Below are 72,089 nucleotides of genomic sequence, written 5' to 3' on the forward strand. Positions count from 1 at the left end.
GACTGTATATTGTCACTCTGCTTGTTTAACTTATATACAGAGTTATTGTTGTCTATTTACTAAGTTGTGTCCAACTCTTTTATGACCCCATTGACTGTAGCCCCCCGCCCCCAGCCTCCTCTGTCCATGGGATTTTCCAGGCAAGAATCCTGGAATGGGTTGCCATTCCTTCTCCAGGTCACCTTCCCAACCCAGAGGTCAAACCCATGCTCTTCCACATCTCCTGCATTGCATGCAGATTCTGTACAACTGAGCCACTGGGGAGGCCCATATACACAGTACGTCATGTGAAATGCTGAGCTGGATGAATCACAAGTGGAATCAAGATTGCTGGGATAAATATCAACAACCTCAGATATGCAGATGGTACCACTGTAATGCCAGAAAGTGAAGAGAAACTAAAAAGCCTCTTGATAAATGTGAAAGAAGAGAGTGAAAAAGCTAGCTTGAAACCCAACATTTAAAAAATATCAAGATCATGGTATCTGGTATCTGGTCCCATCACTTCATGGACAATAGGAGGGGAAAAAGTAGAAACAGTGACAGGTTTTCTTTTCCTGGGCTTTAAAATCACTGCCAATGGTGACTGCAGCCATGAAATTAAAAGCCTGCTCATTGGAAGGAAAACTATAACAAACCTAGATGGTGTATTAAATTTAAAGCGGAGACATCACTTTGCCAACAAAAGTCCATCTAGTCAAAGGTTTTTCCATTAGTCTTGTAGGGATGTGAGAGTTGGACCATAAAGAAGGCTGAGTGCTGAAGAACTGATGCTTTCAAATCGTGGTGCTGGAGAAGACTCTTGAGAGTTCTTTGGACTGCAGGGAGATCAAACCAGTCACTTCTAAAGGAAATCAACCCTGGATATTCATTGGAAGGACTGAAGCTAAAGCTAAAGCTCTAGTACTTTGGCCACCTGATGCAAAGAGTTGACTATTGGAAAAGACCCTGATGCTGGGAAAGATCGAGGGCAAGAAGAGAAGGGGATGAGATGAGATGGTTGGATGGCATCATTGACTCAATGAAAAACAGTGGAGGACGGGAATCCTGGAGTGCTGCAGTCCATGGGTTTGCATAGTTGGATACGATTTAACTGAACAACAACAAAGAGTAATGGGGAGTAATGGGCTTCATCCCATTAAAAATAATAATAAATGAATTCCAAGGATACATGATCAGGATCATCAAACTGACTCACCCTGGACCCAAATTTGCCTCAAAATCCAGTCAAGTTCTGTGACTTAAAATGAGTTAAACTGAAGAGGCTTTGTGTCTTTAGACTTAAAAGTTCCAAAAGCCTGAATTTCCACACATTTTCTTTCTTGGTGCCATTGTTTAATGGCTGTAAATAGAGAGCTAGGATCTCATTTTACTAAAGCTAGGCAGAAATAGACTCTATTGGTGGGCTTTTGTCCTAACTGAGATGAAGAAAAATATTTTGTAAGAGAGCTCATATCCTTGAAGTCAGTGTCCTTGAAGACACAGAACCACTCTCTCTTCTATGATACTGTTAATATCCCAAGTGCTATCCATTTTGTCCACATTATACAATGGGCAACATTATACTTATGTTACTCTGTGTTTGTTGGATTGTAGTCATTCACAATCCATGTTCCTGTGCAATGCTTGTCTTCTACAATGAAATGAAATTCCACAGCATGAGTCTTATAGTACTCAGCAAAATAATATTGTAATTAAAGATTTTTCTAACTTTGGCTTTTTCTCCCTCAATATTTTTTGAAACATTTGATGTCTGCTAGAAGACCCAACCAGTCCATTCTAAAGGAGATCAATCCTGGGTGTTCATTGGAAGGACTGATGCTAAAGCTGAAACTCCAATACTTTGGCCACATCATGCGACGAGTTGACTCACTGGAAAAGACTCTGATGCTGGGAAGGGTTGGGGGCGGGAGGAGAAGGGGACGACCGAGAATGAGATGGCTGGATGGCATCACCGACTCTGTGGACATGAGTTTGAGTGAACTCTGGGAGTTGGTGATGGACAGGGAGCCCTGGCGTGCTGTGTTTCATGGGGTCGCAAAGAGTCGGACACGACTGAGCGACTGAACTGAACTGAACTGAACTGAACTATTCATCCGGTATTGGTTTGCAACTCATTTAGACTAAAACATGGTATTTGCTTCTTTAAGCAAATACTCTGTGGAATATTACTAAAATAGCCATCACTTCCTGGTGTCCTGCCACCTGCTTGAGGAAAACCACAGATGTGTTGATTTAAGGTGTAATTATAAGGATGTACCTGAATTACAGGTGACTCAGATGGTAAAGAACCTGTCTCCCAATGCAGGAGACCTGGGATTGGATCCCTGAGTCAAAAAGATTTCCTGGAGAAGGAAATGTGAACCCACTCCATTATTTTGCCTGGGAAATCTGATAGATAGAGGAGCTTGGTGGGTTACAGTCCATGGGGATCACAAAGAGTCGGACCCAACTTAGGGACTAAACACCACCAACAACAACTTGAATCACAGTGTAGTGCTTCTGCATGAACATGTTGAGGGCTCACCTTCAAAATGAGGTCATTGACAGGCCAATAATGTGATAAGAATAGTTTATTCAGATGGAAAAACAGAAGTGAGATGGAAAGTTCTGGTAGGAGTTCTAGGGGAATCTCCAAGTCTTGGAGGTGCCAACATGTTTGGAAGGGATCTTCCTGGGCGTTGTGTGTGTGATTTGATTCCCTTAGTGAAGATATTGGAGCTCTGACCAGCTGCTGTGATTCTAAAGCTCCAGGGCTGCACTGAGCTTGTCTCTATACTTGAAACTATAGATGTGCTTACATCAGACCAAATGTCAACTTTGTAATTAGATTAGCTACTTAAAGTTAACAGATCCAAAGTAAACTTATACCTACATTAGAAAAAACAGCACTTTGAATTATCTCATTTTAGTTTAGCAGAATAATGTTTTCTAAAAATAGTTTAATAGTTCATCAAAATAACCTTATCATTTAATGTAATTTCTGATCATTCATTCTTATACTAATTGATTATAAGTCTAAATGGTCATAGTGCATTTTTTGAAACACAGTCTATTAAGTAAAAATTTAAATAACAATAAATGAAATGGCACAGGGAAAATATGATTAAATATTTTTAAAAAGTGGTGGTTAGATGTACAAGTTTGGAAATATGACTAAAATATTGGGGCAGTTAAACTATAAATATTCTTAAATTTTTTATCTCTGTTTCATGGTCCTTGATGCATACAGGAATCCTGTTTAAAGCATTTGAATTACCTTTTGAGTGCAAGCAGATGGAATTGGGAAGGTGAACAATGGTCTTTGTCCTGTTGCCTGTTATTAGAGCTGTTGAATGTGCATGTGCTTTTGTGTATAGCTTTATATCCTGTTGCTGCTGTCTTCCTATGCCAAATGCTGCTTTAAAATTATTAGTGGATCTCAGTAACCACCTTCAGGAAATCCCCCAAAAGTATTTCTGAAACTTCCTGCATCCTGAGTGCAATTTTACTTAGGATATCTTGAAAAAAGAAGCACGCTTAGTTCCTCTTACTGTCCTAACTCAGATAGGTTTGCTACTTGTTCAGTCTAGTAAAATGACCTCATAAAAGCACAGCAATGTGAAACTATGATCTAATGTATAGCTAGTAATAGTTGTTCAGCATTCCATTTTCATAATAACTTTGAGCTTCTCACGTATGTACACTTAGATCTACTTGTAAACTGACAGACATGTCCTTTTTCTTTTTAAGGACACACAAATATGTTCAAAATAGATTAGTCAAAGCACTGTTATTTTTCTGTCAAAACTACTCCAGTGATAAATATGCAAAATCTAACCCAAGGGTCTTGGAAAATGAACCCTATTATGCTAGCATGAGATTACCAAATTTCCATTTGGTTTTAGGCATTATAAGGGAAAGGTCATGTAAAAGCTCTGTGTCCATGATAACGGGTGAATTAGTCTCTCACTAGCCTGTTTATAACTTTCTGAACATAAGATGCATAATAGATTGTTTATCACAGAGGGTCACGCCTACAGTCATATTTAGGGGAAATTGTATATTTATGGGATCCCTGCTGAAGGACCAGTCATAGGCAGTCATTTGGTGCCGTGAAACATGAGCTGTAGCTGAGAGGGCTGTAGTTGTAACCCCAAAGAAACAAATCTAAAGTGACGTATGATTTGCTAGGTCACTTATTTTCACTCTTTTAGGATTTTGAACTGGAAAGGAGTGAAATAACTTGGCAGGTGGAGATAGGAATTAACACATAAAGGATGCAATGAATGATTCTATCAATTGTAGGGGGAATGAATTGCAAGCTAAAACTATGAGGTAACACAGACTAAGAGCTGGTAGAAACTATGAGGTAGAGAACTATAGGTAGCAGAGGAGAAAAACTCCACTGAGAAAAAGAACAGGACAGATTAAAAAGCTGGGGATTCTCTACAGGAGAAATACAGGGAAATGGACGATGTCTGAAGTTACCCAGATCATTGATAGCTTATCTGCTTTAGTTCCACTCCTGTTTAGTTTCCTGTGGCTGCTGTAAGAAATCACCATGAATTTGGTAGCTTAAAACAAGAGAGTTTATTTTCTTAAAATCACAGAGACGAGAAGTCAAAAATGGAAAGTGTCAACAGGGCCACGTTCACTCTGCGGAATCTGGGGGAGAATCCAGTCCATGCCTCTTTTACCCCCTGGTGACTCATATGTCCCTTGGCTTGTGGCCACATCACTCTAACTCCTGCTCCATTTTTGTATTGCCTCCTCTTCTTTGTGTATCTGATCTCCTTCTGCCTGTCTCTTATAGGGACACTTGCTGTGGCATTTAGAGCCTGCCAAAATAATCCAGAAGAGTCTCCTTACTTTAATATCATTGAGTTCATACGTTTGCAAAAAAACCATTTTTCCAAATAAGATAATGTTCACATGTTCCTGAGCTATAAGTATATGGACCCTGGGAGTATATTATTTTCAGTTTACCATGACTAGTTCATTTTTCTGACAGAGGCCTGACTCTATCAGACTGGTTCTTCATTAATAAAAATAAAGAAAATTATGTGTCACTTAGTGTAAGTGCACACCACAGAAGGCATCACCCTCTAACTCTCAGGTTTGAAGATCAAGGTTAAATTGGGGCTATAATATGGGTGAGGAAAGAAAGAGGACCATGCCTTCTCTTGCCAAAAACCCATGAAATAGTTCAGAACTTATCTGTGACAATGGTAATATTTTAGAATGTTTATGTTTACAGATATGGCCTCCAGAAAAGAAGAGGTCAGGATTGTCTTGCACTAAATAATAAAATGACAGCTACTTTGCTATCAATAATTTTTGTATCATTTATTCAATGAATATTGAGTCATTATCCATGGATTTCCAGCTTCCCTGCAAGGCCCCAGGTTGCAAATTTAGAAAACTAAGTCCTTTCCTAAAGTAGTTCACAGGCTGGTGGGTAAGAAATACATACAAATGATAGCCATGCAGTCTGATTTCTGTCTTGTACACCAGTGAAAGCACAGGGAGAGGAAAGCGTGAAGGCTTGTGGTGTTATGGAAGGCCTTGCAGTTTGAGGAGGAGGGAAGCTGCAGCATTTAAGTAATACTGAGAAAGATTCCTGCCTAGGAAAATACCTTTGGCAGTCATCACCTTATACTTAAATTTCAGTTGTAGGTTTTTAAAAAGTTTTTCTTTTTTGGCTTACAGCCTAGATTATCTGGTGAATACCTCAAGGAACACTACAGCGGTTACCAGTTATTTACACTTTTATAAGAATCACTTTGTCAGGTCTTTATACAAAAGCAGGGTTTTAAAAAGAGCTGGGTAGAGAGTAAATAAGGTTGATAGAGTCAAACTGTGTGTGTTTGTGTGTGTTTGTGTGTGTTTGTATGTTTTGAAGGATCATTGGAAAAGGAGAAAAAAACTATTATTATACATTGAGTTCATTCCTTGCATTTTGCTTAATATTTTATGCTATCTCAATTAATTAGCTCAATATTCTTATGAGATATATACTTTTATTTTATTGCTTCAATTTTATGGGTGAAGAAGGTAAAATCAAAAGTGGGAATTAGCTTGCTGAAGGTAACACAGCCAGTTATTGGCAGATCTATTATCTTAAACTTGCTATGTCAGGATAAGGTCTATGTTAGTTTTCAAGAAAAAATTGTGTATGGTATAGAGGCATGAAGAACATGGTGTTATTTAGAGATTCTAAATAATGCAATAAGTCTGAGTAAAAGTATAAATGAGAAATTACAGCATATGAGGAAGTAAAGGTACACAAAAGTTAGCTCTAAGTAACTTTTCACCAACTGAGAATTATGGAATTAGATCCAGGTTTCCTCAAATTCCATGAATATTCAGTAGGAGATTGATTCCCACACATCCACCATTGGCAATCCAATGGCAAATGTCACTGTTCCTTCTGCTTTCCATGTGTTGCCTATTGTAGCCTACTGCTGCTGCTGCTAAGTCACTTCAGTCGTGTCCGACTCTGTTCGACCCAATAGACGGCAGCCCACCAGGCTCCCCCATTCCTGGGATTCTCCAGGCAAGAACACTGGAGTGGGTTACCATTTCCTTCTCCAATGCATGAAAGTGAAAAGTGAAAATGAAGTTACTCAGTCGTGTCCGACTGTTCGCGACCCCATGGACTGCAGCCTACCAGGCTTCTCCATCCATGGGATTTTCCAGGCAAGAGTACTGGAGTGGGGTGCCATTGCCTTCTCCAGTAGCCTACTGACACCCTCCTAATTTATTATGTTAAGACTTTGTGTCTGGACAATTACAATTACAGCAGCTTTCTACCTGTGTTTTTCCACCAGCTTCAGTGACTTTCAGTTCTTCCTTAACAACACTGCAGGTTTAATCTTCTAAAGCATGTACTACTATCTTGTGCAAAAAAAAAAAAGCCACCTGTATACACACACACACACACACACACACACACACACACACACTATTCTTAGATCAGTTTTATGTTCATGGCAAAACTGAGCATAAAGTAGAGACTTTCCATGTAATCCCTGTTACCACACATGCACAACCTTCCCCATTATCAACCTGCTAGAGTGGTACATTTGTTACAATTGATGAACCTATACTGACACATCATTATCATCCAAAGTTCCTAGTTTACATTGCAGATCACTTTTGGTGTTGTACCGTCTGTGGGTTTGACAAAGTACAGACCTATATCTACCATTGTAGTATCATTCAGAGTATTTTCACTGCTCTAAAAATCCTCTGTCATCCCTCACTTTCCCCAACACCCTGGCAACCATATCGCCTTTTTGTCAAAGAGAATTATTGTATCCTTTTCAGATTGCCTTTTTTCACTTAGTACTATGTACCTAAGTTATCTTCATACCCTTCCTCGCTTGAACATATTGTGTTGTCTGGATGGACTGAAATTCCATTGGCTGAATATACTGCTGCTGCTGCTGCTAAGTTGCTTCAGTCGTGTCCGACTCTGTGCAACCACATGGGCTGCAGCCCACCAGGCTCCTCTGTCCATGGGATTTTCCAGGCAAGAGTACTGGAGTGGGTTGCCATTGCCTTCTCCACAGTTTATTAATTCATTTTCTCAAGCACATCTTGGTTGCTTCCAAATTTTGGCAATTATGAATAAACCTGATACAAGCATCCATGTGCAGGCTAATTTGGGTAGAAACCAAGGAGTGTGATTGCTGGACTGTATGTTTAATTTTGTAAGAAACTGCCATACTATCAAACTGGTTATACCATTTTGCATTGCCATCAGCAGTAAATGTGAGTTCCTATTTCTTCAAATCCTCATTAGCATTTGGCATTAGCAGTGTTTTGGATTTGGTAATTCTAATACGTATGAAGTGGTGACTTCTTTTTTTTTAATTCTCTAACAGGGAAAACCAATAAACCATTCAGATATGACCTAAATCAAATCCCTTATGATTATACAGTGGAAATAAGAAATAGATTTAAGGGACTAGATCTGATAGATTGAGTGCCTGATGAACTATGGACAGAGGTTCATGACATTGTACAGGAGACAGGAACAAAGACCATCCCCATGAAAAAGAAATGCAAAAAAGCAAAATGGCTGTCTGAGGAGGCCTTACAAATAGCTGGGAAAAGAAGAGAGGCAAAATGCAAAGGAGAAAAGGAAAGATATAAGCATTTGAATGCAGAGTTCCAAAAAAGAGCAAGGAGAGATAAGAAAGCCTTCCTCAGCAATCAATGCAAAGATAGAGGAAAACAACAGAATAGGAAAGACAAGAGATCTCTTTAAGAAAATTAGAGATACCAAGGGAACATTTCATGCAAAGATGGGCTCGATAAAGGACAGAAATGGTATGGACCTAACTGAAGCAGAAGATAATAAGAAGAGGTGGCAAGAATACACAGAAAAACTGTACAAAAAAGATCTTCACGACCAAGATAATCACAGTGGCGTGATCACTCACCTGGAGCGAGACATCTTGGAATGTGAAGTCAAGTGGGCCTTAGAAAGCATCACTACGAACAAAGCTAGTGGAGGTGATGGAATTCCAGTTGAGCTATTTCAAATCCTGAAAGATGATGCTGTGAAAGTGCTGCACTCAATATGCCAGCAAATTTGGAAAACTCAGCAGTGGCCACAGGACTGGAAAAGGTCAGTCTTCATTCCAATCCCAAAGAAAGGCAATGCCAAAGAATGCTCAAACTACCGCACAATTGCACTCATCTCACACGCTAGTAAAGTCATGCTCAAAATTTTCCAAGCCAGGCTTCAGCAATATGTGAACCATGAACTTTCAGATGTTCAAGCAGGTTTTAGAAAAGGCAGAGGCACCAGAGATCAAATTGCCAACATCTGCTGGATCATGGAGAAAGCAAGAGAGTTCCAGAAAAACATCTATTTCTGCTTCATTGACTATGCCAAAGCCTTTGACTGTGTGGATCACAGTAAACTGTGGAACATTCTGAAAGAGATGGGAATACCAGACCACCTGACCTGCCTGTTGAGAAACCTGTATGCAGGTCAGGAAGCAACAGTTAGAACTGTACATGGAACAACAGACTGGTTCCAAATCGGAAAAGGAGTACGTTAAGGTTGTATATTGTCACCCTGCTTATTTAACTTATATGCAGAGTATATCATGAGGAACACTGGGCTGGAAGAAGCACAAGCTGGAATCAAGATTGCCGGGAGAAATATCAATAACCTCAGATATGCAGATGACACCACCCTTATGGCAGAAAGTGAAGAGGAACTCAAAAGCCTCTTGATGAAAGTGAAAGAGGAGAGTGAAAAGGTTGGCTTGAAGCTCAACATTCAGAAAACAAAGATCATGGCATCTGGTCCCATCACTTCATGGGAAATAGATGGGGAAACAGTGGAAACAGTGTCAGACTTTATTTTGGGGGGCTCCAAAATCACTGCAGATGCTGATTGCAGCCAGGAAATTAAAAGACCCTTACTCCTTGGAAGGAAAGTTATGACCAACCTAGATAGCATATTAAAAAGCAGAGACATTACATGGCCAACCAACGTCCATCTAGTCAAGGCTATGTTTTTTTCCCATGGTCATGTATGGATGTGAGAGTTGGACTGTGAAGAAATTGATCGCCGAAGAATTGATGCTTTTGTACTGCTGTGCTGGAGAAGACTCTTGAGAGTCCCTTGGACTGCAAGGAGATCCAACCAGCCCATTCTAATGGAGATCAATCCTGGATGTTCATTGGAAGGACTGATGCTGAAGCTGAAACTCCAATACTTTGGCCACCTCATGTGAAGAGTTGACTCACTGGAAAAGACTCTGATGCTGGGAGGGATTGGGAGCGGGAGGAGACGGGGATGACAGAAAATGAGATGGCTGGATGGCATCACCGACTCGATGGACATGAGTTTGAGTGAACTCCAGGAGTTGGTGATGGACAGGGAGGCCTGGCGTGCTACGATTCATGGGGTCACAAAGAGTCGGACACGACTGAGTGACTGATCTGAACTGAACAACATGGCATTGAACATCTTTTAATATACTTACTTACTATCTGTATATCTTCTTTTGTGAGGTGTCTGTTAAGGTCTCTTGCCCATTTTTTAGTAGTGTTGCTTGTTTTCTTACTGTTGTTTAAGAGATCTTTATATATACTGCATGTGTACTGTGCATGGTCAGTTGTTTAGTCGTGTCCAACTTTTTGCAGCCTCACAGACTGTAGCCCATCATGCTCCTCTGTATGTGATTTTCTCAGCAATACTGCCATTCCCTTCTCCAGTGGATCTTCATGACCCAGGATTTGAACCTGGGTCTCCTGCATTGCAGGCAGATTCTTTACCGTCTGAGCCACCAGGGAAGCCCCATGTTATATAACGGTCATTTATTGCTACATCTTTTGCAAATATTTTCTTCCAGTGTGGCTTGTCTTCTCATGCTCCCACATCTATATTTAATTAATATTGTGAAATATTTAAACCTTTCAAAACCCTTTTAGAAAAAAATAGCATGTCACTTTTTAAAAAAGAGTTAAAAATATTTGCTTAGTAAAGGTCACATTCCTCATTCTGGCATTTAAGATATCCCTAGTTCCGTCCCACCTATGTTTCTAGTCTTATCAGTCATCAGTCACATATAGTTTTGTGCCAGCCTAACAGACACTTCAGTTCCTGAAACTCAGACATTGCTGGAAGAAGTATGAATTGATATAGCAATTCTGATTGGAAATTCAGCATTACATAAAAACAAACCCAAAATGAACATTAAAAACAATTTCCTTTGCTCCAGAAATTCCTCTTCCTGGAAAAACTCCTAAGGAAATAATTGTGTATTAGTTTGGTGCAAACGTAATTGCAGTTTCAGATGGTGAATTTTAAATCCTTATAACTAGGCTCAAACACATCTTTATTAACAGTATAAGAACTGTTACAATCAACACATTTTTGCCAATGAGAAATAAAACTGTTCATTCCTGTGGTGTAAAAATCCATGCTTTGGGATTTGATGAACTCTTAGAAAGCATTTTCTGCCTCCTGCTGATTGTGGAAGGATTTTTCTTGCAAAATGTCAAGATGCTTGATGAAGTGGTGGTTGGTCAGGTGAATATGGCAGATGAGGCAAAGCTTCGTAGCCCAATTCACTCAACTTTTGAAGTGCTGGTTGTGCGACGTGTGGTGAGATGTTGTTGTGGGGAGAATTGGACCCTTTCTTTTGACTAAGCCGGCTGTAGACGTTGCAGTTTTTGGTGTGTCTCATCGATTTCCTCAGCATACTTCTCAGATGTAATGGTTTCTCCAGGATTAAGAAAGCAGTAGTGTATCAGATGGGCAGCAGACCGCCTAACAGTGACCATGACCTTTTTCTTGTGCATGTTTGGCTTTGGGAAATGCTTTGGCGCTTCTTCTCTGTCCAGCCACTGAGCTGGTCATCATCAGTTGTCATATACAATCCACTTTTTTTCACATGTCATGATTCAATTGAAAAATAGTTCCTTGTTGCATAGGATAAGAGAAGATGACACTTCAGAATGACAATTTTTTTAAATTTTCATCAGTTCTTGAGGCACCCAGTTACTGAGCTTTCTTCACCTTTCCAGTTTGCTTCAAATGCTGAACAACCATAAGATAGTCGATGTTGAGCTCTTGGGCAACTTCTCGTGTAGTTTTAAGAGGATCAGCTTTGATGATAGCTCTCAGTTAGTTATTGTCAGTTTTTGATGGGTGGCCACTGTGCTTTAAGGCACTCTTCTCCTTTGCAAACCTGTTTGAATCACCACTGCACTGTAAGTTCATTAGCAGTTCCTTGGCCAAATGCATTGCTGATGATGCGAGTTTTCTCTGCTGATTTAAGACCCATTTTGAATTCAAATAAGAAAATTGCTCGAATTTGCTTTTTGTCTAATATCATTTCCATGGTCTAAAATAAATATAAAATAAGCAGTAAGTAATAAGTCATAAGCAGAAAATATAAAGCAAGAAATACACATTAAAATGATGTATAACATAGCTGCATTTGTTTAATAATGTGTTCAAATACCAAATGCAAATTTCACCAATGAAAAACCGCAGTTACTTTTGCACTAACCTAATACAGTCACACGGACCTCAACCTTTCCTTTCCTAAGGGAATTTGCTGCATTATTTATTGTAGTGAACATCACTGGTTGCTTATCTATTCTATTTTCCTCTTCCCAAGTATTTTTAACTTGCATTCAATTATCCATCTCACCCCTATTGTTTCAGGGCTGACATCTTTCTATCCCAGTCCTGCAGAGCCTCATAGGTCTATGGTAAATCCACTTTCTGTTTCCAATGATTATTGAAAAACACTGGCCTTTGCCAACCTATCGATGGCTTTCTGCCCATCTCAGGAAATGGTAACAAGTGGGTATATGGGACATAAGAGACCTTTTGTTGGGAGCCCTGGAAGAGGTGATTTCTGTTCTGGATGTTGTTGTGTTTGTATATGAAGCCCAGAACTGTTGCTCTCATTTCTTCACCATCCAAAGGACTAAGCAGACACTTTGACAAAAGCAGTCCCGAAAGGATCTCAGAGACAAGAACTCTTTGCTCTGATTGAACCACAGCTGACCTGTGCCCTACATCTGGAATTTTAACCAGTTATGTGAGCCTTAATAAGCTATTTAATGTTGTTTTAGCAGCTTGAATCAGATCATTTGATTTGGTTGAATTAATAAAATGTGATATTTAATAGAAGGAAAATCTGCAGACATTGTAAATATCTATCAATAGAGAACTGATGATAAAAGATCACAAATACATGGAATAGTAAGTAGGAATTAGAAGGTAACACTGTGGAAGAATTAGAAGATGTCACTGTGGAAGAAATTATTTTTTCTGTGACTAGGTTCATAGCATGGTATTAATAATATTTTTATATATAGATGAATTAAAAACCATATGCATATGATCAATTTTAGCTTAAAAATCTGTATTTACATAAAATGAGGTGAGGACTTGAGTGCTTAGTACAGTGCTTATAGTATATTATATGTGCTTAGCTAATATAGTGGGAAAACCAGAATGAACTTTTTGGCCAACCTGACAGAATATTAGCTATTATAATTTAACAAAATGTTAACAGTCGCTATATTTAGGCAATGGGAAAAGGATCATGTTACTTTCTTATCTTGGCTTACCTGTATTATCTTAAATTGAGTACATTTCATTTTGTAACAATAAGAAAAAACAGCTCTTTCAAAATGGTTTAAATCTTAAAGTTCTACTGTTTTCCCATCTTTTTTTTTCACTCTTTAATTTTTTTTTTTTTTTTTACTTATTGGAGGTTAATTGCTTTAAATATTGTGTTGATTTCTGCCATACATCAACATGAATCAGCCACAAGTGTACATATGTCCCTTCCCTCCTGAACCCCCTCCCATCTCCCTCCCAATCCCTCCCCTCTAGATTGTCACAGAGCATGGTATTGAGCTCCCTGTGTCACACAGCAAATTCCCACTTGCTATCTGTTTTACTTAACATAACGAATATCTTTCCATGCTATTCTCTCGTCATCACGCCCTCTCCTCCCCACTCTGTGTCAAGTCTGCTCTCTATGTCTGCATCTCCACTGCTGCCCTGCAAGTAAGTTCATCAGTACCATCTTTCTAGATTCCATATGTATATTGTTAATATACAATATTTGTCTTTCTCTTTCTGACTTACTTCACTCTGTATAATAGGCTCTAGGTTTATCCACCTCATTGCTGCTGGTGCTGCTAAGTCACTTCAGTCGTGTCCGACTCTGTGTGACCCCATCAACGGAAGCCCACCAGGCTCCCCCATCCCTGGGATTCTCCAGGCAAGATCCACCTCATTAGGAATGACTCAATACCTTTTTATAGCTGGTGTTGGAGGAGACTCTTGAGAGTCCCTTGGACTGCAAGGAGATCCAACCAGTTCATTCTAAAGGAGATCAATCCTGGGTGTTCATTGGAAGGGCTGATGCGAAAGCTGAAACTCCAATACTTTGGCCACCTCATGCGAAGAGTTGACTCACTGGAAAAGACTCTGATGCTGGGAGAGATTGGGGGCGGGAGGAGAAGGGGACGACAGAGAGTGAGATGGCTGGATGGCATCGCCAACTCGATGGACATGAGTTTGAGTGAACTCTGGGAGTTGGTGATGGACAGGGAGGCCTGGTGTGCTGTGATTCATGGGGTCACGGAGAGTCGGACATGACTGAGTGACTGAACTGAACTGAATATCCTATTGTGTATATGTACCACAATTTCTGTAACAATTCATCTGTCCGTGGACATCTAGGTTGCTTCCATGTCCTAGATACTGTAAAAAGTGCTTCAATGAACATTGGGGTACATGTGTCTCTTCCAGTTATAGTTTTCTCAGAGTAAATGACCAGTAGTGGGATTGTTGGGAGAAGGCAATGGCAAGCCACTCCAATACTCTTGCCTGGAAAATCCCATGGATGGAGGAGCCTGGTGGGCTGCAGTCCATGGGGTCGCTACAAGTCAGACATGACTAAGCAACTTCACTTTCACTTTTCACTTTCGCACATTGGAGAAGGAAATGGCAACCCATTCTAGTGTTCTTGCCTGGAGAATTCCTGGGACGGGGGAGCCTGGTGGGCTGCCGTCTATGGGGTCGCACAGAGTCAGACACAACTGAAGTGACTTAGCAGCAGCAGCAGTGGGATTGTTGAGTCATATGGTAGTTCCATACCTAGTTTTTAAAGGAATCTTCATATCATTCTCACTTGGCTGTATTGATTTACATTCCCACCAACTGTTCAAGAGGGTTCCCTTGTCTTTACATCCTCTAGATCAGTAGTTTACTCTGATCACATTACAAAGAAATCCGAAGATATTAAAAAAGAAACCCACTTATTTGCTTCCTAAATATATTTTCTAGCCACCTTCCCCTTCTTTAAAACTTTCTCTCCGTTTGGAATGCTTATTTTTCACATCATCTTTTGACAATGTTATTTCTGCTTTAAGACACAGCTAAAACACTGTCTTTTGTACACAGCCTTTCTAGATCATGCTGATCAGATGTGGTTCCTTATTCTTTTGGAAACTACAGAATTTGCCAGCTGATTTTTATTTTGTCCTATGTGTGTGTGTTTAGTTTGTAGAGTATCTTAAAATATCTGTAGATAACACTAATTGAATACTGGTATATTTCCACATGAAAAATCTGAATCTTCTTTCTTTTATTTGCATAATAACATTTAACTTAGATTTAATGGGCATCTGCCCTTTTAAAGTGTGTATATTTTTTGAAACATTTCTCTTGTTTAAATCAACTTGTGCCTCCTGTAGACATTTGACTCCTACAGTAGTTTAGTGGAGCTCTTAGAAAGGCAAGGTTGGTTGGGCACTTTCTTATTATAAACTGTTTTGCATGTTGTTTTCCTATGTAAATTTCCTATGAGTTTCTTGCAGCCAAGGCCCATACCTTACACGTTTGTCAACTCATACTGCCTTGTGCACAGTAGGCTTGTAATGAATTGCTTGCTGAATAAATTAAAACAGTTAACAACCAAATAAAACCTTTGACACATTCTATAAATTCTTTACTTGAAACAGATTTTTTTAATAGTTGCCTGCATTAGTCAACTGATGAAAGCACTTTAGAAAACCACATTTGTAGACAAATAAGAAAACTGCACCATAGATCATGATTACTGAACAGGCCTTGTATCATTGTTGAATGTTAACAAAATGATTGATCTCTTAAGGTGATATATGAGATGTGGCCTAGCATTGCACTAACAAATGTTATTTGCTTACAAAAGATTTTGATACATTCATTCTTATCCTTTCACTAGTAGAAATGTGTTTTACTACCTGTCAACATAGTGACAGAAATTCTGAAAACTTCATGATAGAGCCATCACTTAGGCAAAATGCTATTAGATATGTCAAGCTGCGATGGCAAAATTTCTTCAGAAATTTTAACAGAGGTTAATTTCAACTTCTATATTTAGTTTTGTCAAGGAAAGCAGGAATTTATTCATTTATTTATTCATTTTAGGATTCCATATGACATCTCGTGTATGTTGCAGCTGCTTTGAGTTGGGGAAGGAAAAGTAGATAGCAAATGAAATAAACGTTGGTTATGCAGAAAAGTTCAACAAGTAACTAACTCCTAGTTATAATATTTTCTGGGAACCCTGATAGCTGCATGAAGATAACCTACAATTTAAAACACATTCTTCAAGTTTCTTACATATATTAAAATAAGCTTGATAACATGTGTGGAAGGATAAGGGAGGAAAATCTGAATGTATGGCTAAGAGTTGTAAAGTTACAGTTGTCTTTTTATCATGGGTGCTTTATTCAGAGATCCTTTTCCTTTAAGTGTCCAGTATAAAGAGGGTGAGACAGAACACCCAACACAGAACGTTGGCATTGATGAAGTCAGTCTTCTCTTGGTCTCATAGTCTGAACTTTGAATATATAAAATTTAGAGATAAAGATTTCATCTGAATACAGATTTACCTCATTTTATTGCACTTGGCTTTATTGCACTTTGCAGATGATGTGTTTTTTACAAGTTGAAGGTGTGTGGCAACCCTGCATCAGACAAGTCTTTTGGTGCCATTTTTCCATATCCATATTTTCTATATTTGTGTCACATTTTGGTAACTCACAATATTTCAAACTTTTTCATTATTGTTATATTTGTTATTATGATCTGTCATCGGTGGCCCTTGATGCTACTATTGCGATTGTTTTGGGCACCGTGAACCATGCTCGTGTAAGACAGCAAACTTAATCTAAATGTGTTGTGTGTGTTCTGACGGCTCTGTTCCACTAGACCAGCTGCTCCTCAATCTCTCTCCATCTCCTTGGGCCTCCCTATTCCTTGAGATGAAACAGTTAGGCCAATTAATAATCCTGCAATGACCTCAAAATGTTCCAGTGAAAGGAAGAGTTACAAGTCACTCAGTTTAAATAAAAACTTAGAAATGACTAAGCTTAGTGAGAAAGCCATGTTGAAAGTTGAGACAGATTAAAAGCTATGTCTCTTGTGCCAGTAAAAGAAATGCAAAGGGATCATCTTGAAGAAAATTAAAAGTGCTTCTCCGTGAATACATAAATGATAAGATAGTGAGATACCCTTGTTGCTCTTACGGAGAAAGTTTGAGTGATCTGGATAGGAGATCAAACCAGCCATAATGTTCCCTTAAGCCAAAACCTAATTCAGAGTCAGGATCTAACTCTTTTCAATTCTACAAATGCCAGAAGAGGTGAGGAAGCTGTACAAGAACCGTTTAAAGCTAGCAGCAGTTGGTTCACAAGGTTTAAAGAAAAAAGTCAAAGAGCTTCCATAATATAAAGGTACAAGGTGAATAAAGCAGTAAATGCTGATATAAAAGCTGCAGCAGGTTATCCAGAAGATGTAGCTAAGATCATTAAAGAAGGTGGCTACTTTAGAAAATAGATTTTCCATGTTGAAGAAATAGCCATATATGAGAAGATGCTATCTAGGACTTTTATAGCGAGAGAGGACAAGTCTGTTCCTGGCTTCAATGCTTCCAAGGACAGGCTGATTCTCTTGCTATGGTCTAATATAATTGGTGACTTGAAGTTGAAGCCAATGTTGATTTACCATTCTGAAAATCCTAGGGCCCTTAAGAATTTGCCTATATCTACTCTGCCTGTTCCCTATAAATGAACAACAAAGCCTGAATGACAGTGCATCTGTTGACAATATGGCTTAATGAATATTTTATGCCCACTATTAAAATTTACTGCTCAGGGAAAAAGAGATTCCTTTAAAGATATTCTTGCTTACTGACAATGTACCTGGTCACTCAAGAGCTCTAATGAAGATATATTAGGAGATTAATATTATTTTTATGCCTAATAACATAACACTCATTCTCAGCCCATGGATTCAGGAGTAATTTCAATTTTGAAGTCTTATTATTTAAGAAATATATTTTGTAAGGCTATAGCTGTCATAAACCATAATTGTTCTGATGAATCTGGACAAAGTAAACTGAAAATCTTCTGAAAAATATTCACCATTCTAGATGCCATTAAGAACATTAATAATTTATGGGAAGAGGTCAATATATCAATGTAACAAGAGTTTATTATAAGTTGATTCCAACCCTCATGGGTGGCTTTGAGACATTCAAGATTCAGTGGAGGAAGTAACTGCAGATGTGGTAGAAATAGCCAAAGAACTATAATTATAAATGAAGCCTGAAGATGTGTCTGAATTGCTGCAATCTCATGATAAAAACTTAAGTGGATACACAGTTGTTTTTTATGGATGAACCAAAAAAAATGGTTTCTTGAGAATGAATCTCTCTGCAAAGATTGAAGATTATTCAAATTACAACAAAGGATTTAGAATATTACATAAGCTTAGTTAATAAAATAGCATCAGGATTTGAGCGGATTGATTCCAGTTTTGAGAGAAGTTTGGGAACTTCCTTGGTAGTTCAGTGGTTAAGATTCTGTGCTTCCGTTGCAGGGGGATGGGTTCCATCCTGAATGCTGATTGGTTCAGCCAAAACAAAAAAAGAAGTTTTATTATGGGAAAATCCTGACAAACAGCATTGCATGCTACAGAGAAATTATTTGTGAAAGGAAGAGTCAATCAATGCAGCAAATGCAAAACTTCATTGTTGTCTTATTTTAAGAAATTTCCACAGCCACCCCAGTCTTCTGCCACCACCACCTTGGTCAGTCAAAAGCAATGAGGCATCAACCTCTATCATCAAAAAGATGATGACTCGCTGAAAGCTCAGGTGATGATTAGCCTTTTTTAGCAATGAAATATTTTAAAATTACTGTAGGTGCATTGTTGTTTTTTTAAAAGGCACAATGCTATTATTGCACACCTAATAGATTACAGTACAGTATAAACTTAACTTTTATATGCACTAGGAAACCAAAAAATTCATGTGGCTTGCTTTATTGCTATGGTGTGGAACAGAGCCTGCAATATCTCCAAGGTTTCTGCCTGTGTAAGCTCTGTCATTTTATTTTATATGGCCTATCTGAGCTTCATTTTACCTATAAAATGTAATTAACCCTCTTAAAAACATGAACTTTGGGGCATGGTTGAGAGTATTTAAAATCAAGTAACTAATGTACTCAAAACAGCCTCCCCTTTGCTTTCCAGCTTTTGGAGATTTTATGCTTCCTCCATTTTACCCTTTCAAAACCTTACCGGGGAAAGTATCTGATAAGATTACTCATATTTATATACAAATAACTGATATTACATCAAGTGTACTTGCCCTTATGTATGTTTGTTGTTGTTTAATCTCTAAGTCCTGTCAGATTCTTTGTGACCCCATGGACTGTAGCCTGCCAGGCTCCTCTGTCTGTGGATCTCCCCAGCAAGAATACTGGAGTGGATTGCCTTTTCCTTCTCCAGGGCATCTTCTGGACCCAGGGATCAAACACAGGTCTCCTGCATTGCAGGCATATTCTTTACTGCTGAGACATCAGGCAAGCCCTTATATATCTTTTATCTGGGGCCAAAGGTCTTAAGCCCAAAGAATGCATCTGTAACTGTGAATTTTAGGAATTAAATTCTAATTAATTTAAATATTTTAAACACTAATTATTGAAGGAGATATTCATTGCTCAGATATTCACTTCCCATGATCTCTATTCCACTTCTGGAAGTGGTATGCAGTCTGCATACTTAGTAATCAAACACCCAAGTGGACATTGGTGACTAATAAGTAAGACTTAAAAAACAATTATTTTCTTGGTGGTTAAGTTTTCGTTTAAAAAGACACCAGGTTTCTTCTATTTCTTATTTAAGAAAGAAGTGTCTCATCCATAATTAGGAAGGGCAGAACTCCCAAACAGCATACTATCACTGGCAATGACATCGTAACTCAAAGTTTTTTCCATTCAACTAAGGAAGAGCTGGGATAGGAATTAAAGTAGTATCTGTATGGTTGCAATTGCCCAGGAGATATAGAGATGAGGCAGATGAGGCTTTGCTTCCTTAAAGGGAAAGAACACCATCTTACTGGAGATAAAGGGCACAAAACATACATTAAGTTCAATTTTTCAGCCCCATTGAAAGGGTTAAACATAATTATCTGAATTCAAAACCACTGGTGGGATCAGCATTCTAAACTGAAATTTCAGATTTAGATCATAGTATGAGATTAATGGATAGAGGTTTGGGCAAATAATTGGCTACATCCTAGACTCACTCTTGCTTCACCATTACAATTAGACTAATGACTATTTCTTTTTAATGACTAATTTTTAAGTCAGTCCCCCTAGCAGTCACATGTGGCAGAGATTGCTACAAGGTTCATTTTACAACTGAGAAAAAAAGGCTTGTGTGACGTGTTAGACATCAAAGCAGCAGGTGAAACAGATTCTAACCCAGGCAGTCTGTTGAAACCAAAAGCAGTTTGAATTCTTTAAATTTGCTAAACTAATCAAACCAGGAGGCCTTTAGACAAAGGTGGCTGTAATGCCATGACAGTCTACCTAAGCAAAGCAAAAATCTCAGCTTGTAAATGCTTCAAGGTTACAAAATTAAAAAGCTGAGGGCAGACAATCACGAACAGCCAACTTGGCTTTAATCATGAAAATGAAAAGCCAGTACTTGGTTGTGTCTGACTCTTTGTGAGCCCATGGACTGTAGCCCACAAGGATCCTCTGTCCATGGAATTTTTCCAGCAAGAATACTGGAGTTGGGTACCATTTTCTACTCCAGGGGATCTTCTCGAAGCAGAGATCAAACCTGCATCTTTGCATCTCCTGTGTTGCAGGCAGATTCTTTACCACAGCACCAACTAGGCTTTAAGTTATAGCCAATCAACCAATTTCCTTGCTTTCCTCCCCTTCCCTTTCTCTCTAAAAGTCTTCCTCCTAGCTCTTCTCTGAAGAGTGCTCCTAACTCCTTCCTGTTTGGTGATTTGGCTTGCCCTGATTCCTGCTTTTTTTTTTTAAATAACAAACTCTTTAACTTTTTAGTGTGCCTCACTTTATCTTTTAATGAACTTTGAGAGCAGATGAAATTTGCTTCTTGATCCATCTAATTTCTCTGATGATAACCATCATCCACATCTTCGGTTTCTTTACTGTGCCAGGTACTTTATCATCGGTTACATAATGTGTAGGTTTTTAACATCAGAATTTAAAGGTAAGCATCATTATCCAGTTTTTATACTTAAAATTATGAATCCTTAAATTCCTACAAAGCAAGGGCTCTTTGCTTGTAACCAGCACCTCTCCAATCTTTCTATCTTCATGTCTCTCTAGTTGGGAATGATTTGAATGATCTCAAGAGTAGAAATTCACTGCCATGTCTACTCTTCAAAACCTTTGAGTAATAACACCATAAATGAAAAGGAGACCAGGGCCCTTTTTGTTTAGGAAGATTGACTCTAATAACTGCCTGGTAATTTAATATTTTTTTCAACTTTGCTTTTGAAAAGATCAAAAAGGTACCAAAACTGACTGTCCATATGTTGCATTAGTATAAATGAGTAGTGTGAAAAGAGTTCCACACGCACACATATATGTGCATGGGATACAAATGCACTGTACTTCTTTCTAGTTTTGTGATTGGATCTCTACTGAAAATGAAATAGTGCCACCTGGTGGAGTTTAGCAGATGTGAAAACCTGTCCTTCAAGTTCACTGGACTCAGTTTTGTTCATTTTGAGAGTCTACATGTTTTTATATTGCACTAGGTAACCTGCAGGGTATCTGGTCACAAAAATAAGTCAGACATGATTTCTGCCCTCAATGAACATGCAATATTGTGAGGCTGCTGACATTGAAATTGCCAACGCTATGCCTTGGGGAAATTGTGTTGGAGAGGGGAACCTAGAGGAGGTGCTGCTCTGGGAAGGTACCTGGCCTGAAGGGTTCTTGCCTGAGAAGTAGTCAGTGGCAGAGATGATGGACCAGAGCACCGAAGTAAGAAAAAGCATCGGTTTTTCAGAAAAGCAAGTAGTTTGTAATCCTAGAACTTAAACTTTGGGAAAGCAGCAGAGGCAGAAGATGAGTCTGCAAAGCAATCCCAGACTGGTCCCAGAAGCCTGGCTGAGGATACTATGCTTAGAAGAGGGCAAGTTCCTGATTGTTCTTTGTGAGGTGGGGAGATGGTTAAGGTTTAATGCATCAGTCTCTTGGTCAAGAAAAGGATAAGTTTGTGAGGAGGAAAGAGGCTTTGGTTGATCAAACTTTGGGTCCCATTGATCTCAGAGAGATAGCAGTGAGCAGTTCTGAAGAGAGATCTTAGCTCCTTGCCCAGGAATTGAACCTGAGTAACTTTGACTGTGTGGATCACAATAAACTGTGGAACATTCTGAAAGAGATGGGAATACCAGACCACCTGACCTGCCTCTTGAGAAACCTGTATGCAGGTCAGGAAGCAACCGTTAGAACAGGACATGGAACAACGGACTGGTTCCAAATAGGAAAAGGAGTATGTTGAGGCTGTATATTGTCATCCTGTTTATTTAACTTATATGCAGAGTACATCATGAGGAATGCTGGGCTGGAAGAAGCACAAGCTGTAATCAAGATTGCCAGGAGGAATATCAGTAACCTCAGATATGCAGATGACACCACCCTTATGGCAGAAAGTGAAGAGGAACTAAAAAGCCTCTTGATGAAAGTGAAAGAAGAGAGTGAAAAGGTTGGCTTGAAGCTCAACATTCAGAAAACAAAGATCATGGCATCTGGTCCCATCACTTCATGGGAAATAGATGGGGAAACAGTGGAAACAGTGGCAGACTTTATCTTTTTGGGCTCCAAAATCACTGTGGATGCTGATTGCAGCCCTGAAATTAAAAGACGCTTACTCCTTGGAAGGAAAGTTATGACCAACCTTGATAGTATATTAAAAAGCAGAGACATTATTTTGCCAACAAAGGCCTGTCTAGTCAAGGCTATGGTTTTTCCTGTGGTCATGTGTGGATGTGAGAGTTGGACTGTGAAGAAAGCTGATTGCCAAAGAATTGATGCTTTTGAACTGTGGTGTTGGAGAAGACTCTTGAGAGTCCCTTGGACTACAAGGAGATACAACCAGTCCATTCTAAAGGAGATCGATCCTGGGTGTTCACTGGAAGGACTGATGCTAAAGATGAAACTCCAATACTTTGGCCACCTCATGCGACGAGTTGACTCACTGGAAAAGACTCTGATGCTGGGAGGGATTGGGGGTGGGAGGAGACGGGGACGACAGAGAATGAGATGGTTGGATGGCATCACCGACTCGATGGACATGAGTTTGAGTGAACTCTGGGAGTTGGTGATGGACAGGGAGGCCTGGCGTGCTGTGATTCATGGGGTTTCAAAGAGTCGGACACGACTGAGCGACTGAACTGAACTGAACCTGGACGGAAGAGAAGGAAATGGCAACCCACTCCAGTATTCTTGCCTTGCAAATGCTGTGGACGGAGGAGCCTGGAGGGCTGCTGTCCTTAGGGTCACACAGACTCGGACACAACTGAAGCGACTTAGCAGCAGCAGCAGCAGCCTGGATGGAAACCCGGGAATTCTAGCCACTAGACCGCCAAGTGCTCGAGGCTAGAAGCAAAGTGGTCCTGGGCTCTTGCCTCCTTTTGAAATCAAGAAATGCTTCAAAGAGGCAAAAACTATAAAAACAAGCACAAAGTTTATTATGAGACATAGCACAGTAAGTGGGAAAGCATACAGAGAAACAGTTTGTTTATTTAAGACTGAAGCTGGGCAGAAACACACATGTGGAGAGAAGGGGTGTGAGTGTCCTCTATTACTAACGAGAAGAAGCAGAGGAAAGAGATGATTTAAATCACTTATATAGGACAATCTTTATTTACCAATTATCCTGTTTCTTTTTTCACATCTCACCTGCCCTAGGATCCTCCCCAACATGTGTGCACAACTTTTTGTTAGGGTGGATCTCACTGCAGAGGCCTGTGGTGGTATGTCCACAGTTATTATGGGGTGGCACCCCTTCCCTTTTGACCTTCAAGGAACCTTTTGAGCATATGCAGACAGGGAAGTTTTTTGTTGTTGTTTTGTTTTTAACGTTAGACTGTGTCTATTTATTACATATAAATTATGCCCCAAATAAAATTGATTTTTTAAAGTTTAGTTATAGAAATTAACAAAATGACTAGACAGTGAAGTTTTATTTGACCTCAGGAGTGGTCCTCTTATCTCTTTGCTACAGCAAAGCTCAGCTTCTCCACTAGCTTTGTCTTTGGAGTGTCTGGGTAAGAACAAAGCTTCAATTTTACTTCATTTGCCGAACATCAGCTGTTCAGCCCAGGGGCCCTTCTATCGCCAACCTCACCACTGATGATTCAGAGGCAGTGCAGAGGGAAATTACAGAAAGGCCAGGTGCTATTGTACTCACATTCACCAAGGACTTCAGGCATAGGTTTTTTTAATATCATCTCCACATGAGATTATACATTCAGACTCAGATAAACACTGACAGGTTTGTAAGAATACAGTATCAAATGATTTTAAATTTATGTTCCAATATTAGCTATATTTCTTGTAATATAGTCTGAATTTTTGTAAGACCTGTAATTGTCTCATGAATCACAGTTTCACATGCATTTTTAAAGATATTTATTTGATTCTGCTGAGTCTTAGTTGTGGCATGTGGGATCTTTGATCTTCATTGTGGCCTGTGGGATTTTTGGTTGGCTTCATGTGGGATCTAGTTCCCTGAACAGGGATTTAACCTGGCACCCCCCATACTGGGAGCACAGAGTCTTGGCCACTACATCACCAGGGAAGTTCCCTTTTGAGAACAGTATTCAAATTAAGTGTTCAATATATACTCTACGTTTTATAACTGATTTGGCTTTTCCCCCTTGTTAATATAGTGAAAGTGTCACAAAGTCAAAATTTCTCTGACTTTTCTTACTTAGTCAGTGTTAAAAGGATCAGAGAAAGAGAGGAGAATTGGAGGATGAAATAGCAGAAATGGTGTGGATGAATTATAAAGATGGGGTAGCTGACTGGAGGATGAAAGAGAAAGGAAGAACCCAAAATGACTCCCAGATTTCTGCCTGAACTTCTCATAGATGGTGGCAATTTTAACTGAGTCACAGGGTAAGGGAAGATGAGGCATTTTAATGTAGAGAAAAGAAATAGTTCCATTTTGGATATATAGAATTTGAAGTTCTTTGAGAGTCAGTCAAATGGATTTGTTTAACCTGCAGCTAATTACATGGAACTGAAGCTCACAGAAGTGGCTAGGGTGAAATATAGACATTTTGGGAATTAGTAGCATAAAGAATGGTTGAGATCACCTAAAGAGAGTTTGCACTTTGCAAAGAGCGGTGGACTGTGGATGCCCCCCGGGACCCTCCTTAATTCTGAAAGGTATTTTAATAAGGGCAAGTGGGTTACTTTTCTTGTGAAAGCTGTGACAAATAAAGCCATCTTAATTCCATGAAAGTTTATTTTTTTAAAAATATTATCTATTTGGTCATGCTGGGTCTTAGCTGTGGCATGTGGGATCTAGTTCCCTGACCAGGGAGCAAACCTGGGTCCCCTGCATTGGGAGCCTGGAGTTTTAGCCACTGGAGCATGAGGGACATCTCTGTGGAAGATTTATGAGGACAGAGCAGAATCTTGTAATTTTTACCTTCTTGATTCAGCATCTTTTCTTATTGCCAGAAAAGAGACTAAGTATAAGCTTTTCATGGCAGTTTAATGAAGAAAAATGAAAAATTTAGAGCTGGCTTCATTTTTCTCTGTTGGTAATAAGTGAGCCAATTTCCCAAAATGGGGGTACAAAGGAAGTATTTGTGGTAGGATGAAGCAGAGCCTCCCATGGTAGCCAGATCCTAATAGCTGGAACCTATGAATGTTACCTCTTATGATAAGTGGATTTTGCAGTTGTGATTAAGTTAGGGATCCTGACATGGGAAAAGGTTATCCTGGATTATCTGAGAGGACTCTGAATATGGTCAGAAATATCCTAAGAGAAAGGCAGAGGGAGATTGACAGAGGAGAAGAGGGCCAGGTGGCAGAGCAAAATCAGAGCAAGAACGTATATGCTTTTGGCTACAGAAATGGAGGAAGGGACCAAGAGCCAAGGGAAGCAGGGAAGAAAACTCTCGAAACTGGAGAAGACAAGAAAAGGGATTCTCCTGTAAAACTTCCTAAGGGAGCATGGTCCTGCCTACATATCAGTTTCTGTCCAGTGCAACTGCTTTTGGATATCTGTCTTCCCCAAAGTGGGAGAGTAAATTTGTGTTGTTTTAAATTCATCAATTTTGTAGTAGTGATTTGTTAAGAGAAAAGTAGGAAACTAAAACAGAATTTTAAACTCATAAAATAATTAATGTAGAGATCTCCTGAGCTATTAAAAAGAAGCAAAAACCAAAAATTTTTGTCTAGGCAGACAGAGACATTTTTCTTTATATGTTTTGACAAAGTGCAAAATAAAGCCTTCCAAAAAAAATGAGCATAGTTTCAATCTTATTTTCTGGGGAATTTTGATACATGAACTTTCACCTTAACTGTGAAAGAGACATGGTCAATAGAGTTGGCCACAGAGCTATGGAAGCAAATTGAGTAGGACTGAGATTTAGGGCCCAGCACAGGCTAATCTGGTCCCATCACTTCATGGGAAATAGATGGAGAAACAGTGGAAACAGTGCCAGACTTTATATTTTTGGGCTGAAAATCAGCAGATGCTGATTGAAGCCATGAAATTAAAAGATGCTTACTCCTTGGAAGGAAAGTTATGACCAACCTAGACAGCATATTAAAAAGCAGAGACATTACTTTGCCAGCAAAGGTCCATCTAGTCAAGGCTATGGTTTTTCCAGTTGTCATGTATGGATGTGAGAGCTGGACTGTGAAGAAAGCTGATTGCCGAAGAATTGATGCTTTTGAACTGTGGTGCTGGAGAAGACTCTTGAGAGTCCCTTGTACTGCAAGGAGATCCAACCAGTCCATTCTAAAGATCAGTCCTGGGTGTTCATTGGAAGGACTGATGCTAAAGCTGAAACTCCAATACTTTGGCCACCTCATGCGAAGAGTTGACTCACTGGAAAAGACTCTGATGCTGGGAGGGATTGGGGGCAGGAAGAGAAGGGGACGACAGAGAATGAGATGGCTGGATGGCATCACTGACTTGATGGACTTGAGTTTGGGTGAACTCCGGGAGCTGGTGATGGACAGGGAGGCCTGGCGTGCTGTGATTCATGGGGTCGCAAAGAGTCGGACACGACTGAGTGACTGAACTGAACTGAACAGGCTAATCATTTGTCAGCCATTCAGACTGTTAATGAAAAAAATATACAGTGTATTCATTTATTTAATAAACAGCTTTACTTCTATCATAGGGTTTAGTTTCATTTAAAAAAAATTTCTCATCTCATTTGATCAGAAAGAGACCCCTCTACATTTTGCCAGGAGTTGGCTGTGAGGTCATTAAAATTATCTTTTCTGAATTTTCCAGTGATGTCTTCCAGACCCGTATAGATTGGTAACCCAGGCCATCTAGTCCTCTCTGTAATTTCTCCCTCCTCAGTTTACATAGTGATGTTAATGGTGTAAATTGTGAGGTGATCTGAATGTTCAGAGGAGACAGAGGTTGTGCTTGCTCTGTAGTGTGAGCTCTGGAAGGGACTGCAAAGATCCTCTTAGTATTTCGTGATTGCACTGTATGTTTATCTGTCTGATTCCGGTTTCCAGACCTTTCTGGGGACTACAAATCATCCTAGTAGGCAACTAGACACACTCATACATTCAGGAACCCTTTATGTGTCATATAGTATAATAATTAGACTGAAGACATCGTTAATAACTGTCAGGCTTATTTACATTCACCAAAGTTTTTGATTAACAAGAATTTTCTATTCCTCAGAAATATGTTCTATTTAAAATTAAATGCCAAAGTGCTTGTTTAGAGAGGTAAAACATGTCATAAAATGTTAGTAACTAGTGAAATGAATGAAGTGTTTCATTGTTTTGCTTTTTCAGTTTTTTGAAGATTTGATGTTTTTAAAATAAAGTTTGGAGAAAAATTAAAAGGTAAGGTGTAGTGAATTTCTGGAAAGCTCTAAATCTGTGGGTGAAGATGTGTCACTGTTATTCTGAGTCTGCTCACTGGGAAGCATCAGGATGGTATATCGATGACTGGGAAAGCTTAATTTGCAGAGAAGAGAGAATTTTTTTTATGGCTGAGGAACTGGGAATTCTAGTGTTTCAATACAGTACATTTTGGGACACACATCAACTACATACTCATTAGAATCTTTGTATGTTGTTGTGTTGCTTTTAAAATTCTGTTTGTCTAACTAAACAAATCTACACAGTTGGTGATAAGATATAATTCAAGACTCTGTGCCAGTGGGCATTACTGAATTGAGTCCAATTATTGTGAAGGATATCAGTAATTATCTAAGATAAAGTTTATTGAGTTTTTATAACCGTGTTAATGTCTATATAAATAAGAAAGTATCCAAAAATAAATGTTAAGATCTTACAGTGCCAAAAAAGATATGGAAAACAATGTATGTTTGCTGAAATATAGCCACATTTTATTCTTTCTAGTACAAAATCCACTGTGTCATCTGCAGATGAACATTCACAGTTGTAAATTTAGCTTAGTTTTCAAAAGAAAAAATCTTTCAAATGTATAAATAGCATGGACTGGTAATAAGAAATTATTTTTTGGTGCTCTTAGTTTTACATTACAGTTAAGGTTTAAGTTCTGGGACTATACTGCCACCTAGAGGAAATCAGTTTTAAGTATCATATTTGCAGAGCTTTCCCCAGTTGCTTATATTATGGATCAAGCTCCTCTACAGTGGTGGCTTATTTCTAAATCTTTATTTTTTCCTTCTTTTTTAAGCAAACTTTGAATTTAGTTTCTATAGGAGTATCTCCTAAGTTATAAAATTTATAAAAATTTTTAAAAATTATAGCACAACATGGAAAAAGAAGAAAAGTTGAGAAACTTCATTAATGGAATAAGAATTTGTATCAAGATTAAATTGTATCTTTGTCATTTATTAATGTGCTGTTGCTGATTCCATAGTCGCACTATGAAGTTGGTTGAAAATAATTTTAAAAATTTGAATCAAATTTGTTTTTTTAAAAGTATGTATGATGTAATGTATTTGGAAGAATACAGTATTGGTATGAAATTATGATATTATATGTGCATGCCTAACAGTTTCGGACTCATTGCTGTATGTCTATACATGCATTAACATTTTATTAATGTACTTTAAATCTAAATTGGAAAATACACTCTCCCTTAATTTGGAAAACTAGTTATATATAATCTGATTGTATCTTAAAAATATTTTCTTTTAGGGTTTAGACACATCACAGTCATTAACAGGGTGGATTAAATGTATTTACATAAATACAACATGAATATGGGAGAGATGGAGTCTGAGGTCTCCTCACAAAAATGTGGAAGCACAAAAGAGGCAGACGGTGCAGCCACAAATGAGGCTTCGGAAAGGAAATGTTGCCAAACCCAGGAACTCCCATAGCTATTTGCGTAAGTGCTAGCAAAGTTCCTCAGCCGATCTGGTCCCGCACCCCAGACGCCGAAAAGCAGATGAGGCAGCAGATGACCGTTTACATTGCCAGGGTGTGTGAACCAGCGAACATCCTCCACATTACTCACTAAGTAATGAGGAGGGGCTTTAGATATGTTCCACAATTCAGATGGGTCTGCTAGTTGGCCCCTGGGCTTCATTCTGTGTGATCCGTACAGAGAGGAGACACTCAGGAGGCAATGCAAATGAATCAACAGACAGCACCGAGGTCCCAGCAGCAGCAGGCAGGGTACTGCCTATGCAACAGGGCGTGATGACAGATAATTAGCTGTGACATGCCCCTTGATGGCAGTGGGATGAGAGCGTTCAGTTGGAAACCAGTGTACAACATGGCATCGTGAACCATGAAGTTTAACTTTGGAGCAGAAATTGTTTTTTGCTGAACTAGTTTTAGGGAGGTTGTTGGAAAGAGTTAAGTCTTCAAGATGCTAGGAATGAAAGATAAAGTTTATTAAGCACCTACTGCATTCCAGCCATTGGGAAATGTACTTACCATATAAAGTCGGTTTTAATGTTCTAAAATTTTTTATTAAAAAAAAGAAACTGCCCTTCTATTACAGATAACAAAACTGCAGCATAGGAAAGCAACTTGCTCAATGACATATTGCTAATAAATGGAAGAGACACAAGGCCTTCCTAGGGCTGTCTGGGTTCAGAGTTGGACATATAATTTACCTATTTCAATCAGATGTTGAGTACTTTTCTAAAAAGGAATTTAGTAGCAGTTCCCCACTTTTTTCCTACTCTTTGGGTTTACTTAGTTTTACTCAACTTGATTTAAATAAGTTTTCCTCATGTATTTAACATTCTTATATCATACTAAAATATAGTATTTCTTGTTTTAGGTATTAAATTGGTTATTTAAAAAAATTACTCTAAGAGACTCTTTTGGAACAATTTCCTATGGACTATATATTGGAATATAGTGTTGAATCCATATTAAATTTCCTGAAATTGACAATTGGATTGTGGTTATGTAAGAGGATACCATTCTTCTTAGGGGACACACAGAAATAGGGACAAATGTCAGTCATGGTACATGCTACTTAACTTTCAACTTTGTCCAAGAAAATATTAATCATAATATGTAAATGGGTAATATGAAAATAGAGTGACAAAAATGCACAAAGTATTGACAGTTGTTAAATGTAGGAGACTATGCAGGAGTTCATTGTATTTTTGTATCTATTGTCTAGCTTGAGTTCTTTTCAAAGTAAGGTAAATGAATTGGTACTCTTTTTAGCTTTCTAGTAGGCTCATTTTTGTCTAGCTTGAGTTCTTTTCAAAGTAAGGTAAATGAGTTGGTACTCTTTTTAGCTTTCTAGTAGGCTCATTTTTCTTTGACAGCTTTGAGGTGTACATTTGCAGTTAGCCATGACTTTCATTATGTGTAGTCTCAGTGGCTGAGTGGAGCTGAATCCCATAGCAGACTAGCCCTTTCACCCTTGTCACAAATTATCAGTGTCTTTAGTGCTGGCATAATCATCTATTGTATATGAAACCATTTGGGTGATCTGCCACTCACTCTTCATTTTGTGGCCCAGAAGGGCTCATGATAAGTGATCGTGTTGAAGGAGGATAATGTATACAAGAGTTCTAGTCAATAAGAAGACACATTTTTTTGTCATTATAATTCAGTTGGGAATTTCAGCCATGTGGAGATTATTAATCTCACAGGCCATTTTTCCACCAAAATGAAAAATTGCATTTCTTCTGCCTTTCAAGGATCACATGAACATTTATTTTTTTAAACCATAAGAGAAAGAGCAGATGTCTTCAATTGTTCATTTCAGTTGGAAACATTTGATGTCCATAATCAACATTTTGAAATGTGTTCAAAGCTGCCACCTTGTGGTAAGAGTCTGTTCAGTTTTTAGCAGATGCAATGAGCTTCCTTGATAGCTCAGTTGGTAAAGAATCTGCCTGCAGTGTGGGAGACCCTGGTTTGATTCCTGGGTTGGGAATATCTCTTGGAGAAAGGATAGGCTACCCACTCCAGTTTTCTGGCCTGGAGAATTCCATGGACAGTCCATGGAATTGCAAAGAGTCAGACATGACTGAGTGACTTTCACTTTCACCTTAATGAAAGCCTGCAAGACAAATCTGAAGACTAGCAGGAAAGAACACTGCAGAAATACATTTTAGCACGTGTCAGAAGATCTGTTTTGAAGTCTACATAAAAAATACAAGAGTATATTTCCACGTGTAATTTGCTTAATATAATTGATTGATAACCTCTTACTCATTTTGCTAAGTTTCCATTTGAAAGCCATGACAGATTTTATTCATTGTTCATTCTTAAACTATTTCCCAAATTAAAAATCTAAAGTTTCCTATTTCATAGGGGAAAACAAGAATAAATTTCTGCTTAGTGGCAGTCATTCTTCACCAATATTTCAAAATAGAAGTCCCTCTTTTCTTTTAAACTTTCTTTCAAAAAGTCAAGTTTCATGAAGGACTATAAAAGTCCCTTTGCTCCAGTCTTTCCCACATACGAACTCATACTTCCTAGATACAGTAATTTTCAGCTCTTCAAGTTGATTCTTCTGATTTTGCCTCCTTATTTCTAAACAGCATGGCTAAACTTCTTACCTTTAAAAAATTTTAGAGGTAGCATGTTGTAACATGCTACTATGGCTAATGAGGATTCAGCTTTTATCATAGCTTGTTCAATTAACTGTTGCAGCAATTTTCTCATCCTCCAGGTTTCAGCTTAATTCTTTAGCTGATCTTTAATCACCCATCTAAATTAGATGCAACCCAACCACCAGATTTTTAAAAATAAAAGCACACTGTTTCTTTCCTTCTTCTACAATTGTTAGGTATCTTGATTGCTTGTTTGTCTGTTGTTGTGGCAATACTCCCAGCTGCCACAATTCCAGTTTCTGTCTCTCTATCCCTTACAATTAGGTTTCTAATATTATTCAGGATGATAACCAACCAAAGCATAAACCATAACCAACAACAACAACAAAAACGCCCTCAATTTTCTATATTTTCCTTCCATGTGATAAACTTCTAATGTGATATAGGCAGAATTTGGGACGATATTCATTTCCAGATTAAAAACATTTCTATGTGGGATAAAGTCCAAAGATGTAGTAGCCATTTTACAGTACTGATAGTAAAAGTAAAAAGGTAAAACCTACACATTAAAGGTGATGGAGAAAAATTATAAAGAGCCTGTCCTCTTGAAGCATCATTGTGCTATCTTACTTACCTTGGGCTGTCTTTCAAACTTCCTAGTTGTGAGAAAATAATGCATTCCTAAAACCGTGCATAGGTTTTGTCATTCCTTTTCACTAGATCCCAAGCTCTACTAGGCTATGAGCATTATGAAATTTGTTTATACTTGTAGCCTTAGATCAAGTTTTCTTTACTTCAATACTATTGACATTTTGGGCTGGATATATATATTATTTTGGCTGGATAGTTTGATTTGTTTTGTGCATTGTTGGATGTTTAGTAGCACCCCTGTCCTATACCCACTAGGTGTCTGTGGTTCCCCAGTCCTCAACTGTCTCCTGGGAGTAAATTGCCCACCAATTGAGTGCCTTTGTCTTAGATGATAGGTTCAGTGCCCAGGATATAGTGGTCAATAGATACTGACTGTATTAACAACATTATGAATTCAATGAATGTGAGGATCAGTAGAATTCAGTTGAGTTCAGTTCAGTTCAGTTGCTCAGTTGTGTCCGACTCTTTGCGACCCCATGAACTGCAGCATGCAAGGCCTCCCTGTCCATCACCAACCCCCGGAGTTCACCCAAACTCATGTGCATTGAGTTGGTGATGCCATCCAGCCATCTCATCCTCTGTCGTCGCCTTCTCCTCCTGCCCCCAATCCCTCCAACATCAGAGTCTTTTCCAATGAGTCAACTCTTCGCATGAGGTAGACAAAGTATTGGAGTTTCAGCTTTAGTATCAGTCCTTCCAATGAATACCCAAGACTGATCTCCTTTAGGATGCACTGGTTGGATCTCCTTGCAATCCAAGGGACTCACAAGAGTCTTCTCCATAACCACAGTTCCAAAGCATCAATTCTTCAGCGCTCAGCTTTCTTCATAGTCCAACTCTCACATCCATCCATGACCATAGGAAAAAGCATAGCCTTGACTAGATGGACCTTTGTTGGCAAAGTAATATCTCTGCTTTTTAATAGGCTATCTAGGTTGGTCATAACTTTCCTTCCAAGGAGTAAGTGTCTTTTAATTGGTAGAATTCAAAGGTGAGTTCCAAGTGTCTGTCTTGGGCTAGTGATTGTATCATTGTATCACTTAAATGGACATGTTCCAGTTTGAAAATGTTCCTCTTAAATCATGGACTTTAAGTCAAATAAATATTCCAGATGTGATCAAACACCACAGATTTCTGTTTTTGTACTAATGAAGCATAACACCATAGCACTTCCATAGTATCTCTTTCTTCTTTGTCAATCACATAGCACCTCTATTGGCTACATTGCACTATTGCCTTATACTGACCTTGAAATTCACTAAAATCTCCTGCTAGTTTCTGTCTTATAATCCCATTTAATTTTTTGATTATGCTTTCAAAGTGCGAGACTTTGCATTATTCCTTTTAAATGTCATCTCTTTCATTTCAAGCTCTGTTCTTGGTCTGTTAATATATTTAAATATTTTTTTCTTTTTTAAAGTTCATATTATCTCTCTCCACCCAATTTGATCTTCCATTGGTTGGTTGCTTGTGCAACAATTTTGAGTAGGAAATGGCAAAGAACAAAATACATGGTGTTATTGGGTCTTCGTGGACTGAGCTCAGAACAGCTATCTCATGACCAGTCCTTGGAACAGTTGTTTTACTAGACAGATCTTTTCCTTTGCTTCCACTTTTAAAGATTATATGGAGATGTAAGTGAGCACCACCTCTGAGATCTGCTTATAGGAAAGAAGACAGAACATAACTTCAGAGGAACACAAAAGTAATAGCTTTTCATTCTCAATTTTATAGGAAGGTTCAATCAGGCATTTTTACTCACTCTGTTTAGACTGTAAAGCTCAGCTCAGTTCGTGGCATTGGCATGCAGTGGCTGCTTATGCACCAGAAAACTGTGGATTTAAGTGGTGTGTAATGCGCTTTCCAGTGAGTGCATAATAATTTCATTTACTATTTTCTATAAGTGGATTGGAGGACTGAGAACGATGGAAAATCTCCAAGAAAGCAAAAAAGTATTATTTGTAATAAATAATACAGCATATTATAGGAGGAGTAATGGTCACCTGATCAAGCTAAGTCCTAAGATCTTACAGAGCTATAAATAGAAATAAGTCCTTGAGTAAAAGAAAAATAAAGCAGCACATTTAGGGTAAAATTATCAAGCTAATGGGTATATTTCTCTCTTAAGAGTTAGGATTTCTTAGATTTAATGCTTATGTTTTGGGACAGAATGAATTCCAAATTTCTTAGTATTGCACATATGACTGATTTTATTCCCAATTTATCTCTCTACTCCCCTCCTTGAAAACTATGCTCCAACCACACTGACCTGCTTTATATTTCTGAATGTTCCATGTTCTTTCAAATTCCTGTGACTTTGCTCATGCTGTCACTTCCACATGGAATGACTTTCTCTACTTTAATATCTGGCTTCTCTGGTGGCTCAGACAGTAAAGAATCTGCCTGCAGTACAGGAGATCTGGGTTCAGTCTCTGGGTTGGGAAGATCCCCTGGAGAAGGGAATGGCTATCCACTCCAGTATTCTTGCCTGGAGAATTCCATGGACAGAGGAGGCTGGTGGGGCTGCAGTCCATGGGGTTGCAAAGAGTCGGACACGAATAAGCACCTAACGCACGCTCTCATGTTTGGGAAATTCACTGGTATTCTTAAGACCCAAGTCAAATATCATCTTAATGTATGTTCTTGACTTTCTTCTGCTCAAATCCATAGTGTGTGCTTAATACATGTCTATGAAATGAGTACTCAATAAATCTCCAAAAATATTAAGAATTCAGTTTCATTGATGTTTATATAAAATATTAATAAATCTTACATCATGAAATAATTTATCTGAAAAGCTTTGAATATATAATGTTTTAATAAGTCAAAATGTATTTGCAAGAACCAACTGAGTAATGCTGGTTGAAAGTTAGAACAATGCTATTATTATATACATTCTCTTTTGCTAATACATTTTGAATATCTTGTATACATAGCCTGAATATTGTTTAATATAGGGAAACCCAGTAACCAATCAGGTGTATATAACTTTAGTCTTGTTTCTGTTTATTGAGATGGGAATGTCAGACTACCCATTTTCTATAGTGCATGATTATTGATATTATTTCTTTTTAAAATTTCATTTTAGTTAAAATGTTTGCCCTCTATAGCTAGCCTATAAGAGTTCTTCATTGGGAATATAATTTTAGTAATACAAGATCAAATAGAAAAAATATTTTGTTAAAAGATAGGAAGAAATTAACGAATGACATTCTTGCAGAATTGTATAATGAGGGACTTGTGAAGTAATATTTTTTTAAGAAAATATATAGCAGGCTGCTAAATGAGAGACAGTGATATTTGAATTAAACACAATGAACTGATGTTATTTGTAGAGCACAATGATGAATTTTCTCTACCTTTATGCCTCCTTGTGGGCTTCTAAGAGGAAGTGGGAGGTGAAACATGGATGGGTAGTTCGTCAATGAATTGACAGATAGGAGAACACAGTTCAAGTACAGGCACTATTAACTTTCTTTTTACAAAGTAAAGCTTTTACCTCTCCAAAGTGTGACAAAGATTGTGATTTTGCTGTGGCCTTGAACCTTAAGAGGAAGATCAATTTTAAAAGGTGAATTAGGATCGCATTTATAATGTCACATGATTAACTCAAACTACAAATGTAGTATCCTTTATATGTGTTGGTCACTGCCAAGGAATGGAAATGTATTTACATCTTAACATTGTAGAAATGTCTAGTCATTTAAAAAAAAAACAACTTTTATTGAAGTATAGTTTACTTACAGTGTTAGTTTCTGGTATACAGCAAAGTGATTCAGTTATATATATATATATATATATATTCTTTTTATTATAGTTTATTATAGGATACTGAATATAGTTCCCCATGTTATACAGTAGGACCTTGTTGTTTATCTGGTTTTTTATATGGTAGCTTGTGTCTGGTAATCGCAACTCCTAATTTATCCCTCACCTATCCCCTTTCTGCTTTGGTGACCATAAGTTTGTTTTCTATGTCTGTGAGTCTGTTTCTGCTTCATAAATGAGTCCATTTGTGTCCTACTCATGTATTTTAATCAGTTTACTATTGATCATGTTTTTTCTTTATAATATAAACAAAGTACAGCAACTTATTTAGATTGTCATTTTGTTGATCTTTAAAATTTTAAAACATGCCCCCAATCTTCATATTTGTTTAAATGCCATGGAATTGATACAACCTACCATTTTAAAATGAAACTTGCTCATTCGTGTCTGACTCTTTGAGACCCCATGGACTATAGTCCATGGAATTCTCCAGGCCAGAATACTGGAGTGGATCGTCTTTCCCTTCTCCAGGGAATCTTCCCAACCCAGGGATTGAACCCATGTCTCCTGCATTGCAGGCAGATTCTTTTCCAGCTGAGTCACAAGGGAAGCCCCCCTCCCCCCTACATTTTTTTTTTAAATAGAACTGGAAAATAGAAACTATTGAAAAGATCATGACTTTCCCCAGTTCTGGAAAATAATATCTGGAGATTGTAATTCCAATATGCACATGCACAAAGAAGGAAGTAACAGAGTAAAAGAAAATACAGTTAGTAACTCAACCTATTATTTTCTAAACATGTGGTTTTATGATTCAAACGCATATGAGAATTTACACTTGTCATTAGACCACAGACTGATTGGGATTATGGATTTTTTCATATTCTTCAATGTAGTGTTGATATTGATCAGTGAGGAGAGGCTGATTTGCTTCATCCATGTTGCTTCTGGCACGAATCAGACAAGAAGCGCCCGCAAAAATGACCGCAACCAGTAATAATGCAGCCACTACTGCTATGGTGACAATCTCAGAAATACTAAAACTCCGACCTGTTTGAAAATAAAATGAGAGCAAAAAATAAATAGTAAAATCGTTGCCAAAATTGGATACCCTAAATGTAGGCACTGTTCCAGGCACTTGACAAAATCCTCATATTTAATTTTTATTGGCCACATTGCCTTTTATAGCACCTGGCATCTTCAAAGCACTTCCCATTTTCTCATAATGACTACATCCTATTGGGATAGTTATTATATCTGTTCTGAAGGTGAGGAGATGATGGCTCAGTGTTTAAATCACTTGCCCAAGGTCATTTGGTTAGTAGGCGGTGGAGCTGGTTTTGGAGCCCAGATCTTTCAGGATCCAAATCCTGTGCTCTTCCACTGTACCCCATTGCCTTGGTTAAGGAAATGATTTAAAATTAAACCAGAAGATTTTGAATTTCACAACTTCTCAGTAAACTGCTGAGAGTGTCTCACTTCATCTCTTTTAAGATAAACAACTAGAAGCACATTCATGTAGTAGAAAAATAACAGTATATTACACAGGGCATATTTTACAGGGCTAAGCTCAAAATTCATTCTCTGTGGTGAATGGAAGGTGATCTTTGATAATTACTCTCATCTCATCTTCCTTATTTGTAAAATGAGGATTTTGATACCTTTCTCAGAGGGTATTAAATGAAATAGTGTGCTATGTAACCAGCTCAACCAGGTCAGAATGGGGTCCCAACAAATTTTAAATTCACTCTCTTTATCCCCAAATAAAAATTCAAATGAAGCTATTTAATCATAGTGGAAAGCTGTGGGTTACTTTATCTCAGAAAACAGAGATTAATTTAAAGGTAACAAGTTTGATTTTGGAAATTTCCATAGTAAAAATACATTTTCAGTACTCACTTGGCCATTGAACTTCGTAAGTATAGCCCAGGTTGTCTGGAGCAGTAACAAACATTTCTATGTTGGTAACTGGAGGCCAAAATGGTACCATATTGTATTGTCTGTTATGTCCAATAGGGGCATTTTCCAGTGGAAATGTGGATATATCTAAAATATGTCAAAGATACCTTGTTAATAGACATAATCAGTTTGTATTAATACATTATTATGTTCTGAAGGTGACTTGAAATGTTCAAGGAGAACAATAAAAGCTCTTTCATATTTTATACTGAATAATGACATAAAAAATTATAATAGCAGAACTGGGAATTGCATGAAACAGAGCTCAAATGCTTTGAGTACAATAGTAACATGTCATCCAATAGAAAAAGAAAGTTTAAAAGAAAGTTTTAGTATTTTCTTATCTATGATAATCATTAGTTGTTTTACTTTTAAATTACAGAAACTATTTTCAGTAAAATTCATTAAACTTACTTTTCAAAGCTAAAGAAAGATTGAACCTGTAATTTAATCTATTGTTTAAAAATAGGAGGCAGTGTATCTGATGGAGGTTTGTCCTTGACTATGCATATTTCTGTTTAGTACTTTTCATTTTCTTGTGTTTAATTAGAGCAATAAATGTGAGCTTATTCCCTCGGTTCTTACCCTGTTATCAAAAAGCATTTAACATTTCGAATCAAGGTCCTATAATGCTATTTGTTTCTTGCCACCTTTCATCTTTCTACTTAAATACAAATCATAGGCATTTATGTTATTAGTGCTTTTTTGTTATCAGAGATAAAAGGAGTGATGCTCTTTGTGGCAAAAATATCTTTTTTTATTGTTGTTGTTTATATTTATGTTGGTACAATTAAATGCCAAGTGGAATGTCACAAAACCAGAATTGAAAGTGGGTTAGGGCAAGACATTAGTGGGAATATGTTTAGAAGAGCTGAAATATGTGAGAAGGATAGTTAAGTATTAGATTTTCTGATTACAAGAAGTATATTACCTGGACAGTCACTGCAATCCTGTGAAGCTTAGGAGAGTTTTTTAACATCTACTCTAAAGAAACATTGATCATAGAAATGGCAGGTAGTATTTATATTTTTGTAAATTTAGAATTAATAACTTTAAAATTAAATGATTTCAAATGTACTCTGAATTAATGGAAATTAAGTATGCATCCATTAAAGTCTATTGTGTTCCTCCTCATGCCAGGCACTGACCTAGGCACATGAGCTATAGCATTGAACCAAAGACAGGATTCCTGACCTCAAAGCACTCATACTAATTACTTATTAAAGTTGGATATTAAAGCTAATAACTTAGAAAATTTTTTAAGCTTCCTATTCTTTCTTTACTGAATCAGCCTCAACTCAGTTCAATTTCAGCTGCATCAAAAGTTATGTCCATTAAAATAAATGGAGGAAAAGAAGACTAATAAAAGTAACAATTGCATTGCAATGTTACTTCTGTATGTCAGATCCTTCAGTGGCTCCCCATCTCTCACGGAGTTAAATCCCATGCCTTTATGGATCTGCTCATTTTTCCTCTGACCTTGTCATCTCCCTCCATCTTTCATCCCCCTCCTACTCTGCTCCAGCAACAGTGGCTCCTCTGTTCCTTTCTTAAGACCATCTTTCTTTATCTATTTACACAGTCCTCCCTATCCCTTTTCCTAATATTACTTGTCTACAAAGAAACTCTCCCCCATACACTGTATCTATTTACATATGCTTGGTTATCAGCTTATGCATTGCTGTCTAGTTACCAGAAGTACATGTCTAATAAAAGTGTGTTTTGTTCATCCATAAACCTATTAATTTGAGTTGTTACTGAAATAAAGGTAGTATAACAAAACATGCATAAACTGATGGTTATAAATGTAAAAAGAGAAGGATGTCTTTATAATAAATAAATGGAATGCTTTGGAAAGATTTATTAAGAATGAATGGTTATAACACTGCTATAGAATTAGGAGTGGGCAGCTATGACTATAAAGGGTTAGGCAAACATTATGAAAATTTAGGATAATACTGTATTCAACATCACAAGGGTTATGAATTTCTTGTTTCACTTTAAAGAAACAGACAATGCAAATTATAGATAATTCATTATGGTTGCATGTATATATATATAAATACACATGAAAAATCAGGTGGAACTCCAATCAGTGACTTAGAAGATTAATAAGTAGATAAATATTTATATTTAGGCTATTTATTTCTTACATGATTTTCAGTTGAAATAAACTCTTTTGACCAACTCATCAATTAATAGTCCGAATCAGGTTAGATTAGAATCTACTACTGTATTTTCTCTCTCTCACAAGCACACACACACACACAAGCACAGAAGTAAGAGGTGGCTGAATGAATAGATGAATCAGTAGATAATCTCCAATATTATGTTTATGTCCTTGATGAAATAAAGGTCCATGAGCCAAAATTTAAAACACTTTTAAATGTGAAAATTTATGATGTTTTAACCAGTAAAAGCACATTCATAGTTTGAATAATAATATAACCCTCTCAGCTGAGTGAAGAGAAAGTAGCCTCTAAATAACATTTTAAAGAATGCATTAAAATGAACTTGAAAGAGATGTTCTATGGTGTGATATAAAAACCAGCATTAACTTTTCAAGTTGAATAAAATTTCCATTTGTGAGAGGCTGTAAAGTAATAAAAATCAGAACTGTGGTTTATGAGTATAATTTTTGTCTTTGGGGTATCAAAGAAGAGCTCTTTAAGGTGTTTCACATCCATATGAAAAGCAATGAGGATGTTCATTGGAAGAGATGAGAAAGAAAAATTGGGGAGACATGGTAGTCATCTTTACATGGTAAAGAGGTAAAGGGATTAGTTTTTAGTCCTAGTGAATAAGTTTGATCTTTTTATTACTATACTGAGAGACTTCTTATCTGCCTTTTCAGAGTGGTTTAAAATATTTGGAAGTAGCTAAATATTAGAGCTATTTTATCCTATTGTAAAGCGTAGTTAAAATGTGTTAAGTTCTTAGCATAAAGTGATAACTATGCCATCTGAACAGTCTTGTTTGCTGAGTTTGCAAAAAGCGTATGAAAGCATCTCACCAGCATTGTATCGCCTCAGCCATTCATCAAATACTGCATCAGTGAATGTATGCAGGAGGACAAAAATAGGATCATTGGGAGATAAATGAGTTTGTCCCCCTGTTCCATTCAGGAATAGATGAGCCAAATTGTGAAGGCTTCGCACAGCAGGGTCATACCTTCCTGTGGGATCACTGTAACCTAGACATAAAAATAAAGATAGTAAAATCCATTACAAATATCTGACTTTTTAAGTCCAAAGCAGTAATTATATTGGGAAACAATTTTTCCTGAGCTTGTCAGGCCAATTTTTACCTTAGTGTAATAGCATACTTCTCTGTACCTGTGGTTAGTGACATTTGTTTGCCGTAGTAAGAGCTAGCTTAGTCTGAAGCTAGTGGCATGACATTCTAAGTGTAGCCTCTAGGTTAAAAATAATGACCTGAAAAGGATACCAGTCAAAATATATAGAGCACTCTATTTTGAGAAGGCTAACATTGGTCTACATGGAAATAAAGACAATGGAAATCTCTAGCTTCTATAAAAACTGCTGATACAATTGGGAGAACACTGCTCTGATTGCCCTGAACTTAAATTGCCAGATGTTACTTTAGTCTCCTGCCTTACTCCTTCAGATTGTCAGCATGTGTATTTTTAGAAAATTATTTCTGTGGAGAAGTTAGAACTTCTCAGAGCTTTTTTATCATCTCTGTACTAGTTTTAAATAGCTGAAAAGACTGCTGTCAAAACATTTATAGAACTTTTGAGAATGCTCTCTATTCTATACACACACACACACACATATTTATATCTTCTCCAAAAACATTTCCATATTATGCACTACATATATTTCATGTGTGTTTCGTATATGTGCATGTATGCTCAGTTGCATCAGACTCTTTGAGACCCCCATGGATGGTAGCCCTCCAGGCTGCTCTGTCCATGGGTTTGTCCAGGCAAACATACTGGAGTGGGTTGCCGTTTTCTTCTTGAGAGAATCTTCCTGACCTAGGAATTAAAACTGTGCCTCCCACATCTCCTCTGTTGGCAGGTGGATTCTTTACCACTGCACCACCTGGGAAGCCGTGCATCATACATATCCCCATTTATATATAACCCACATATTACATACCTATTACCTATAACATATGCATTTCCCATATAGTATATATGTTATGTATAACACATATACTTCCCACATATACTCTCATCACATATTGTTCATGTAAGTATACTAGGGAGAAGGCATGGATAGATCACAAACAAAAGTAGGGAGTCTGATGTGGGATGGAGTTATAAGTGTATAGTTAGTTTGAAGACCAGAGGTGGGATAGCAGGGTATGCCTGTATATTATAAAAGCAATATTAGAATTTGAAATGCATTAACACAGTAGTGTAATTATAGCTACTCATTCATTTATTCATTATTCTTTTTTATATGTTTATTCCATTATTTTTTGACTCATAAAACATTTAAAGATTGCCTACTGGTTAGGCACTAACCTTTTTGTACAATTTGTCTGGAAATCAGTATAATTTGTCTTTTGATTGGGCATCAATAAAATACATTCTTATATTCTTAAATTCTTTACAGAATCACTACATACAGCATTAGTTTATAAATGCCAGCTTAGTGAAAATATGGTGATTATTGAGGAATCTCCAAGTCAGTGTATTCATATGTAGTTATTAAAATTAACATGAAGATAGGAAAGAATGGCATCCAGTTTTGATGATAAAAAGGGAGATAATTGAAAATAATTATCAGATCTATATATCAATTATCTTAGATCAAGGGAAAGAGAGATCTATTCCCATTTTTGGTTGGAGGGGAGGGTGGTCTAACATGTATGATACTGTATTTAAGGTAAAATTTGACAAGAACAAGTTTATAATAAAGTTAAAGGTGACTCTGTTCTTTTAAGACTTTAAATATGTATCATGAATAATTTAGAGGTATAAAAGTTTTTTTATAAGATAATTATAAATGACATAATTTTTTTAGAGGACTTAGAAATTTTTTATTTGAATCTTTGCTCTGTTACCAACTAGCTGGATATCTTTGGACTTGGTCTCTCAACTTTAAAATACTTGAATTATTTAAAGAAAATAAAATTAAATATCTCTAGATTCTAGTTTTATTTTTTATAGATCTTAAAAAACTTTCAGGATGACACCTCAATAATACATATGTCCAATTTTAATTTGATGTCAACTATTGGATGTTCAGGATTTTTTTAAGAAAAAAATTAATAATATCTCCAAATCTTTAATATTATTTGCCTATACTAGAATTTGATATAGTTATACCCATATTGGCCAGCCACCTAACAGAAATTTGATTTAGGTATTTTAAGAAAATGGAGGATCCTTTCCAAGGGATTCTCCTGTGACAAAAAGAATTTCAGGGGCTACACTTTTCTTTAAGAAACTTCTTCTATTGAGAAGAGTACTGTGACTATATCATGATAGGCAGTCCTATTCCTATTCATATAAACTCATAGGATCCATATGGCATTCGAAGGTTTTTTTTAAAGAGATTTAATTTGAACACTTGAATTTTTCCTCTAACAACTAGATCAGTTCAGAGCACCAGTTTTGTTTACTTGCCTTCCACTGTGTTTCGGAAGCTGTTTGTAGAATTAGAATAAAAAGGAGGTGTGTCAAATGAACCAACTTCCAAGCACTGAGCGACATCCTGTGGTTCAGGAAGACGTTGCACCATTGGTCTGGCCACATTTCCAGCTGGGTTTCTCTTAATTGGCCCACCCTCAGTGCCTGGGAAAAAGATGGGGTATGTGAACACATATAGAACATTTAGAGATCATAGCTTTCCTTATTAAACTAGTGTACATGGGGTCTTGAACACAGAAAGATAAAAGAGAGAAAAATTTAAATGCATATTCTGTGGTATTAAAGTGATAAAACCTAGGTTATCATGTCCAACTTATGTGAATAGGGAAAATGTGTGATACATCTAAAGAAAAAGATGATTGTAAAAACAGATAGATGTCCTTATATTTGTTAAATCAGTATAATGTTATTAACATATCAGTATATGTTAAATCTCTTTTTTCAAGAGAACACATTAAAACAGAAGCTCCGTGGAAGATTAAATTTTGTGAATATAATCCCATAAACCAAAATTCTACACTGAAATCCATATTTCACACTTACGTGAAATTTTGTTCTTGAATGTTGTTTGTTTCGAGCTTTCAAAGAAATAATGTTAAAACAACCTTAACTCTCTTTGGGAAGTGATCTATATTTCAATCAACACATAGTTTTCAGAAATTAATGTGAAAAATAAAAGTTTTGAAGCTCAGTAAGATAAATAGGTAAACAAAGGGCTGCTATACTAGGGATAATATATATCCCTAGAAATATAAAGATGCCTTTGGGGAGACAGGCAGGGAGAGAAAGAAATAGGGAAAGGAGGGAGGGAGGGAAGGAGAGAGAGGGGAAAAAAAAGAGAGAATACTAATTCTTCCCAGTTGGGCAGCTTCAGGAAGACTTCATTGGGTAGACAGATTTGCAAAGAGCCCTGAAGATCTGAGGAAAATTGCCAGAGGTAAAATAAGAAAAAATTTACAAGTCAAACATTTTTAAGCAGAGACAATAATAAAGGATGACAGACTTTTTTCTGTGCATAATATAAGCCCCATCAGAGCACAAACTCTGTTCTTGATCACCAGTATGTCCTCCAGTCTTGATCCAGTAGATGGCATATAACCGAAGCTGAATGGTTGTTTGGAGTATGTTGACTTATGGAAAGATAAGGTTGATTTGTATGAGAGAGACTGTTAGGTGAACAGCTAGCCTGGAGTATGTGGCAATGGAAGGGAGTAGTGGATGGCAGGAAATATAGGAAGTTAGATCAGAACTATTTTATTTATTAGGCCCATGAAAGAAAAAAGGAAAAATAACATTTTATTGAATACCCATTAATGTGTCTGATATGATGCCAAATGCTTTCATAAAATATTTAATTCTCACAGTAATTCTTTCCTCCCTCTACTTTTCTTCTCCGATAAAATTATCCATCCCTGTGGTTTCACTGATCATCTTTTGCAGGACACACATACACGTACGTCTTTAGAGAGAAGCTTCCCTGGACATCCCATGCTTATGTTCTCATATGCTTTCTAGATAGTCTCTCTCCATTTACCAGGAATGCATCGAACTCGGTACACTAAAGAGTTATTTTGGAGAAGGAAATGGCAACCCACTCCAGTATTCTTGCTTGGAAAATCCCATGGACTGTAGCCTGTCAGGCTCCTCTGTCCATGGGGTCACAAGAGTTGGACACGACTTAGTGACTAAACCACCAAAGAGTTATTTATTGACACCTAATATTCTTTCAGCCACTAAATTATCTAGCCACTAAACTATTTTTGATTCATCATATGAAAGAGATGCTCTTTTTCTTCACAATACTTCTCAAATCTACTTTCTACTTCAGACACTGAACTTTTCATTCATTCCTGCATGGGAATCCCACAGTATTCTAATCCATAATAAGTTAATAGGGGCAATGACAGAAGTTGTCCATGTGCAAGCAAATAAAAAAAAAAAAGTCACAGGGAGAGATGAATGTTTTGGTACCTAAATATATACCAATCCTCAATTTCATCTCATTTAACCAAACAAAAATTCTAGTTTTATACTTATATAGAATAAAGTTTTATATATGGTTACTTTTATTCCTTTATATAGCTAAATAATCTAATGGTAAAAAAATCTACTTAATTTTGTTGTTCTATTTAAAATATTCTAAGTTTACAATGTAATTTAATATTTGGTGCTTAAACATTTGTGCAGAATAAATGTTATGAGTACAATAATGAAAAAAATAAATTCAATAATTCTAGTTTTTATATGGAAGAACAAAAGTTCAAAATATTTAGACTTGCCTGAAGAAGAAAGATAAAATGAGATAGAAAGACTCTGATAATTAAGACCTTGTGTTAGTATCAAGGGAGATGGTAAAAATAGGATCCAAGGAAGAGAACAGACAGCTTCACAGGAACTGTTCCACAAAAGACAAAAACATGCCCTATGGCAGAGGACATTCAGACCACTGGAGAAAGGATGTTAGGACAGTTGGTTAAGCATTGTCTTTGTTAATCTAGTCAGAAGGTTGGAAATCAAAGTGACATAATAGTAAAAATAATATAACAATAATTATAATCCTTATATAACAATTATTATTATTAAATGTATATTTTTGACTCCCAAGTTACTTCCAATTCTTTCTGCAGATGATTTCACATTTCCTAGGGACACATTTTCTGTGAAATTCCAGCACAAGACACATGACCATAAAGCAGTGCTAGGCTTATGAAGAGGATTAACTAATACAAATAGACATTTCCAAAATAAGAAAGCAAGCAATGCACCAACCAAATTGTTCAGAAAAAGCAATGGAAAAATGTATAGGCACTTTCTTTCTTCCCTGGAGCACCCCAGATTGCCTGGACTATCCTAGGTATTTAGTGAATATCTGTACATCCATTCTCTATAATAAAAGTGAACTTTAAAAAAAAAGTGAACTTTAGTCTGAAGTCCTTAATAGAATGAAGGGCCTTCTGGCAGCACATTTAATCTCTTTATCTAATAGGGAATTCCAAATCCTAGTTGTCATTTGGAACTTACTGTTGCAAAGGGTTCCCAGGGTATCATAATCTTCCAAAGATTCGCAGACTACTCGCCATTGAGAAAAGACAGAGTTCGGGCTTATAAGAGTGGAATCAAAGTTGCTTCTTGATCCCATCAAGTCATCGGTGCAAATGTCGCAGGTGTTCTTCCCAGTGGCAAAATTCCAGTAAGGGAGGGAGAAAGAAGGATCCTGCAACATTTCCTAGATCACAGAAACTCTGTTAGCATTCTCTGCTTTTGTTTAAAATTCTCCCTTTGCTTGGGTTACTTCCTGGCAGTCTGCTTCTATTAGTTTTCTCAGCCACTTGGGAACCAGTTAGTGTGTCAATGGTGTCTGCAGGGCTAGCAGACTTAGATACCTTATTTAACAAAGCTCCTGATTTACTACAAGAAGTCACTTAGGCACCAGAGGGAATGAAACTCAATTCATTATACAGAAGTTTCTGCAAATGCTTTGGGGAGGTGTCTTTTCTTTTTCAGGCAAGTTGGTTATACTAAAAATTATCAACAATAACTTCTACTCTTTGACATTTTCACTTCCTTACATTTTCCTATCTCTAATTGAAGCATCACAAACTCCTGTCTGGAGCTAGATCCAGCCTTGAGATATATTATGTGAAGCAGTGCTTTTTATTTCATTTCTGTTTTTTAATTTAACTGTGTCGACTTTAGGCATTAGATTCTATTTTGGCCACACACTACAGAGGCTTCTTTCAAATTAGCCTTATCTGCCTGGTGTTTTACTTAGAGACCTCTGCTTCAGAATCTAAACTATGAAGACTCAGGCCTTTGCCAGAAACCAATATAGACAGGAAATGCTTAACGGAAGCTGAATATTTTTCTGAGAGTGCTGTTCTTTAGCCCAGGGACCTAGTTTCCATTTAGAGCTGATCTCAACAAATAAAAAAATGCTGGGCTCAAGATCACATGCTTATTTTATTGGGTTTCTTTAAAGATATATTAATTGTACTTATTATTTGTCATTCCTTTAGGCCTTTGGGGAACTATATTTAGAGTGTGGGATAAATGTAGGGATTGCCATTGTTTAATCTCACCTTGCAAACATTTAATACTTTTCTGCTTTTTTACTCTTAAACCCTTTCTAGGAAGCATATCCTTGTCCTTGGGGTAATTTAGAGGGTCAAAAGCTTTCCAGTGCAGCCCTCATTATTGATCTCCAGGGCTTTAGAGGCCTTGTTGAGCAGCCATTGTTCTGGTTCACAAAGATTAGTGACAGCTTCTGAGGGATCATTAAGAGTCAGTTTGTGGTTCAGCAACTGGCATTTGGGAGCTGGAGCATATTCATGTGGCATTTCAACTGTGCATTACATTTAGATTATAATTTGTTGGATCCCTTGTGCAGCTGGGTTTTAAAAATGTAAGTCATAGAGGTTGAAGTTTACACAGGCACAATTGAAGCTTTTAGATACTTTCCACCTGCCCTTTCATTTTGATGCACTCGTGGGAAAATGACTTGAAGGCAAGACGATCTGGAGTTGATTACAAATGACAGATTTATCTACTCATAATCTACTAAATGTCTTATGTGAAATCAGAGCTATAAAATATGAAGTTCAGAGTAGCAGCTGAATTCATTTAATCACTCTTAAACTGCATACTGATGGACGACGTACATATGAATATTTTTTCTGTATTTTAGTGCTTTAAATCTCTCCCTTCTAACCGTTTATTTTCTTGGATAATGCTGGGCATAAGTGGACTACAAATCAATACATAAGTCTGCTGTCAGATATTTTTAGATTTTAATTTGTGGAGAGGGAATCATTGCTCTTATTTCACCTAGAAAACAGATTCAACTTGTCGATTTCCTAGTTGAGCTCTAAGACTATTAAAGGGGTTAAGAATTAGTTTGTGATTGACAGTTGTAAACTATTATATATGAAATGGATAAAAAACAGGGTCCTACTGTGTAGCACAGAGAACTATATTCAATACCCTACAATAAACCATAATGGAAAAAATATAAAAAAGAGCATAGATAAGTATTAGGTTGGTCAAAACATTTGTGTGGGTTTGTCCATAACATCTTACTAAAAAACCCAAACAAATTTTTGGCCAAACCAATACATATTGCTGTACAGCAGAAATTAATACAATGTTGTAAATTCACTGTACTTCAATAATGAAAAAAATTTAAATTCATTTGAAAATGACAATACTTTTCTTAAAATAGAACAAATAGTAAAAGAGACAATAAGAAAGTATCTTAACACTACTTTAATGTGATTTTAGTTTATCTGATTAAAAATAAACTGGAAAATAACTGTTTAGTTTTACTTCATGCTAAAAAAGCCAATGTCTTTAGATTAAAATGATGTCTGACCCAGTGGATATTGTTAGTAGATTTCTGCTATAAGCCTCAAGGTGGTAGACAACATGGAAACACAGGAGTTCAATTAGAATATGCCAATTTAAATGAAAAGTATTATTTTTGTAGTTTAAACCCTGTATATATCATACAAAATCATCAACTTATAAAATGAGCTATGCATTTGGAACTTGGAAGACTGAAAAGTTGTATACCCTTTCCTCATCCAAACCAGGAGGGGCTATTGGTTTACATTTCAGAAGGGAGACAGATCAAATAAGAGTCCTATATTGCAAACTATATGAGGGTCATTTTTTCAATGACAGAGTTGTAGACTATGTCCAGTGCTTTAATTCACACCTATAAATACCTCATTTGGTTTCCTGACTGTTGATGTGACTTCTTTTCACTTCACAAAAGATAAAGATTGATTAATAAGGAAGTGATTAGCATAGGGAGAGACTTAACAGAACGCCAAAGGCAGGTTAATAAAGTGAAATCGCTTTGTCATCACCTATTTTGATCATTGGGGACACAGTGAATTAATGGCTTACAAACGAGGCACCCTCTTTGTAAAGGATATGAATGTGGCCATGTCTCATACACACCTGCATGTCTCTCTCCAGCTGCAGCAGGTGATACCTGTGCCATGTGAGAAATGCTGGTCCCTCGTGAGAGAAATCCACTTCACCAAAGCTTTCCTGTCCTGCTCCCAGGAAAGTCTTTTTGACTGAGTAGTAGTGTGTCCAAACAAAGTAGTTATAAATGGAAATGTTCTCAAACTGCGGTGTGTTGCCATCTGGCCCCAATATTTCTTCTGACCTCCTGGTGGCAATGACAAACTGAGGGTGAGTGGTGCGCTTTGCCATATCCAGAGCCCGGACAAAGCGGTTCTTTTCTTCTGTACTTAAATCCAGAAGGTTTCTCCTGACTTTAGGGACACAAAATTCAAGTGTGAAAACATCTGCCATATGAGCATGGATAGAGAATACTCAATCATTTTGTAACCCCATGTCCCACTTACCCATGAATGATAATTTGCATCTGTGCTCACATCATTTTATACTTTAAAAAATATCCCTTGCTAAAATGCCTTCTTCATGTCTGCTTACTCTCCCGGATCTCCTCCCTCTTTCTCTCTCCAACTTACTCTATATAGAGTAAGAGCTTTCCTTAACTTACCATGGACTTTATGATTCTATGATCCTGTTGTAGATTTTTTCTCACTATTTGCGTATTTCTTGTAATTTTCTACCTTTTCATACCATAAATTTTGCAAAAATATAGTGTGTGGTTTAGCATAGTGGTTAGGACCAGAGTCTAATTCTGTTACTTGGCACATATTTCTCTAAGCATCAGTTTTTCATCTGTAAAGTATGTGTAGAAATACCTGCTTTATAGAGTTGTAATGATTAAAGAGGACACACATAAAAAAACACTTGGACCAGAGCCTGGTTCATAATAAAGCCTCACCACAGACATAGAGAACAAATTTATGACTACCAAAGGGGTAGGTGGGAGGAATAAATTAGGAGTTTGGGACTAACATGTGCACACTACTAGATATGAAATAGATAACCAACAAATATATACTGTATAGCATGGGGAACCATACTCAAATCTTTTTTAATAACCTATAAGGGAAAAATCTGAAAGAAATAGATATGCATAACTGAATCACTTTGCAGTTCACCTGAAACTAACACAATAATGTAAATGTAAAACAGAAAGCTCAGTAAGGGGTCTGTGAAACTCTTGATCTCATGTTTGGCACAAAGAGAACAATCTCGTATTGCCAGTTTTTACTATTTAAATCTGTGTCATTTATTGTTGTTTAGGCTGCAGGCCAGGCTCACCCTGCAGAATGGCTGAACTTGATCATCAGAGTGGGAAACATCTTTGTGGTCAGCAAGGGCTGTTCAAGAAGCTCATGGATTAAAGCTGGACAGATCTCAGTGTGAACTCCAGGTTTCCCACATACTAGTTACATGGAGTTGACCTTTCTGAGCTCCAATATGTATTTACAATTAACATAACTACCTTGAAAAGTTACTGAAAGGTCTAGTCATAAACATCTAGCATTGTTCCTATTATAAAGGGGTTGCTCAACAAATCTTTTGAAAGGAAATGTTATTAGTTAGAAGACCTGAGCTTCAACTCCTTAAATACATTTCTTAGCTTCTCTAAGCCTCAGTTTCCTCAGCTATGAAAACTATGGCTTGAGTTTTACGATTTCTAGGAGTTCTTAAACCTCAACTGATTCAAAGGTCTACAATATTAAATGTGTTGAGTTCCATGCAGGACTGTGCATCCATTCAGTCTCCACTTACCTGTGAGAACCCTCTGGTCACAGGCAGCCCCTCCCCAGCCAGGGCGGCAGGTTCCACAGTTGTGTCCTGAGAAATTGCCATTGCAGTGGCATGTCCTGTTGAAGAAGCGTGTGGGCCAGCCCTCTCGGTCATCTCTGCCATCGTGCGGGTACTGGGGGCTGTGGGGCCGGGAGTCGGCTATCACCACCTCACATCTCCCCCTCCCTGATGAGAAACCACAGCGGTCAGACCCGGGCCCAGACAGTGGGGACAGGTCTGGGCAACACACGCCATTCCTCAAAGCCTCATTGGTAGCACACTCTCTTGGGAACTGAGCCCAGGTCTGCTGGAAAAAAAGCAGGACCAGGAACATGTAACCCAGAGAGAGGAGTGTAGGAGATTTCATTCTGCTTGAAGCAAGAATGCAGGACAGCTTCTGGTTTGCAGTCCTTTGTGTAGAGACGGAGGCACGTAGATAAAAATCAAGCTGAAAAGAAAATAGCAAAATGAAATTATGCAAGTTTTTTTGTACCATTATAAATGGCATGAGGCCCTTCCCAACCCACCTTCAAAATGCTTTACACATCTGTAAGATGACATTACAAAAATGATAAAAATAGTAATTTACCTTTAAAAATTTGACAGGTATAGTATCTATGTAATTAAATCCCCTGTCCTAGTCATTTAATTTTCTTCATTTTAATTTCTATTTATATAAAAAGTACTTCTCATGGATGTCATTTATAAAAAAATACTCATTAACAGGTCAGCATCATTAATTACATTTATCCATGGAGCTGAAAGAAGAATTGGGAGCAGATTTCTAGCAAGTTAGTTTCCAGGACTTCAAGTCCCCCACATTCTCATGGAGTTTTGGTGGGAATCCACCCAATCCCCGTAGAGTTTCTCTCCAGTACCTTGAACTCCTGAAGGCATTCTCTGCTGAACCTCGCTTAGAGCTGTGTTTTATATTTGCCTGTTCCCTGATGTCAGAACTTTTAATTGCTTGTGGGTTTTCTGTCTGATAGCTAATCCCAAATCAGTGCACCCCAACTGGGAGGGGCCAGTCCTCTTTTCTACCCTTTACTAATCCTTTTTCACTTCAGTGAGTTTTTCTGCCCTTTAAGTATTTGGATAGCACATGATTGCCTTCCCACTGATTTCCTTGTGATGCTTAAAGTTTTAAGAAAAGGTCACAGCCATGAATTTGGAATACAAATCAGAGAAATTAGAGAGTTTTTTTTTTCATTGCAGATCATTTTATTTTTTTTCCTTTGGCAATGTATCTTTAAAGGATGAAATGAGATTATTTACCTCTTAGTGATAAAGGGCTAGGCTAGTGTTTGTACCTGATGGCAGCTTTTAATTATGTTTCATCTTGCAAACAGATACTGCTGTTTTTAACGTGTCCAGAGAGAATAATTGTAGTAAAAAAAAGCATCAGGTACAATTGCAACAACTCACATGCCATTGCCTGCTGGCATTGACAGTTGGGTACTCCAACTCCCTTACCTCCAATAGGTGGGTATTCATCTCCATCTCCATGGCAAAAGATCCCAGGGTCACTGCTACATGTAATGTTTAGAAAATGACCACTGAATAGCTTACTTTTCCTGCAGTCTCTGCAAGCAGTCTTAAGTTAATGGCACTTAGGGTAATAGATTCATGTATTTCAAAAGAAATTTTTCTCTGGAGTCGAAAACCCATACATGTGGAATTGGTCTTCAGAATAAACTTTAGTTTAAAATGCATAATTACTATGCAAAAGTTATCAGCATTTGTGATCAGGTTAGCTGTCCTATTTGACTCTCAGTCATAAAGTTGTCCAAAAACCTATAAAAGGACTTGGGCATATGGTACAAACAAAAAGCCAACCAAGGCTATGTCTACAAATTAAGATAAAAATAATAAGGATTTCCTGTTCATAGCCTCTTGTTGAGACCACCAACATGTTTTATTACAGCCTTATCAAGCCATGGTTATTAAGATTTATGTTTGTAAATCTAAAATGTTATTTATTTTAAAATTTATTTTTGTATTTTGTTATGTATGCAATAGTCTACTAATACAATATGAGGATATTTCCTAAAATGATTGCAAAAATGCTGTCATCATTACTATATAAGTAGGCTTCAGTGACCAGACATTTTTCCCACTATGTATTCGAATGGAATACATAGTTGTTGCATGTGGCAGTATTTTATGTTTTTTTAAAGGTCAGCTTGATATGTCATTGTAAGAATATTCTCTCTCTTTGTGTATATATCCATTCTCTTGTTAGTGAATATTTGTATTATTTTCTTGGATTTTTAATTTAATTTTTTTTGTCTTATTACAATGCTGCTATAAAGAGTCTTCTAAATGTTTCTTATTGAACATATAAGAATTTCTCCTCATAAGTATCTAGGAAGTGGATTCGTAGTCATAGGATTCATGAATATTTATATTAGTTTTAAATTGCTTTCCAAAGTGGTTGTATCAATTTATATTCCCACCAGAGTGCTTAATATTGGTTCACAAACTTGCTAACACTTGGTAATAATAGATTTAATTGACATATATAGATACAATTAATTCATTCATCTTAATGACTAATATGTTTTAATACTATTCTTGTGATTTGATCCCTTCTGTTTCTTTGAGTGTAAATTTTTTTTTCATGTGTAGTGCCCATTTTTTGTGTGTATATTTGACTTTTTTTTTTTTTTTTTTTTACAATTTATTAACCTTTTTATTTTGTACCGGGCTATAGCTCATTAATGGAAAGACAATGGCAACCCAATGCAGTACTCTTGCCTGGAGAATCCCATGGACGGAGGAGCCTGTGGGCTGCCGTCTATGGGGTTGCACAGAGTCGGACACGACTGACGCGACTTAGCAGCAGCAGCAGCAGCATAGCTGATTAACAACATTGTACTAGTTTCAGGTGGACAGCAAAGGGACTCAGCCATGCATATACATGTATCCACTCTCTCCCAATCTCGCCTCCCATTCAGGCTGTCATATAACATTGAACAGAGTTCCCTGTGCTATAAAGTAGGTTGCCCATTGTTTAAAATTATATTTTTTGTCTTTTTGCTATATAGGACTTCTTTATGTATTCTGACTTCCTAATCTTCTGTCAGATAACTATATTGAAAATATCATATTCTAATTTATGGTTTAGGTTTTTCATTCTTGACACAGTTTTCTGATGATTAGTATTTTTTTCATTTTAATGTCTTTGTGTCACTCTTTTACTTTGTTGATAGCTTCCATATCTTGTTTAAGAAATCCTTCCCCTTGTCCAAGTAATGAACTATTTTTTGATATTGTCTTCAGCATTAAAAATTTAAATATTGCTTTTCACATTTCAGTCTTTAAACGCATATGGAATTGGGTTTTCTGCACAATGTGAATAAGAATCTCAGTTAAATTTTTATTTCACACCAAAACTCAATTTTTTCTAAGCACAATTACAGACAGGTCTGTCCTTTCCCAATCATCTGCAGTATCACTCTTTCCGGTTTTCATTTATGAATGGATCTATTTATACCATTGCTGCTCTGTTCTCTAGGTGAGTTTGACTATCCAAATCTAGTCACATCATAGGTCAGGAATCAATGTCAAAATGCACGTAGAACACTCCTTGGCCCCCTTCAGAAATTATTTCTAAGATTTCTTTGATGGAAGCTAAGTTTTATACAATAATTTTGCCTTATATGGTTAGCAGATTCACACTATTATATATGGAATGGATATATAGCAAGGTCCTACTATATAGCACTCAGAACTATATTTATTAACACCCTGTAATAAACCATACAGGGCTTTCCAGGTGGCTCAATGGTAAAGAATCCACCTGCCAATGTAGGAGACATGGGTATGATCCCTGGGTCAGGAAGATCCCCTGGAGAAGAAAAGAGCAACCCATTCCAGTATTCTTGCCTGGGAAATCCCATGGCAAGTTATAGTCTATGGGGTCGCAAAAGAGTCAAACATGACTTAATGACTAAGCAGCAGCAGCAGCAGCAATAAACTATACAGAAAAAGGAAAAAGAAAAAAGAATTGGACTATTCAGAAATACACACATGAGCAGGATATAAAGACTTATTAATAACCACCATTAGTGTACATTCATACATTCAAAGCTGATGTGAAGCTCGTATCTCAAGAAAAAGGGCTAGTCCTTCCATCCTAATTTTTCCTTTGAAGTCTTACAATTGTCATTTATAAAAGATGGAATCAAAAAGCTAAATGATAAAGATCAAGAATTTAGGTTCAGTTAAGGAGAAAAAGAGTTTCAGAATGCCTTTGTTTTTCCAGAAATATTTTTGATGTATGTTAATATATTTAGTGATAATTTGTGGTAAACTATTGAATATGTTCATTGTTCGATTGGATTACGTTATTAAATTATATGCTTAGTTATACTAAGCTTAGTATAATAGCTAGAATACCAAAGGCATTAAGGCAACTCAGAGTCATCTGTTAGGTGGTCATGTGGCTTTGCCTCATGGAGAAGCTTAAATTCTGTGAAAGCAAAGAGGAAGAATGTTAGGGTTGTATTTTTGTGTCAGTGAGCAGAGATTCAGTCAAACATAACATTGCTATTTTAGAATATTTCAAGTTGACATCTCAGACAATGTAGTTTCTGATTAAATATGTCATTAATTTCTTTTTTTTCCCTTTTATTTTTTTTTATTTATTTTAATTGGAGGCTAATTACTTTACATTATTGTATTGGTTTTGCCATACATTGACATGAATCTGCCCCTGGTGTACATGTGTTCCCCATCTTGAAACCCCCTCCCACCTCCCTCCCCATCCCATCCCTCTGGTTCATCCCAGTACACCAACCCCGAGCATTCTGTATCATGCATCGAACCTGGACTGGCGATTCATTTCACATATGATAATATACATGTTTCAATGCCATTAGCCCAAATCATCCCACCCTCGCCCTCTCCCACAGAGTTCAAAAGACTTTTCTATACATCTGTGTCTCTTTTGCTTTCTCATGTAAGTTTTCTAAACTCCAGGAGGACAGAGGATGAGATGGTTGGATGGCATCACTGGCTCAATGGACATGAGTTTTTGTTGGCTCCAGGAGTTGGTGATGGACAGGGAGGCCTGGCGTGCTAAGGTCCATGGGGTTGCAAAGAGTCGGACATGACTGAGCGACTGAACTGAACTGAGCACAGTATTTCCAATAGTAGTGTTGGGGTAGTTAATAAGAACTTGATTTCTGTATAGTGGAATTCTCTCTTGCTAAGTTACTATTAAAACAAAGTGTTTCTTTTATTGATGATTTCTTTTCTGCTTGTTTAGATGGCCTTGTAAGAGTTTCCCACAAATAAATTTTTACAATGCATGATACAGGATGCTCGGGGCTGCTGTACTGGGATGAACCAGAGGGATGGGATGGGGAGGGAGGTGGGAGCGGGGTTCAAGATGGAGAACACATGTACACCCGGGGCAGATTCATGTCAATGTATGGCAAAACCAATACAATAATGTAAAAAAAAAAAATTAAAAAAAATACATACTTACATATTAGGTGTTAAAGTCAAAATAATAAAAAATACTTGTTTTAGGGATGGAATTAAGTAGTGCATTTGTTGTGTAGTTAAAATTAATTAACTACTCATTTTCAAAGATTATATCTGCACTATAAGATTTGTAAAAGATAAAGTTTCCGTTATTTTGTGATTTTTAAACATTTTGTCATGTTTCAACATATGGTCATGTTGATGACCATATCCTCTTATTTGGCATTTACTGTATGGATGTGAGAGTTGGACTGTGAAGAAAGCTGATTGCCGAAGAATTGATGCTTTTGAACTGTGGTGCTGGAGAAGACTCTTGAGAGTCCCTTATACTGCAAGGAGATCCAACCAGTCCATTCTAAAGGAGATCAATCCTGGATGTTCATTGGAAGGACTGATGTTGAAGCTGAAACTGCAATACTTTGGCCACCTCATGCGACGAGTTGACTCACTGGAAAAGACTCTGATGCTGGGAAAGGTTGGGGGCGGGAGGAGAAGGGGACGACCGAGAATGAGATGGCTGGATGGCATCACCGACTCTGTGGACATGAGTTTGAGTGAACTCCGGGAGTTGGTGATGGACAGGGAGGCCTGGCGTGCTGTGATTTATGGGGTCGCGGAGAGTCGGACACGACTGAGCGACTGAACTGAACTGAGGGGCCCAAACAGGGTTGATACTCTGAAAATGACAGTGTAGTATAGCCATTATACTCCAAGTCTTTATGAAACAGTTAAATATGTGTGTAGTGAGCATATTGACTCACTTCTTACATTTTTAACCATGGTTTGGAATTATATAGAAATGAGCAAAATATCAAACCTGTGTAATTGATCAAAAACGTTGATCTACTTTCTACTTGAACTTCTATAATAATATCTAGTATAAAGCATAGGAATAATGATAGATTGTTCTAGCAAAACAAATTTTAAGAAGCCATAAACATTCTACAGTGAAGAAAGTCTCAATTAATATAGAATGAATACTCAACCATTTGTTTTCTTATTAACTACTTGAAAAATTTAATGTATGGGATATAATTTTAATTTAAAAGTATAATATTAGTGATGTTACATGATAGATATACATTATATAAAGCATTATACTTTATATATTATATATGTACATATAGAGAGATATATTATATATAAGTATATGTGTATATAAGTATGTGTGTGAAAATAGCTGTTATCACTCCCTACAACATTCCATTGGCTAGAACTTAATCATTTAGCCCTACACTATTATCAGGGAAATCTGTATGTGGGTCAAGAAGCAACAGTTAGAACTCGACATGGAACAACACACTGGTTCCAAATTGGGAAAGGAGTACGTCAAGGCTGTATATTGTCACCCTGCTTATTTAACTTTTATGTGGAATACATCACGCGAAATGCTGGGCTGGATGAAGCACAAGCTGGAATCAAGATTGCCGGGAGAAATATCAATAACCTCAGATATGCAGATGACACCACCCTTATGACAGAAAGCAAAGAAGAACTGAAGAGCCTCTTGATGAAAATGAAAGAAGAGAATGAAAAAGCTGGCTTAAAACTCAACATTCAGAAAACTAAGATCATGACATCTGGTCACATCACTTCATGACAAATAGGTGGGAAAACAATGGAAACAGAGACTTTACTTTTTGGGCTTTAAAATCACTAGAGGTGTTGACTGCAGCCATGGAATTAAAAGATGCTTTCTCTTTGGAAGAAAAGCTATGATCAACCTAGACAGCATACTAAAAAGCAGAGGCATTACTTTGTCAACAAAGGTCCGTCTAGTCAAAGCTATGGTTTTTCCAGTAGTCACACGTGGATGTGAGAGTTGAACCATAAAGCAAGCTGAGTGCTGAAGAATTGATGCTTTTGAATTGTGTTGCTGGAGAAGACTCTTAGAGTCCCGTGGAATGCAAGGAGATCCAACCAGTCAATCCTAAAGGCATTCAGTCCATAATATTCATTGGAAGGACTGATCCTGAAGCTGAAACACAAATACTTTGGCCACCTGATGCGAAGAACCGACTCTCTTGAAGAAAAGAGAAACTGAACTGAACTGATTATCAGGGAAGCTGGGAAGTGTCAGCTAGCTATCGCCCAAAGAAAAAGAGTAAATAGAGTTGATTATCAACATAGCCAATATGATAATTATTAAGTATGTGTTTATTGTTTATGTCTAATATAGAAATATACAAATCTCATGTATAAAATGATCATGCTAAAACATTTTGAATGAAGATCTTTGAAATCCTATAAAAGATTGAATTTTTTGCAAAATTCTTACCTTAAAAATTAATCTTTGAAATATGCAGATGGAAAAGTGAGGATTTTGAAAAATAAATCATTTTCAAATTTATTAATAAAATAGAATGACATCTACATGCAGTAAAGAATTGAGGAATACTAGCAAGTTTTGATCTAGCAAGCTAGTTATTTGTTTATATTTCAAATAAATGTTCTTCATCAAATTAGCTTATATAGTTTTCTGATTTATAGACAGGTAAAGTGAGACATTTAAGAGGTTAAAATTAGGGGATTCAGAGAGATAAATGAAAAGTGTGATAACACAGAAAGACCACTGCTATTATATCTTATGATTAGTCTTGAAGTATTTATATGGATTATTACCCCTCTCTTTCTCCCCTTTTTCTGTATGCATGCATGCACATATTTCTTACACTGAAACCTGTAAGATCCATTTTGTATCGTTATGTGAACCAAATTTAGGTAAGAAGACAAAGCTTTTTTTGTTTTTCTTTTCTCAACTATGAGAAGTTTTAAGAGACATCTGGTTTTGTTACTACTCTTTTAAAGACATCTTCTTAATTTTTAGATAACCTTTCAGAAGTCATACAATGGTAGAGACTCCCCTGTCCTTTCTACTTTTTCCCTAGAATCAAATTTTACCCTCTCCTTTCTCTCTCCTCCATTTGATAATCCAAGGGGCCTGGACATCAGAAATTACTCCAAAAAGGGATGGAATGATGAAGTTGTGAGCGCTGAAATGCTGGGTATATGGAGAGGACAGGAGGGGAAGGATGTGGATGTGGAGGGTCTGTAAGGTGACTAAAAACGACTATGTTAGGAGACTGATCATCTGTGTAGGAGATGGTGCTCAGGGACATGTTAAAGACTAGAGGAGGGATTCTCTATCATTGGTACCCTGTGGACTCTGCATGGCTGAGGAAGGTTACTTAACTTTAAATTAAGCAGATGATTAAAACAAGTTCTGTCTTTAACTGTGACTTTTATCTGTTACGGCTTTTAACTGAGAGCACTCTACCAACCTAACCTCTCACATTAGAGTCACAGCACAGGGTTACAAATGCTATCGGTAATATAAATGAACTTCTGCACTTGATTGTTCTGGAACATTTAGCATGAGGGAGTGGGTGGAAACAGTATTCCCTGGGCAGAAATTCACATCCATGTAGAAAAGTGGAAGAAAATTTTTTTGGGGTCACAATAAGAAAGTGAGGCAGTTCATTGCAGGTTGGCATGCTATTTATTATAAATGTTCTAGGGCCTGTTTATTCATATCTATTGCTCTCAGCACCTAAAAATTCTTGAGACCTACAAAAAGTTCTTGTTAATATCAACAGTGGTTTCTTTGTAAAATATAGGAATCCTTAAATATGACTTTATGTGTTGATATATACTGTAAAGAAAAAGCATTTTATTTTTATTAAGGAATGAACTATTAGCACTTCTTATTTTATAGTATCTGTCTTTCAAGGGCTCATTAATTTCTATTTTTCAATTTTTATGCTTGCTTTCTGCTTGTTTTATAACAACTCTTCATCTAGACTGTTGATAATAAAGATATGTGTCAATTAATCATTTATGATGAACCCTTTTGTCTCCGTGGGCATGAAAATGGGTAAGGAACTCATACTCACAAAGAAGTTACAATATTGGATACCAATGTGTGGCATATCTTTCATTTAATCCTCACACCAGCTTTATAAGGCAGGTATCTTTATTCACAGAAGTTCATAAAACAAAAATGATTTGCTCATGTTTATATACCAGTAAAGAAGCAATCTGGGCTTGAATGTGTTTTTTTTTAGTACCATATCCAGCAGTATTTCCAGGACATTACAGCTGACTGTGGTTGTTACTGTACAGTTTGAAAGAAGAAGGACAGTTGTAGGCAGAATACAGGGATAGAGCAAGCAGAGAGGGAATTATAAAAAGCAGTTAACTGATGTCTGTGGGACTGAGAAATTGGTTAATAGAAGATGTGTTTCATATACAAGCTGTGTTAATGACTTGTATTAACCAGTATAGACTATAGCCTTTCAATATTAAGGTCCTGTTTAACCCTGGGGTAATGTTCCAGGTGCTATTTGAGTCTCCTTTTAGTCAGTGGTCATTATTAAATCTTTTCCTATAATTTGAAATGAGTTCTACTAGTAGGTTATTTTCTTATTCAGAATTATAAGTAGGTCAGTAAAAAATAGAGCTCTTTATTCTTTCTGAAGTAGTCAGTGATTTCCCTCCAGAATGCACAAAAGGTTTTAATGAACAAAATAGAAACCTGATGAGAAGGAAAATTAAGCCCAGATACCAATTAGTGGGAAAGATCAAATGGAAAGCAAACAAAACTTTTCTTTTGAATAAGTGAAGCATAGTAATCTAGTTATAAAACAGTTTATGTTCTCTATTCATAGAATACATATATTCAATATTTCCATTATTATTTTCATCACCAAATTACAAAAGGGTCCTTAAAACTTTAGGCACTGCCATTGTTGCAGTTTAATATCTTTCAGAATATAGTGTGGTATTCTAAAAACTTTTACCTGACTGGTGGATTTAAAAGTGTAGCCATAAGTTGGTCAAAGATATTAAGCTTGCTTTTCTTATAGTTTGAAAATTTCCACATAAAGTTATTCTTGCAATATAAAAGTGATACATAAACACAACAACCAGAATAAAAAGCAAACATTTCTTTTATAGTAAACAATCCCCCTCCCCTTCCCCCCCACAACCCTGTTGCTTCTTTATTCCCATCTTCTGGAGAGTAGCTTCTAAGAAATTGAAAGAAAGTGAATTGAGTGATTATACATTGTAATTTCCGTTAGTATTTTTAGCTTTTAAAAGTGATCTATTCTTTTCTCAAGTATTTGTTTATTCTTCTTTCTTATAATAGTTATGCCTTTTTTTTTAACCTTATTTTCTATAGTAGTTTTTCTTTGTTGTTTTTCAACAAAGCACAAATATTGACAGCGACAGCCACAGAGTGGAACAAACTTTAGGAATTGTAAGGACACAGATTTGAGTTGAACGAATTCAACAAAGATGAAAATCATTAGCAATGAGCCATGAATCTCTTGCCACTGAAGGCATTCAAGCTAAGGGTCGATGAAGCTCTAGTGACATCCTGGAAGGGATGTTCACATTAGGAAGAAGTTTGGACCACTGAGTGCTTAGTTAACTTGCAGATTCTATCATTGCTTCTAATATTGTAGTAACCTTTGTGGTAAAGACTTGTAAGGCTCACTCATACAGGTTCCTGTCTTCTTACGGGTATGTGGGGATTATATTTTGCTGCCCCCTTGTAGCTAGGTAGGGCTATATGACAAATTTTGTCTGTTGATCATGCATGGAAGTGAAGTATCACTTCCAGGCTGACACAGTTAATTGCTTGCACAGTTCTTATGTCCTTCTTACTTGTGCCTGATGATTAGGAAGGTAGCCCCATGGCAAAATGGTATGGAGACAAGATCCATGCTGCCTGGACTACTGAGAAACTACATAGAATCTCAAGCAATGCATGAGAGAAATACACTCTTTTAATGTTAGGAGATCGGACATTTCAACATTGTTATCATGATATATACTGAGCCTTATCTTGACTAATAATGTGCCTTAACACTGAAAGGTATGCTTATTTCTGATCTGGCACCTATACGAGGAAACACAGTGTCTTATTTAGCTGCCTCAAAAGCTGTGCAAGGTAGATGTGTCCACTCTCATTTTCCAGAGAGGGGAGGATCAAAGAGGTTAAATTACTAGCCAAAAGTATTTGGTAGAAAAATTGGAATTCAAACTTTTGGAAGGGTTTCCTGGACACACAGATAAACTTGAATTTCATATAACCACAAATACTTTTTTTTCATGTATGTTGCATGAAACATGCATATACTAAACACACACACACACGCACACACATACAAGAAAAAACCCCAAACTCTTCTTTACTGATATCTAGATCTACCTGGAAATCCTGTAAGTTTATTTGCTAAATCTGGCATTTTTTACTTAGAGTCATTAAGGCACATACTGTGTCTATAATTTCATAATCACAGTATATTTTGTATTCTAAAGAGCAGTGCCATTTTTTAACTGAAAGTTTTAAAAAAGGCATTGTTTATTATTTTTCCAGATTACTTTAAAAAATGTGGATAATTTTATATGAATAAAACTGATGTATTCGTTGCTTCTCAACTGAAACGCAAAAACCCAGAGGCCACCATTTGGTCTAAGGCAGCATATGACAGCAGCAGCAGACTAACCACAGGGCCCCTCCCGCTGTCCCTGGGTTTGTCTCACTGCAGGACTTTTCCAGTTCTTGTGAATGATGTTACTGTTGTTTAGTCACTGAGTCATGTCCGAGTCTTTTGCAACACCATGTGAATTCTGCATTGCATCAAATGGTTAAAAAATTAACACAGTCCTCCTATGAATCCCAAACCTAAAGCTTTGAAGGAGAAAGTCAAGTTTCCTTTTTGGTTCCCTGAGGTGGAGAAAGATTTAACTATATGTAAATTTTTCCAGCTTTCTAGAATTTGGGAGAGACATCAGAATTAGGTTATTATTATTTCTTGGTTTTCTAAGAAGAAGCATTTGAAATTTATAATTCAGAAAACTCAGACAACAATGCTTGTGAGTTGTCAGTGACTTGCTGCTAGATTTTTCATATGACTTTTAGAGTAAGAGCATGCTTTCAGGCAGAAATAGTTTGCATTCCTTTCTTTCTTTTTTTTTTTTCCTTATAACTCATATGATCTTGGAATAAACCCCATGTCTGGAGGTTGAGATTCAACCTTTGATTAATTAAGCATCTGAGTCTGGCCAAATAATTGTGTCTTTGTTGTGGAGCAGTAATAGAAGCAGCTTTCTCTGTCTTCCTTTTGCTTTTCAGCTGCCATTTAATAACTCCATCTTTGAGTCTGACCCCGGGTAACAGACCAGTGTACACACACAGACAAATGAGACGTGCCCCCTATTCTCAAGGAGTTCACACCATTTTAAAAAACATTAAGTGCTAAAATGGAGGTGGAGGCTAATGATTTCGGATCATTATCTTAGTCAATAAATTATTGTTCATTTTTGTGCCAGGCACTGTGAATACCAGGGATACAGATATGCCTGGTGCAAAAGTGGTCCTGTTCTCAAGAAGCTTGCGTTCTAGTCAAAAAACCAGGATAAGCAGATGCACACAAGCACATACACACACAGAACAATTATCAGATAAATGTCAAGCCCTGACAGTTACACTAACAGACTCAAAAACAAGTAGTGATATATGATATGAAGGAAATGGACACATGGTTGGAAACATGGGAACAAGGCTAACAGTGGAGAGCTGGGAAACATTTTATTTTAAATGAGATCAGGAAAGTTTTTGTGACCAGGTGGAGTTAAATATAAAAAAAAATGTTAAAATACTGCTTGAGATAGTGTGTACCCTTAGACTGAATTTGAAATTATATCCTTCCTCTATCATCTGTAACATGTAATTAATTTCCTGTCATTTTTCGTTTTCATTATTCAGAGAGGAAATACTTACTTGCATTTACTTAACTCAACTTCTCTGACTCACCGAATGATACATACGTGGTTACACACAGAGCTGATAGCTGCTACACATGAGTAGAGTTGTTATTAGTTGTTAAAATATTGAAATACTTTGCCAGAAATAGGCAAATCATTTCCCAGATTCCAGTCCCATTATATTTCCTTACTCAGCAAGCTTCATACCTTTTCATGTTAAGTACAGGGTTCAAGCCAGGTGCCATAGAACGTTACTTTTTATATCTGCCCAACTGATCCATGTATCTCTCTTACTTAAAAAAAAATATTTTGAATATTACCCTTGATTTCATCTAATCATTATCAAAAATGATCTAAAATGGAATACGGAGGTTGACCTCTTTACAGAGACTCCTGAAAATTTCCAAAATAAGGAACATTCAGAGTCACAGATAATGGTTATATAATCATATTGTTGCAAAATTACAGTGAATTTCCTCCAAAGCTCTTAAACATCTGGTTTTTACATTCACTGACTTAACCTATTAATATTGATAGTTTCAGTTCTTCTGCTCCTCAGTCCTAGAGACACAATCTGAATCTTTTTTACTTTATATATTAATTTGCCATTATATATGTTTTTACATCTCCTTCAGTTCAGTACAGTTCAGTCGCTCAGTCGTGTCCGACTCTCTGCGACCCCATGAATCACAGCACGCCAGGCCTCCCTGTCCATCACCAACTCCTGGAGTTCACTCAAACTCATGTCCACAGAGTCGGTGATGCCATCCAGCCATCTCATTCTCTGTCGTCCTCTTCTCCTCCCGCCCCCAACCTTTCGTAGCATCAGAGTCTTTTCCAATGAGTCAACTTGTTGCATGAGGTGGCCAAAGTATTGCAGTTTCAGCTTTAGCATCAGTCCTTCCAATGAACACCCAGGATTGATCTCCTTTAGAATGGACTGGTTGGATCTCCTTGCAGTCCAAGGGACTCTCAAGAGTCTTCTCCAACACCACAGTTCAAAAGCATCAATTCTTCGGCGATCAGCTTTCTTCACAGTCCAACTCTCACATCCATACATGACCACGGGGAAAACCATAGCCTTGACTAGATGGACCTTGGTTGGCAAAGTAATGTCTCTGCTTTTTAATATACTATCAAGGTTGGTCATATCTTTCCTTCCAAGGAGTAAGCGTCTTTTAATTTACATCTCCTATTCTTAACTAAATGATATTTATCAATATTATAAAAATGAATTCAACATTAAGAAAATTCAGAAAGCAATATTTTTGATTTGTCAGTGATCTGTTAGCAGAATTTTAATGTGACTTTAAAATATTATGACCATACTTTCAAGCAGAAATGGTTTGTGAGAGGTATAATTTGTTTTTGAAATGACAACTTTTATGCAGTTCAGTTCAGTCGCTCAGTCATGACCGACTCTTTGTGACCCCATGAATCACACAGCATGCCAGGCCTCCCTGTCTATCACCAACTCCCGGAGTTCACTCGAACTCATGTCCATCGAGTTGGTGATGCCATCCAGCCATCTCATTCTCTGTCGACCCTTCTCCTCCTGCCCCCAATCCTTCCCAGCATCAGAGTCTTTTCCAGTGAGGCAACTCTTCGCGTGAGGTGGCCAAAGTATTGGAGTTTCAGGTTTAGTATCAGCTTTTTAATTTATTTCTCTCTTCTCTCTCATTTGAGTCAACCAGGCTTTTGGGAATCTTTATTTGAACAATAAGAATAACATGAAAAAGACTGTTTCAGAAAATCAAAGCCAATTGAAGAAATTCCGTTTGATTTACTGACAAGAAAGGAAAGAGAGGGTATCTTTTCAAAGTTGATGCTGAAGCTTTATTGGGTCAGGGAAGGAGATAGGGGTTGGGGTAAGTGAAGGTATGTTGGGAGATTGTCCAGGGAATAATGGGACCCAGGAAGTTCTCTGTGACAAAGAAACAGGGAGGGTGCCAACCCGTACAAGTGTTGGTAGCATGGTGCACCTCGGGAGATGAGACTTGAATCACAGGATCCTAAAGTGAAAGTCACCTAGTTGTGTCTGACTCTTTGCAACCCCATGGACTATACAGTCTATGGAATTCTCCAGGCTAGAATACTGAAGTGGGTAGCCTTTCCCTTTTCCAGGTGATATTCCCAACCCATGAATTGAACAGGGGTCTCCTGCATTACAGGTGGATTCTTTACCAACTGAGCTATCAGGGAAGCCCCCACAGGATCCTACCCCAAAGTGATATTCCTTTATCAAATATGTGGCAAGAAATGGAGAGCCACTGGATTTTGAGTGGTTGCTCTGGACTTGGAGATGAGGTTGCCAGCAGTTACCAGGATACACTGAAAATTATCATTCCTTCCCATAATTTCTTTCATCATTTTGAGTCTTATACCCTTGAATGAGGGACAGATTCCCATTACTCATAAGGATTTCTCACATCTCAGTGAGGAAGGTTGATATAAGGAAAATAATATAGTGTTTCTCTCACACCTGAGTCTGTGGCCCAAGACCTTCAACAGGCATAATGGAAAACACCACATTCTAAGGGGGAAACACATTTTATTTTGTTGGTCCAGAGTTGTGAGAAATGAAAGCATGTGTTTTTAGATCAAGCTTGCACTTCCAGTTTTCCCTAGCCCTCATCCCTCAATTATGTCTTCACCCTACTGCCTGGCCCAAAGTTCACTTTCCAAACCACCTACCCTCTTCTATAAACAGAAACAGAGATCTTTAGACTCTCAGACTTTGAGATTTAAAGACTAAACGTGGGTCTTTGGAAATTAATTCTTCTCAAAAACATATTCAGCGAATCATAACTTGTTTAATTTTAAATTTATGATCTACCTTTTTATTAAGATTTTAATAAGCTTGCAAGAAATACATATACACAGCAAATATTGAGATTTAAATAATTTGACAAGATTAGAGAACACAGAAATCAGAATAGAAGATCAGCATGGGAGAAACTAAGAATGCATATGCTTATATATGTGTAAATCATAGATTTCTAGAGTTGACAGCATTATAGACTGACTGTTTATTGAAAAACAAGAAACAGATCGTGCTGCCCCCTGTTTAAGACTCTTGAATGGTTTCCTCTCACATATGGAATAAAGCCTTAATTACCTCTTTGTGCTACAGTACCAGCACTATCAGTTTCTGTCCAGGTCTCCGACTTACCTGCCAGCACACCAAGTCTAATACTCTTGCAGCCTTCTTCTCTTCCTATTTTCCATCAGCAGTCAAGACTTTTGCCTTTTTTTTTTTTTTGTCCTTTCTGTTCCATTTGTTTAGATGCTTTGATCCCAGGCCTTTGGCAGTTGTCCTGAATTAGTCAAAATTCACCTCAGTGTTGTCAATTTATTTAGTATCATTCATAACATTATCTCTTTTGAAAGTATTTTTCTCATGTATTTTGTTGCTTGTTTGTTTCATGTCTTTTCTTGCCAGTCTCCATGCCCACAAGAATACATGTTCCACAAGAACATGTCATGTTCAATGTTTCTTTTCCAGTACCTGGAACATAATAACTTCTGAAATAATATGTACAAATATGATAAGTAAAAATTGATTAAATGAATTCTGAGTTTCCAACCAATAGAAGGGGAAAGAAGAATATGATCAGTTATATACTTTTAACTGTCTAATGAAAAAAGGTTGTCCTGATTAGAGATTAAAATCTTTTTGTCAATAATAATGAAGGGATTTGACTGATAGAGTGTCATATCAGGAGAAACACATTGTATTTTATAATGTCCTAAAAATATCCTGGAGGCCTTCTTAAAAATATTTTTTCATGACACATTATATTTTAAAAATATTACTAAGCTCATTTTGATAAACTTTTGTTTAGGATTTTATGTTTTTCTTGATGAGAAAGAATAGCCTCTAATTTGCTTCCTTGTACATCCTGTCAGGTTTTGGTGTCAGTGTAATTCCAGATTCAAAGTGTGAGTTCAAAAGTTTTCCCTTTTCTTATGATCTGGACAACTTAATGAAGATTGGTGTTACTTTTTCTTAAATTCTTGGAAAAAATTTGTTGAATCTGGGGCTTTCTTTGTGCCTGTACTAAAACTTGTTCTAATGGTGTTGAGCATCCTATCATGGGACTTTTGACCATTTCTGTTTCTTTTTTAAACAAATGTTTGTTTAGGTCTTCTGCCCTTTTTTGAGGGGCTTCCCAGGTGATGTTAGTGGTAAAGAATCCACCTGCCAATTCAGGAACTGCAAGAGATGTGAAGTCAATCTCTGGGTTGGGAAGATCCCCTGGAGTAGGAAATGACAATCTGCCATTCTTACCTGGGACATTCCATGGACAGAGGAACCTGGTGGGTTACAGTCCATGGGGTTGCAAAGACTCAGACATGACTTAGTGACAAAACAGCAACAACACAATAGAATAAGAAACAGAAAATGCTATCATTTAGTGATGAACCTCTGCATAAACAAAACCTTGTGTGCATCAGGACCCAGGAGAAAGGAGTAGTAACCCCACAAGAGACTGACCCAGATTTTCCCATGAGTGTCCAGGAGTCCCTTGTGGAGGTGTGGGCTGGTGGTGGCCTGCTGCAGGGTTGGGGGCACTGCGTGTGCCTGGGACCTTGTGAAGGAGGCCACTATATTCAGTACCTCCACCATAGATTGGCCTCGGTCAAATAACAGGGAGGGAACACAACCCAACCAAAAAAGAAAATTGGATTAAAGTATTACTGAGCATTGCCCTGCCCATCAGAACAAGACCCAGTTTCCCCCTTAGTCAGTCTCTCCCATCAGGAAGCTTCCATAAGCCTCTTATCCCTCTATATCAGAGGGCAGACAGAATGAAAACCACAATCATAGAAAACTAACCAATCTGATCACATGGACCACAGCCTTGTCTACTTCAGTGAAACTATGAACCATGCCTTGTATGGCCACCCAAGACGGATGGGTCATGGTGGAGTGTTCTGACAAAACGTGATCCACTGGAGAAGGGAATGGCAAAACACTTCAGTATTCTTGCCTTGTGAACCCCATGAACAGTATGAAAAGGCAAAAAGATAGGACACTGAAAGATGAACAGCCCAGGTCGACTGCTGCCCAATATGCTACTGGAGATGAGTGGAGAAATCACTCCAGAAAGAATGAAGAGATGGAGCCAAAGCAAAAAGAACACCCAGTTGTGGATGTGACTGGTGATGGAAGTAAAGTCTGATGCTTTAAAGAGTAATATTGCCTAGGAACCTAGAATGTTAGATCCATGAATCAATGTAAATTGGAAGTGGTTAAACAGGAGATAGAAAGAGTGAAGATAGACATTTCAGGAATCAATGAACTAAAATGGACCAGAATGGGTGAATTTAATTCAGATGACCATTATCTCTACTACCGTGGGCAAGAATCCCATAGAAGAAATGGAGTAGCCATCATAGTCAACAAAAGAGTCTGAAATGCAGTACTTGGAAGCAATCTCAAAAATGACAGAATGATCTCTGTTCATTTCCAAGGCAAACCATTCAATATCACAGTAATCCAAGCCTATGCCCTGACCAGTAATGCTGAAGAAGCTGAAGTTGAATGGTTCTATGAAGACCTACAAGACCTTCTAGAATTAACACCCCAAAAAGATGACCTTTTCATTATAGGGAATTGGAATGCAAAAGTAGAATGTCAAGAAATAATTGGAGTAACAGGCAAATTTGGCCTTGGCGTACAGAATGAAGCAGGGCAAAGGCTAACAGAGTTTTGACAAGAGATCACACTGGTCATAGCAAACACCCTCTTCCAACAGCTCAAGAGAAGACTCTACACGTGGACATCACCAGATGGTCAATACCAAAATCAGATTGATTGTATTCTTTGCAGTCAGAGATGGAGAAGCTGTATACAGTCAGCAAAAACAAGACCAGGAGTTGCTGTGGCTCATCATGACCTCCTAATTGCCAAATTCAGACTTATATTGAAGAAAGTAGGGAAAACCACTAGACCATTTAGGTATGACCTAAACTAAATCCTTTACGATTGTACAGTGGAAGTGACAAATAGATTCAAGGGATTAGATCTGATAGACAGAATGCCTGAAGAAGTATGGACTGAGGTTTGTGACATTGTACAGGAGGCAGTCATCAGGACCATCCCCAAGAAAAAGAAATGCAAAAAGGCAAAATGGTTGCCTGAGGAGGCCTTACAAATAGCTGTGAAAAGAAGAGAAATGAAAGGCAAAGGAGAAAAGGAAAGATATACCCTTTTGAATGCAGAGTTCCAAGAGTAGCAAGGAGAGATAAGAAAGCCTTCCTCAGTGATCAATGCAAAGAAATAGAGGAAAACAATAGAATGGGAAAGACTAGCGATCTCTTCAAGAAAATGTGACACCAAGGGAACATTTCATGCAAAAATAGGCACAACGAAAACAGAAATGGTTTGGACCTAACAGAAGCAGAAGATATTAAGAAGAGGTGGCAAGAATACACAGAAGAACTGTACAAAAAAGTTCTTCATGACCCAGCTAACCATGATGGTGTGATCACTCAGCCAGAGCCAGACATCCTGGAATGTGAAGTCAAGTGGGCTTTAGGAAATATCACTACGATCAATGCTAGTGGAGGTGATGAAATTCTAGTTGAGCTATTTCAAATCCTAAAAGAAGATGCTGTGAAAGTGCTATATTCAATATGCCAGCAAATTTGGAAAACTCAGCAGTGGCCACAGGACTGGAAATGGTCAGTTTTCATTCCAATCCCAAAGAAAGGCAATGCCAAAGATTGTTCAAACTACCACAGAACTTCACTCATCTCACATGCTAGCAAAGTAATGTTCAAAATTCTCCAAGCCAGGCTTCAACAGTAAGTGAACTGTGAAATTTAGATGTTCAAGTTGGATTTAGAAAAGGCAGAGGAACCAGAAATCAAATTGCCAACATCTGTTGGATCATCAAAAAAATGAGAGAGTTCCAGGAAACATCTGCTTCTACTTTATTGACTATGCTAAAGCCTTTGACTGTGTGGATCACAACAAACTGGAAAATTCTTTCAGAGATGGCAGTATGAGACCACCTGACCTGCCTCCTGAGAAATCTGTA

At 37.3% G+C, this 72,089-nt stretch overlaps 1 protein-coding gene across 1 annotated transcript; it reads right to left on the bottom strand.

The window, feature by feature from the left end:
* Positions 1–37,329: 37,329 nt before the first annotated feature.
* TYRP1 (tyrosinase related protein 1) lies at positions 37,330–52,188 on the bottom strand. Its single transcript, XM_055427861.2, has 7 exons — positions 51,754–52,188; positions 50,032–50,354; positions 47,092–47,296; positions 44,047–44,214; positions 41,458–41,637; positions 38,385–38,531; positions 37,330–37,535 (listed from the first exon to the last, which is right to left on the bottom strand). Exons 1-7 carry the CDS (start codon positions 52,136–52,138, stop codon positions 37,330–37,332), a joined length of 1,614 nt encoding a protein of 537 aa, XP_055283836.1. The 5' UTR covers positions 52,139–52,188.
* Positions 52,189–72,089: the final 19,901 nt, after the last annotated feature.

This window comes from Moschus berezovskii, chromosome 7, assembly GCF_049115385.1.
Source record: "Moschus berezovskii isolate FMDL1 chromosome 7, NW_MosBer_1.0, whole genome shotgun sequence".
NCBI classification, from domain to species: Eukaryota; Metazoa; Chordata; class Mammalia; order Artiodactyla; family Moschidae; genus Moschus; species Moschus berezovskii.

What these genes read in the sequence shown, in the direction of transcription:
- TYRP1 (XM_055427861.2), bottom strand. Translation starts at nt 52,138, where the DNA reads ATGAAATCTCCTACACTCCTCTCTCTGGGTTACATGTTCCTGGTCCTG. An exon ending in AGCTGGAGAGAGACATGCAG is followed by an intron (nt 47,297 to 50,031) that starts GTGTGTATGAGA and finishes TCTGTGATCTAG; the next exon opens with GAAATGTTGCAGGATCCTTC. An exon ending in CCTGGGAACCCTTTGCAACA is followed by an intron (nt 44,215 to 47,091) that starts GTAAGTTCCAAA and finishes TCTTTTTCCCAG; the next exon opens with GCACTGAGGGTGGGCCAATT.